General features: G+C 36.3%; 3 protein-coding genes and 1 long non-coding RNA gene across 5 annotated transcripts in view; 2 read left to right on the forward strand and 2 right to left on the reverse strand.

Moving 5' to 3' along the window:
• LOC129758599 (putative uncharacterized protein DDB_G0282133) overlaps positions 1–5320 on the forward strand; it is a 509097-nt gene extending 503777 nt beyond the window's left edge. Inside the window, exons 10-12 of the mRNA XM_055756144.1 lie at positions 1177–1631; positions 1704–1876; positions 3218–5320. Of these exons, the coding sequence (XP_055612119.1) occupies positions 1177–1631; positions 1704–1876; positions 3218–4909 (2320 nt within the window). The 3' untranslated portion in view covers positions 4910–5320. The remainder of the gene's footprint in view (positions 1–1176; positions 1632–1703; positions 1877–3217) is intronic.
• Positions 5321–16219: 10899 nt separating this feature from the next.
• LOC129757728 (uncharacterized) lies at positions 16220–17356 on the reverse strand. Its single transcript, XR_008739776.1, has 4 exons — positions 17076–17356; positions 16771–16985; positions 16466–16707; positions 16220–16317 (listed from the first exon to the last, which is right to left on the reverse strand). It is a non-coding gene; the product is annotated as an uncharacterized LOC129757728 (long non-coding RNA).
• Positions 17357–49076: 31720 nt separating this feature from the next.
• On the reverse strand, positions 49077–54080 carry LOC129756268 (dosage compensation regulator). 2 transcript variants are annotated; one of them, XM_055753087.1, is made up of 6 exons: positions 53787–54080; positions 53203–53716; positions 52411–52584; positions 50811–52351; positions 50246–50742; positions 49077–50181 (listed from the first exon to the last, which is right to left on the reverse strand). In XM_055753087.1, exons 1-6 carry the CDS (start codon positions 53869–53871, stop codon positions 49210–49212), a joined length of 3783 nt encoding a protein of 1260 aa, XP_055609062.1. In that variant the 5' UTR covers positions 53872–54080; the 3' UTR covers positions 49077–49209. The 2 variants fall into 2 exon arrangements, with proteins under 2 accessions (XP_055609062.1, XP_055609063.1); XM_055753088.1 differs by lacking the exon at positions 53787–54080 and adding an exon at positions 52662–52747 and having other exon boundaries at positions 49078–50181; positions 53203–53252.
• Positions 54081–54676: 596 nt separating this feature from the next.
• On the forward strand, positions 54677–57182 carry LOC129756814 (uncharacterized protein KIAA1143 homolog). Its single transcript, XM_055753836.1, has 3 exons — positions 54677–54919; positions 55275–55407; positions 56909–57182. The coding sequence occupies exons 1-3, from the start codon at positions 54815–54817 to the stop codon at positions 57088–57090; spliced, it is 420 nt and encodes a 139-aa protein (XP_055609811.1). The 5' UTR covers positions 54677–54814; the 3' UTR covers positions 57091–57182.
• The last annotated feature ends 3766 nt before the right edge of the window (positions 57183–60948 follow it).

Raw genomic sequence — 60948 nt, forward strand, 5'->3', positions numbered from 1 at the left:
GGAAATGATATGAGCATTAAGGAAAAAAAATTAAAATTAAAAACGATTTTTCAGCTTCGTTTTGGTTCAAAACTCATCCATGATTCTTTGCAAAAAAAAAAATCAGTAACGTTTACATGACCAAATTGGAACTTTTAGATTTGTATGGGAAAATTGAATATTTTGTTCTGGAAAATCAACACTGATGTAAAATGAATTGATTGTTTTTCAATGCCAAAAGACATAGATACTTCTATTCAACAGTTAATAACTTTTTTGCCTGATAAGATACGAAGTTACGGTATTTGTACGGTACGGTTGTTCACCCCAAATCCAACTCCACGCTTCAGTCCTCCCCTTGATGCTGTATCTTTCGCGGTTTTGAATGAAAATTATTCTGGAAAAACATATAAAAAATTACCTACACCTCCATTAGGACTCAAACTCCCCTGAATCGAGTACTGTACATCGCTCACCGTTGACAATAAAAATCCCAATCGCCCCAATTTCCTCGATATTTTCAACGTATGCATTTTTACAAACAAGAATGCCACAGAATACATATGTACAAAAATCATGTAGAAAACTAAATTTGAAATATTCTGCCGACGGGAAGAGCCTGATTGCCCAACTTATCCTAAGTCCATAAAAAAAAATTCAGTGAATTCACTCAAACAAACGAGAATGCATCAAAGCAAGAACGTTTACCCTCGTATTTATTAGAATGAGTATTTTCGTTCAGTTAACCGTTCAATGCACCGTTCAATTTTCTATCAATTCCACAAATATTTTGAATGTCAATCTACATTCACTCTTTCTATTCCCAACTTTCTAATTTGTAATCAGTTTTGCATTCATGCATTCTAAACATTTGGACAAATTTAAATTGCAATTCAATGCTGACGGTAATCATACTTAGCTTTCATGGCAACTGCAAACAAAATTTGAATAATTTCACCTTGTGTTGCAGATTTCGGTAACCTCTCCAGGCAAGAAAATGTGTTGCAATCAGTTTTCGGTCGAAGCTCTTAACGAAGTGAAATTTGGCAAGTCACGTTACATGACTCGCCCCATTGACATCAATCCAATCTCAAAAAAAGACTAATGATACTAATAAATTTAACATTTATGGACAATACTGTTATAAATTTTTCTCATCTGAGGTAAAAATGTTAATAATTTGTAACATCTTCGCAGGAAACGACGTAGCAAATCAAAAACTCCCAACGAATATGGTTTCGCAAGCGACGAACCCTCGCCTCCACAGAAGGAATCGAAGACGATGTTGATGAGCAGTCACGAAGCCCTGAGCAGCCTGTACGGTGAGATTACAACCGAACGTGATGGCGATCAAACGCACCAGTGCATCCAGACGAATTTGGCCGATGTCATCTGCGGTGGAAATCCCAACGACAAGATCCTTTACCCTCGAACCAGCATGGGTGGCAAACAGCGAAGTTCTTCCTTAGCCGGAAGTCACAAAACGCTCGAACGACGCCACAGTTTGCGAATATTCGGTTCATCCAAACGACTGCAACGGTCCGCTTCGACCAGAAGCCTGTCCAAAAACTACTCTCAATCGGTAGCCAAGGACAACGCCTCGTCGGTGGTCACCAGCTCCAGCTCCGAAAATCAATCCAATTGTGATACGAGTATGTTGTTTGAATGTATTCCTGTATTCTAACAAAGAATTGTGAGTGAATCATGCCTGCTCTATTCCACAGAAAAACAAGCTTCTTCCCAATCCCTACTTTCGAGGATCTTCAGGCGAAGCACACGATCGAAAAGTAAATCGAAGCAGATCGAAACCTACTCTGCACAGTTCCCACCACCGGAATGGTTCAACTCTAAAACCACACATCTGCACAGTGTCGGAACACAAACGATGGACTATATGGTAAGATATGATTCAAAATCGTTTTCCATTTGAACTACAGGACACATAACTCATAAAATCGAAAAAGAGAAAAACATAATCAATTATTGGAAATGCTCTCATAAAATTAAAGGACATCGAATAACCGTATATGAAGCCTTATATGTTACTGAGGAGAATCAGATGCCCTAACGTTTTTTTATATCACCCTTATACTTTCACCTTGATTACGTTTGCATTAAAAAGTGAACTTTTTTTCGAATGGTGTATTGAAATGATCCAAAAGTAGTCCGTTACCCTACTTTTTCACTAATTGGACGGGTGCACCGACCTTACGTAGCCGCTGAAACCACTGTAGCCGCTCTTTAGGTCTTCCTCTTCATCATCCTTTGGAATTTTTTGTCACTCCAAGATAGATATCCGTACCGGAACCAGCCTTTTATACGATGCTCTTATTGTTATCTAAATGTCGCAGGCACACCTCAGGTGGAAATGAAAATGAAAAAAAAACTTATTTTATCAAAAACTACAAAAAAGCGACACATATTGGCTTTGTAACATGGGGGAATCGTTGAGGAATAGTTTAAAGCTGAATTTTGAACTGGTCTCGGTGTTAACTTTTTTTTTTATTTTTTTTTTCTCGATTCACCCAATATAAGAACATTTTCGGATTAAAAATCTGGCGATTCGAAATTAAACATTTTTATGGCGTTTTGAGCATTGAGACTAGTTTAAAATTCATATTTCAACTATTTCTCATCCATGTTAAAAAACCAACTTAGCTTTTTTGAGTTATTGGTGAAATAAGATTTTTCAGTTTCATTTTCACCAGAGGTGTATCGCGACCTTAAGAGTACCAAGGCGTCGTAGAGTCCAATACGGACGTATCCAGCTATCACTAAGTGCCGCAAGGTGTCCGTTTTCGACGCAGCGGGCTATCGCTATTTATCTATTTACATGGTGTTCCGATTCACGACATAACCTGATGAACAATATTCCTCCAATTCATTCGGTCCATAGGAACCGTTCTCCAACTTCTCTGCTTTTTTCTGCTGACTCATCAGTTACTATGACTCATGCTGGATAGGTAGGTAGTTCCCTCAGTGCGTTTTAAGGTACAACCTTCCCATGAAAAATCGGCAATCTTTGTACATCTGCTTTAATGCCTACGTTATAACATTCAAAGTAGAAAAATTCCGGTTGAATTCGTACCTATAGTTAATGAATCATTTTATTCTAGCCTCTTTGATTTCAATAATAGAAGACCCTTACTGAAATTTTAACCGATTATTGTCATAGGAAAATTTCACAACGTCTTTTTTGAACTTCATAATAATATTATATTTTTCACTCCAACTTTAGGACATTCCTATCAAATCGCGCCTTATGAACTCCACCTTCTACGATAGTTCGGACGTCAGTCAACGCTCGCTATCGTTGCCAAGGCGAAGGCACCACCGGCGAAATCTGTCCAGCGAATCGACCTTCTTCATATCCTCCCGGGACTGTTCTCCCATTCGCCGAGGCAAATCCCCGTCCTACTATTGTGGCAGTTTGCCGCGATCAATTCACTCAACCCCGGCCAGCTCAGGATACTACAAGTCTTCCCGCAGCAAACAGCTTTCGTCTACCGATAAATTGCACAGCAACAGTCAGAACAAGATCGAAAGCAAAACTAGTCGAGTAGGTAGTGGTCCGTCCAGTATCGACAGTGGTAAAATGACCTACATAACCTCGGGACCCTCGAGCTTTGACAGTGAAAAGCTGTCCTCAACCAGGACCAGTACTCATTCAAGTTTGGAATCACACGTATCAGCATCGACAGTTACCACCACGATACAGCAAACTACTTCGTCCAGTTACTTCATAGCCAACGATACGAGACCAGCTTACGTGAGCTCGGGTACTTCGAAGGACAAACCTCCAACCACAGTGACCACCACAACGACAAACGGTGGTACATCGAAGAGCAATAACTACAAAGGGTTCGAAACCACGTTCAGTTACAACAATCAAGCCATCAACGCAAGCCCAAACCACCATAGCAATAGTAACACTAGTAATAGTAGTAGTAGCAGCAGCAGCAGCAGCAGTAATGGTAGTAATACCAACAACAGTAATAGTCTAGTTAAAAATTCACTTAATGCACTATGTAACGAAGCCATCACGAATCACGGACTGATGGGCAGTCCCAATAACCCCAATATTTATAGGCTGGAATCGGAGGCGCCACTAGCCACCCATGAGATCGATTTTTGTTCGCGAACCAACGATCATTTAACTGTCTTGAATGATACACTTTTAAATTTTAAACTTAACTCGGAAGCCCCAAGCGAGCTTAACGAACTGAACAGGTACAATAAGAATATCAACAAACAGGAAAATACACCCATGAACAATAGCAAAACGTTGCCATCGACGCCTCCAGTACAACCGGCCAATTTTTTCTATAAAAACGTCCTCAAAAACATTCAGCACGACTCTAAGAACATCTGCGGCGATCTCGCCACCGATAAAGACCTAACGCAATCGCTCAGTGCCAACGATCATCACCAATCAAATCTGCGCCGCTCAAGTTCGGAAATCAAGAAGCTCAATTCGAACGCAGAACACAAACATCAACCTTCTTCACCGGAAAAGATCAGCGGCCTTATCGTCATGAAAAAGAGTCTATCGGTGTCCAGCGAGCCCAATCTCGCTAATCAACTGCAACAGGAAACCAACAGCAAAATAACAATTGTTGTAAAAGATTCGGACAAGCCGAACAACTCCGATCGTCGATTCTCGTTTCAGAACAAGGATGATCAGATGATTGAAGAAATGTACGACTTTCCCAGTTTAACCGATCTGAGCTTCAACTTTACCTCGCTGGCAGCCCAAAAGATACTCCAGGGCGATGCCAGTCTGAACAGTATCGACACATTGGTTGAACTCAACATCAACCAGGAAAAGCAGCAAACCATCATGAAGCTGAAGAATGACGCCTCCAGGATCATGGCGACACAGGATGTTTCGGATTCGAGCAAGGTTGTGACTGAATTCGGAATTGTGTAATTTTGAGGACGGTACAGCGTAAATCCACATTGAGAAAATTGTACATTAAACAAAAGCATAAGTGCCAATATTTTAATGATTGCAAGTACGTTGTATTTGTAGCTCTTGCTACCTAATAAGTATTATATGCTGCTATTATATAGTTTAATTTGTTAAATAATTGTAAAATAAACAACCAAGTAACGGACTAAACTGTAGAGCTTTTATCTATAGGGAAAACACCAAACGGATTCTCTATTGAAAATTTTAAATATTTTTTTTTTTGTAAAACAAATACCGAAACATACAAATCATACGAACGCAAGTATACTCTACTGTGGTATCATTCAAATAAATATTACAAGTTAGCAAACCAATTGTAACTTTCACAAATTTGTACAATCCAATTCCACAACCTATTATGGAATAATATACAATAAGAAAATAAAAGAAAATAGTTTTTTTTTATATATATCACCCTCCCTTCCACCTTGATCAGACGTATCGGTTTCAAAATGATCATCACCATGGTCTTTCAAAATATTTTTAAAATATGTAGGTATCTTGTCGTGGGCATTGATTATTTGTCTCGTGATTTATTCATCAGGTTTCAAAATAGGTAGGTACTTATATCCAGGTTTTACAAAATACCTATAAGGCACTTGCATTATCCGTGAGTATGAATTTTGAATCGCAAATTATCAGTGATATAACCGTATTTTTAGAATTTTGAAAATATGATTGAAAAGTTGACGTAATTTGGCACATTTTCGCATCTTTAGAATTAAAAAATAAGAAACATAGAATTTTTGACGAATTTTCAAAGGTAGAGGCAGAAACACAATACAGCGTCGGTCGTCGCGTCACGTCAGCGGTCAACGCTGTCGATAAGTACTAAAACGCGGACGCGACGCACCCGAGGATTTTTGCATCACAATTCAGCGTCAAGAGACATCTTAGATGTCTCTTGACGCTGAATTGTGATGCAAAAATCGTCGGGTGCGTCGCGTCCGCGTTTTAGTACTTATCGACAGCGTTGACCGCTGACGTGACGCGACGACCGACGCTGTATTGTGTTTCTGCCTTAGCTGTTTTTCGAATCTTTTGTCCATTTGCAATTTTGCAGAGTTTCTTAGGCTTAGATTCAACTTTGCAGTGGATTTTTAAGTATATTAACGAGAGATTTCCGTAATAAATTTACATTCACCAGAAAGGTAACTTCATTCCGATTCTAATGGTGTAATTACTTTAGCGCTGTGATACTTTACAAAAATATGATACGGTTTTATTAGACTCCTTCAAAGTATTGGTACACAATTTGAATTGTGATGTTTTCGCTTTATGCGAAACTTGGCTCTCTCCTAACACAGATTTCAACTTCCATAGCCACAATATCATTCGGCTGAATCGTGATGGTCAACGAGGGGGTGGCGTTGTTTTGGGGATCAAGAAATGCCACTCTTTCTATCGTATTTCACATCAACCATCTCCGGGTATTGAAGTTTTTTTCTTGCCAAGCCAGAATTAAATAAATGCAAAGACTTTGCCAACCTCAGTATTTATTCCGACCAATTCAAGCATGAGCCGGAACCAATTGGCGAATATTAGGTGGTATGAATAAGAAAATAGCAATTGCTTCGATAGCTTTTACTTAGCTCGAACTTTAGAATGGCAAAATTTGAAAGCATTTGCTCAACTAGATATGAAAAAGCAGAGTAGAACATTTACTTTCAACCTGCTCCGGATAAAAAATATGCATGCAATTCGAAGAATTTGACTCACAAAACTGCTCGAAAATAGCAAAAGCAATTACTAGAGCTTTATTCATATCAGCCATTGTTTCACTTCTCCCAGAACCCTGGTTAATTCTGGGAGACTTCAACTCCCATGGCGTGAGCTGGGGTAGCTCACGTGATGGTGATCGTGCGAACATTATTTATGAGCTGTGCGACGACTTCAACATGACTGTCTTAAACAATGGGGAATCACAGCATAGCATGTTGGACCTTTCTTAAGCTTCGTCCTCTCTGAGCTAGGATTGTACGTAGAAGGTAATTCAAGACCCCCTGGGAATATTTCTATCATCAGTGGTCGAAACCAATATTCCTTATGACCTCACAAAGAATATAGATTGGAAAAAGTGCGCATCGGGTGTCATTGAAGCCATCGACTCAACGGAAGACCTGCCTCCGGAGGCAGTTTACAGTTTTATTTACGGGCAATTGTGGACTATGCAATCAAGGCACAGATCAGATGAAATGGCAATTCGACGATACAGAAACGGCCTCCCACTCCGTGGTGGGATGGAGACTGCTCACGTGCGAAAGGAGAAAAGTGCAAGGCGTTAGTTGAGATTCGCAGAACCGGATTGCCAGAGAAGATCCACCGTTACTTGGCCTTGGAACGCAAGTTCAAGAACTTGATCGGAATACAGAGAATAGTTCCGACACGGAGGATCAATTCTCGATGGTCGAACCTTCTCTTGCGCTCTGGCCTTATAACAATTCTGCTCTCGGACCGGACAGAATTTATTCAATGAATGTAGAGATGAACATTGTTCCGCATGAATGGAGACAAGTGAAAGTCATCGCCGTCCAAAAACCGGGAAACCAGTTTCTGATTACAACTCGTATAGGCCGATTGGAATGCTCTCGTGTCTCCGGAAATTGCTCAAAAGTTATTCTCTTTCGACTGGACAAATGGGTTGAATAAAACAATCTGTTATGAAGTAGGCGGCATCCATAAATTACGTAACGCAAAAAATGCACTTTTTTGACCCCCTCCCCCCCGTATGTCACAAATCGTAACGCTTTGACGTACACCCCTATGAAAATTACGTTACGCTGATAATTACCCCCCCCCCCCATCTTCTCTCGTTTTTAAAGTAGCGCCCTCGGACATAATCTGAACTTTGGGAATTGTGACATCGAGCGTGTTGAAGAAGCAATAGGAGAGATTGACTGGCAATCAGCTTTTATAAACTTATCTGTCGATGCAGCAGTATCGGCATTCTACGAACGTCTCTGGGATACATTACGCCAACACACGCCACCTAGAAGATTCAACCGTCATCAGCCTTATAAGCTCCCTTGGTGGAACTCCGAGCTAAGAAGAAGCCGTAATTTAGTTCGTAAAGCGCGAAAACGCTACTTCCAAGATAAGACGGATCAAACCAAAGCCTACTTATCGAGACTAGAAGCCGACTATGAAGCTCTTCGTAATACCGCCTTTGAACTATACATCTTAAAAATTGAACGCAACGTAAAACAAGATCCTTCTACATTCTGGAGATATGTTAAAAGTCGCCGTCTTACCAACACCGTACCGTCGTCTGTATCGTTTCGTGACCGCACGTCGGAAACTGTTAAAGAGTCCGCTGATTTGTATGCCGAGTTCTTTAGCAGCGTGTATAGTTTTCAATCTCCAAACTGTTCTGATATCTACTTTGATGCTCTACCAAACTATGACATTAGACTGCCACAGCCTCATTTAACTGCCCAGGAGATTTTCAATGTTTTAAGTAACCTAGACCCGTCGAAAGGGCCCGGTCCGGATGGAATTCCATCGTCGTTGGCATCAAAACTCGCTGCTTCTCTTGCCACACCGCTCAGTATGATATTTAACCGATCGATTTCTGAATGTGTTTTTCCAAGCTTTTGGAAAATGGCTGCAATATCTCCAATTCATAAGTCTGGAAACACTCACCGTGTTGAGAACTACCGACCAATATCAATTCTTTGCTGTTTTTCCAAAGTTCTTGAAGTTTTGATATATGAAAGGTTTTATTCTGCAGCTACTCCGATAATTACCGAATTCCAGCACGGTTTCGTTAAGAAAAGATCGACTGTGACAAACCTGATGTGTTATGTTAATGAATTACACACCGCAACCGATAAAAAACTTCAAGTGGATTCAGTATATATCGACTTCGCCAAGGCCTTCGACACAGTACCCCACAGCATTGCAGTGATGAAACTAGAGCGCTATGGTTTTCCTACATGGGCAACCAGGTGGCTGCACTCGTACCTGATAAATCGCCAAGGATTCATAAACATCCGTGGAACACATTCCTCAGTGTTCGATATGCCGTCTGGAGTCCCACAAGGAAGTCATTTAGGCCCGCTTATCTTTGTGCTTTTTGTAAATGGCAGCGCTGGTTTTTGATCGACCGTCTCGTTTTATTGTCCCGCAGTTTTATTGAAATTTATAGTAGTAATACGTATTTTTTAATCCGTGATGAGTTTAAGTGGCGTTATTTAGTGTTCAGTGTGCAAAACCGTACTATGATTTTCTACTTTGGATTGTCCTAAATGTGTTAAAATTGAATTTTCCTCTGTGCTAAAATACATAAAAAAAACATACCCCAAGCGTTCGTGTGGTGAGCTGTGTATTGAAAGTCACTTCTCTAGGTTGGTGAGTAAAGTGAACTTTTCTTTCTTATTACTTTTCACAACTAACATTCTCAAGAGTATATTGCACAGCAGCAAATCGTTGACCAAGCATATATCTCAACCATATCTGCATGCGTCCACCGTTTGTCGGTCTATCTGAGTGAAAAAAAACTGCCGCTGTTCAACTTCTTGTGGTTCTATCATTTGCTCAGCTGTTAGTAAATCTCGTCGCTGAGCGGTGTAGTATTTGGCCAACCTCGGGGCACTTGCAAGTAGTGCGAAAGTGTGTGTCTCTGTTATTAGCGCACTTCAAAGGGTTGTGTTTCTTGCACTTGCTAGCTTGTTAGTGAATCTCGATCGCTAGCGGTGAAGATTAGGCAAACGCAGCCAGCGCACATGAGTAGGTACGAAAGTATTGTTGCTTCCGTTAGTAGCACACATTGTTGGAACTATGCGTTTGCTGGTTTTCATGGTGACTCGTCACTTGTATTCTTGATAGTCGTACACAGTGCAACATAAACTTGAAAATTGTTCTTTTTGGAAAGCAATGATTTTAACTTTCGATTTTATTAGATTTTTTTTTTTATTGTGCGTTTAATATGTAATCAATTTTCTTTTATTTCAACGCTTTTAAATTGAATTATCTTCATCTCCGTACACACACATAATTTAGGTTTGTCTTTGTCCTTAAAATTTTATTTGTTTTGCGATTTTGACATTGAACCCTTTTGAAAAACGCTTTTTAATTAAATATTTCTCATCTCCGTACATACAAATAATTTAAGATAGCTTATGATTTTTTTTTTAATTTAATTTTTTTTTCCTCTTTTCATAACACTTTTTCTTTGAAATATTTATTTGTATTGTTTTCTTAAATAATCTTAGTTTGTGCGTTTGTTAAAATAAACTTATAAGTCTTTTATTTCTTAACTTTAATAATTTCTAGCTTTAGTTGTGCGTTTCATCAAAAGAGTTAGTTCCTTTTTAGCTTTTAATTGTTGTATTATGGCGATGGCGAACATGGAATGTGATGATGAAGTTATTTGTATTGAATGTAATAATGTTGAAAATAATCTTGATAAAATACTTACTTGTGCATATTGTTTCAAGAGCGTTCATCTTCGCTGCAAAAATCTGATTGGAAGTGCAGCTCGCAAAATGAAAGCGCAGCAATACTTTTGCGATGCCAACTGTGCATGTATTTACGCCAAAATAATAAGTTTACGGAAAGATCATGAAACAATTATCGAAAATATCCATACTAAAATTGAAACGACCGTACATAATGTGGTTTCACATGAATTGACCTCAATCAAAACGGATATGAGATCAGTTACTACTGCGATAGAGGCTTCGCAGGAATTTTTGTCCACGAAATTCGATGAAATTCAGACTGATTTCAAAGACATAAAATTCCGAAACGATGCTCTTGAAAAAGAAGTAACTGATCTCAAATCTAAGCATTCAAATCTTACCAATCAGGTCCATAAATTGGAAATAAACCTCGACCGATTTAACCGGGAGGCTGTTTCAAAAAACCTCTTGATCTTCGGATTGCCATACAATAATAGAGAAAATACACAAGAACTTGTACGCAAAACATGTGGCACTTTTGGCTACGACCTTAAAACTGAATCCATTTTAAACGCTGTTAGATTAATATCATCCAATAAACCCAATGAAAAGTCTCCACCAATTAAAGTTCTATTAAAAGATACAGTAATAAAAGAAGAAATTTTCAGTAAAAAAAGAATTTTTGGGAAACTTGCCTCTTCTTCAATAGATCCTTCATTAGTAGTTGATGGTAAACCACTAAACGTCACAATAAGGGATGAATTGACGCCCTTATCCATGGAAATTTTAACTGAATTGCGCGAATATCAAGACTTAATTGGAGCCAAATACATTTGGCCCGGAAGAAATGGTGCCATTTTGGTCAAACAAACAGATAATTCAAAACCTGATATAATCAAAACTAAATTTGAAATGAATCGCTTCATGAGCATGCATGTCACTCAGCAAAGAAATAACACATCCACGATTCCAAATGAAAGTCCTTCACCCAAACGAAAAAGGAACAATGCTGATCCACGATCAAAATAAGATCTTAGATCTACAAATGTTTAAAACTGAAATATATTTTATTCAATGGATAGTTTAATGAATAGATACCATGAAAATGTAGAAGATTTTAATTTAAGTACTTTTAATAATGATTCAAGATCCTTTAGAATTTTGCAATGGAACGTACGTAGTATGAATAATTTAGATAAATTTGATTGCATATTACAGACCATTGATCATTTTAATGTTTGTATCGATGTTATTGTTGTTTGTGAAACCTGGCTTGGTAAAGATAACTGTTGTATTTACAACATTCCGGGATATACATCGATTTTCTCTTGCCGCGACCAACCATATGGAGGCCTAGCTATGTATATAAAGACAAATTTGAAATTTAAAACTACTGAAAATATAACTTTTGATGGCTTTCACCGAATTAGTGTCGAAATTTGTACAAGTGGTCAAGTAATTTGTGTTCATGGCGTATATAGACCCCCTTCATTCCCGTTTAACATGTTTTGTGATCAAATTGAATCTCTTCTAACGTCTGTTGCTGATAATCACTCCTGCTTCATTGTCGGTGACCTAAACGTTCCTGTGAATTTGATTAACCTGAATACCGTAGCAAAATATAGATCTATCTTAGAATCTTTTGGATACGCTTGTACAAACACCTTTCCTACTAGGCCAACAACTCAGAATATTCTAGATCACGTTATATCGAAGCAAATTGACTTAGATCGATTGAAAAATGATACAATCTTTTCTGATGTTAGTGACCATTTACAAATACTCACATCATTCAATTTATTATGTGATAAAAATGTAACAATTCTTAGGAAAGAGATAGTTGATAACGCTAAACTAAACAGCTTATTTGTGAATTATTTAAACAGTATTCAACTACCAGAAAATGTTGATGAAGGCCTACAAGAAATCACATCAACTTACAATCGCTTTGTGAAAATTTCTTCTCGAACACTTAATAAAAGGGTAAAACTTAAAGGAAATTGCTGTCCGTGGATGACATTTGACCTCTGGACACTCATCAAAATAAAAGAGAATTATTTAAAACGATCGAAAAAGCATCCAAATGATATCAATTTAAAAGAGATGCTAATTCACATAAATAAAAAATTGAGTTCAAAAAAACAAGAATGTAAAAGGCTCTATTACGAGCGCTTATTAAATAATTCACCACATTCAAAGCTCTGGAGAAACATTAATACGCTCTTAGGTAAATCTAAAACGACTTCCTCAATTAACCTTTCAGATGAAAGAGGTGTTATAACCAATAGTACACAGATTTGTGAGAAATTTAACAAACACTTTTCCACAATTGGAAAGAACCTGGCTGAAAAGATTCCAGTAAATACTGAAAATGATCATTTGACTCAAATCGAACAGGTAGAAAATACAATATTCTTACGGCCCGCTAGTGTAAACGAGGTTCGACTTGTAATTTTTTCACTTAAAAATAAAAAGGGTCATGGACCAGATGGTTTCCCTGTTAATGTCTTGAAAAATAACCACGAAACATTCTCGCACATACTTACACAATACTTTAATAAAATTTTGGAGTCAGGAGTTTTCCCGAACTGTCTAAAAATTGCGAAAGTCATCCCTGTTTTTAAGGCTGGCGATTTGCTTGACGTCAATAACTATCGCCCTATCTCGACTTTAAGCGTTTTTAGTAAAGTGTTCGAGAAGCTTCTTGTTAATAGAATTGTAGACTTTCTAAATCAGAACAATATACTTTATAAACTGCAATATGGATTTAGATCAGGTTCGAGCACTCAAATTGCCATCTCAGAATTAGTTGACTCCATCATATGTAAAATAGAGTCAAAAAATATTGTTGGGGCACTATTTTTGGATCTCAAAAAAGCCTTCGATACTCTAAATCATGACATATTATTGTCCAAACTGTATAAATACGGGATAAGAGGAACAGCAAATAATATCCTTCGTAGCTACTTAGAAGGTCGCAAGCAGTTTGTGGCTATTGAAAACACAAGAAGCGAATTAAGAAATATTGATATCGGTGTACCACAAGGGAGTAATATCGGGCCATTACTTTTCCTTTTATATGTCAATGATTTATGTAACCTTCAACTTAAAGGCACAGCACGTTTATTTGCCGATGATACAGCAATTTTTTATTCTGAAACTTCACCTGATATTATAATTCAGCACATTGAAGACGACCTAAAACTGCTTTCAAAATATTTCAATTCAAACCTACTTTCACTAAATTATACTAAAACAAAATACATGTTGTTTCGTTCTTCGCATAAAAAGCTACTTCGTACTAATGACCCAGCTATGAATGGAAATACTATTGAGAGAGTTAGTTATTTTAAATACTTGGGAATTTACTTAGATGAAACTCTCTCATGGAATCGTCACATTGAACACTTGGAAAAAAAAATTACTCCTCTTTGCGGTGTTCTTTGGAAACTGAGAAATTTTGTTCCACAACATGTTCTCTTTAAATTTTATTTTGCGTTTATCCACTCTCAATTGAACTACCTTATTATGATATGGGGAAGAGCCTCCTTGTCCCACTTACAGAAACTTCAAACGCTCCAGAATAGATGCTTGAAAAACATCTTAAAGCTCCCTTTGTTATTCCCTACCCTTCAGCTTTACTCTTTAAGAACGCATAACGTTCTTCCAATATCTGAACTCTGTGATTTGCAAACTGTTGTATATGTCTATGATAATCTACACTCAATTGAAAATATTCAAAACCTCCATTTTACTACGGGGTTGCGAACTCATAACACTCGCCAGTCAGATTTCTTGCAACGAAGCCGATCCACAACATCATTAGGGCAAAAAAGAATTTCATTTATTGGACCTACTAAATACAACACCTTACCAACGGATATTAAAAACATAACCAATCGTTCCATGTTCAAAACCAAAGTGATACAGCTTTTGAAAGAAAAATTGAACCATTAAAACAGTCGATCATCAACCAGTCTTTGTTTTGTTTACCTTTTGTACTTTTGTAGCGTTAATATCTAATATTATTTTTCTTAAAAATCTTGTAGTTTGTATTTTATCTTATAAAATTATTGAACATAACATAATAAAATTAGCAATAAATAAATAGTATATTAGTAAATATCGAATAATGAATCTCTTCAAAGGAAATTATTTTCCATTGAGATTTCATATTGTAGTCAATTTAGTTAAATAATACATTTCCTCGCACGACATTATAAATATTTGTGTTCTCAGCATGATTAAAATTTGCTCGCGTTTACTCTTATTATCATTTTGCTGCCAGACATGCTGAGAACAGTAGCGTCCATTACCAGGGGGCTCAATTGAGCCTTTTGGTGTGGGGGAGTGTGGTGGGCCGCTACAAAAAAAAAAAAAAAAAAAAAAAATGACTTGGCAACCTGTCTTAAGTCGTCTAAGCTTCTGTATGCTGATGACCTAAAATTCTACAGAGTAATCGATTCAATTGTGGATTGCGCAGCGCTTCAAGAGGATATAGAAAGGTTATTGCTCTGGTGTGAAACAAATGGAATGAAAGTGAATGCTGAAAAGTGTAAATGCATAAGCTTTTTTAGAACCAGAGCTTCAGTTACCTTCGACTACTCGTTCCGCGACACTACACTAGAAAGAACAACCGTGATAAAAGATCTTGGAGTAACATTCGATCAAAAACTCTCTTTCGCTCAGCATATGGCAACAACTACAGCAAAGGCTTTCGCTTTGTTCGGTTTCCTTCGCAGAAATACTTCGAGTTTTAAAGACCCTTATGCTCTAAAGACTGTGTTCTGCTCGCTCGTACGCAGTGTCTTGGAATACGCCGCACCAGTTTGGACACCTTATCATTCCGTTCACATAGACAGAATTGAGAGGGTCCAGAAAAGATTTCTTCGTTTCGCATTGTGTCATCTGCCTTGGCGAGATCCCGTTCGATTGCCACCGTACTCCGATAGATGTGGTCTATTATCATTGACGTCGCTGAGCCAAAGGAGAATTTATCTACAACGAATGTTTGTCTATGATATCATTACGAATGCTATTGATTGTCCGCAACTGCTTTACTCTTTGAACCTACACGCTCCATCTCGACAACTTCGTTACCAGACTCTTTTCTGGCTACCAAGAAGCAGGACAGTATTCGGCCAAAATCATCCACTACAACGATGCTGCCAAGTGTTTAATGATGTTTCTTATTTGTTCGACTTCAATGTATCCAAAGCAAAATTTAAATGTTTGATTCGTGATGTAACCTAATTTTAAGCCAACTATATAACCTAATTTAAGATACTCATGGTCTGTATGACAACATAGTCAAAGACATCAAATAAATAAAAAAATACTGATTTTCGAAGTTAAAAAAAAATTATCGTACATTTTTTTAACGTTCTTCAAAGCGTACCCGCATAATCAATTACAATATATAGAGAATATTCTATATTGTCTCTAAACGTTATCGTTTATTGTAAAGTGAACAGTATATGTACAATAACACAGACCATATTAACAATCTGTATTATGATTATCTGTTAAAGTACCATATGGGGAAAGGGCTGTTAAGCATGTTTACCATTCAAAAAGAGCGATTTTTTCGAACAAATATTTCATGCTACATTATTGGATACGGTTAAAATATCATCCACTTTTGGCGAGCAAAACAATCTACCTGAATGTTCTAGCTACGTTGGAATACAAAATCATAGATTTCATCAACTTCAATGGATATAGTTTGCTTATAGTAGTTTGTAGTAAAAATAACGCTCAATCATACGTTCCGCATATTGTAAAATATTTTTAAAAAGAGCTTCCCTGTACCATAACCAATATAGTTCCAATTCTTTCCCACAAAAAATAAAATAAAATTAAAAAATTAAAATGTTGATGTTTTTATTTTTTATTTTTGATATTGCCGAATTGTAAGTACGTTTTGTAAACCAACACGGATGGCAGTACGTTCTGCGATTTTGTCTGAAAATAGAAAGGTTGAATAAATGTAAGAACTTTATCTATTGGATTTTAGGTTAGACCCACGAATGCATCGGTTAATCCCCCGGGTACATAAAATGCATCGGTTAATCCCCCGGGTACATAAATTTAATAAAGTAATCAAACTTACTACAGATAAACTGCAACACGTTGGGGTCCAGTTTTTTTGGGGTTGGGTACAAACGAGTTCCGTCTTCTTTTTTCATATTGGCGTACCGATGGCACGCCTGACCGGCTACGCTCATCTTTATCAGGTTATCTGCACCGACCAAGCGAACAGCGAGCAACCCAGCTGTCTGTTGTCGCGCGGCCATTCAGTTCATCCAAATCTGCTACGGTCATCGGAATTCCTTCTTGCTCGGAAAAAGAAGCCTGAAAATAGATTCAAAAATAATGTAAGAAATATGTTTGCAAGGATGTATGAAATTGTTTCACCTCAGGAAACTTATTTTTGTCCTTCATCAATTGGAGTTCTTTCGACAATCGTAGTGCGTGCTCGTCCGAGGACAATTTTTCCCCCTGCACCCTCTGCAGCTTCCGCTTACTGATCTTTAATTGCTCCTTAAGCTTCTTATTTTCAGCCTCCAGAGTGAAACAATTAGTGCAGCTCACTCGATTGGTGTTTCCGACATCTTTAAGCTATAAGGAAACTTTGTCGTACACTGTTAGAGTCCTGGATAAGGTCCAGAGACAATATTCAAAGGTTGCAAATTTTTATTCTCTTATTATACTATACTTACTAAATCATATATCATATTGTCACTGTCACTGATACGATCCTGTCATAATTTATTGAGGTAATAAAATTTTGAACATGTATAATGAAATGATACTTGGGAGATATTTCATACTGGTACTGCTACCAATATATTAAGTTAATAGTTAGTACTATATCCCCAACTGTTTTTAATTATGCGGGTAATTAATATCTTTACAAATCGCTTCTTAGTACTCATTGATGACAACTCTCTCATAAAATACATTGATTGTTTTATTACGAGTTGCTCTGTGTTTGTTAACTGATGATCCACCTTGTTTACTTTATTTTGTGACAAGAGCATAGCTTGTTATGCAAGATATACTCCACTTAGTAACAGGGTTGGCATACATCAACGTCAATAGTCAAATGACTGTGACTGTTGAGTCTCTTGGTCCGTCAAACTCATTTGACTGTTCCTTAACGACCATTCACTTCGTTTGCCGGTCATTCATTCCCCAGTCATTTGAAGCTAAAATATTAACCTAGTCAAGCAATCGCATTCAACCGACCGATGACGAAAAAGAAACGCATTTATTATTATTGTTGCTCCTGCCAGCAAGCCGAAGACGACCGAAGAGGAACAAGAAAAGCATTTATTATTATTGTTGCTCCTGCCAGCAAGCTCGTTTTCAGTTTTTTATTGCTATTGTTGCTCTCTGCCAGCAAGTCTTTAAATTAGTTGTAGGGTACCTCTGTCCATAATGCCCTTGCGGGGTAAAATGCCAGCGACTATATTTTGATGAATTTTGAAGATTTGCGAAGTTCTTAGTGGATTCTTTTTACACAAATGTGTTCTTAAAATCAATACCTTGTAATTTTAATTAAAATGATTACCAGATATTCATTTAAATACGAATAACAATCTAATTAAATTTTGTGGTGGCTATCTATCACTTAAGTTGTAAAAAGTGATCAAATGAAATAAGCTTTTACCCCAAGATGATCGCTTGAAACATCCTCATTATTGATTTTATTGGTTGTTCAAATTATATATTCGAATTATCAATTGATGGAAAACTGTGGTAAATTGTTGTTTTATGGTAAACTGAAGATTTATCAAATTTTAAATAACCGATTAAAATGCCCCCATCATTTTTTGGACAAATCGCCCTCCTCTCAAGGTGCTGTTCGCTAAGATGTAAACAAAACCACGTGTTTTATTCTAAATTTTGGAGTGCAGTTTTCCATGAATACAGAGCGAATTTCGAAATGACATACCGATCATTTTCTTTGCTTAGTCCTAAATTATCATTAGGATGCATAATAATTACAACTTTCGATCGGGTTTGAGTAAAAAACGTGCACCGAAAATCGAACCGGTTCACTTAATTTGTCGCCAAAAGCAGCAGAATAATTTGGTTAACACTGACACAGTTCAAAATAAAGTCAAAAATTTCAAAGATTTTCACTGGGAAATGTAAACAAAACACTTGTTTTTATGTGTAGATAAACTTGGGAAAAAAATTTTTTTTTCAGATTTTTCCTAATTAAATAACAGAATTAATTCATTTTCACTGTGAATATTGTGATGTTTTTGAGTCGTTTTGATCCAATGTTTTGGTGCATCATCTGCCTACTCTGGGGCGTTTAACATCCAATGATTTCGAAGGTTGCTTTTAAAGGCATTTGTAAAAAATCGATTTTTTTCATAGTTTTTACAATAAAAAGTTATATTATTGTCAGAATATGAGTAGAAGATAGAAATACGAAGCACATGTTGCAATGTATTCGGGTGTTCAGGTTATGTATTCCGCATACTCGATCATTTCCCTTAGCAGGTGCATATTCCCCCGAAATACCCTACCTGCCGTCAGCAGCCGATCGAAGTGTGAAGAGATTTGCCAGTCACTGTCAGGAGAAATTTTGACCATGTGTAGGAGCTTCGCCAGTCGATGATGTAGAAATGTTGATTGTTGTCGTGCTTTATCCGTCATGCGACTAGTGAGGCTCCGTCAATTGAGAACAGTGCCAGTCGTTTGATGAAACAAAACTAGTCGGGTCAAGCGTGACGGGCGAAATTTACCATCACTGCTTAGTAATATTCGTCAGAATAAACCAAATTGCATTTTTTAAATCAATTGAGAAAAAAAATAGTGAAATTTCCGTCTTAAGGTTGAATTGAGTTCTTGGGGGTAGATGTACCTCATATTCGGTTTTGCAATGGTTATTTCACGGATATTCAAAACACATTTTAAGAAATCTATCTATGAATCTTAAAAGAGGAAAGGTTACAAACCAGTTTCAATCATGTTGAAGCTTACAAATTTTAAACTGATTTTGGTTTGCATATCATCCTCCAAAAATTGCGTGACATAAAAAAAGCTGCGATGAAACTGAAATTAAAAAAAAAATCGTTACGTAACGATGAGCATACCTCCCCCCCTCCCCTATGTCACAATTCGTAACGCTCGAGCTTACCCCCTCCCCCCCCCCTAGGAGCGTTACGTAATTTATGGATGCCCCCGTACACAATTTGGATTCCGTAGAGGGGGTACGAACGACTGTCTAGCATTACTTTCATCAGACATTCAATTGGCGTTTCCCCAAAAGCAGCAGATGGGACAGTATTTCTGGACATCAAAGGGATATTCGATTCGGTGTACATAGAAGTGCTTTCTAGTAATCTTAACTAATACGGACTTTCACCAATATTGAATACTTTTTTATTTAACCTGTTGTCTAGGCTTGCCAGATGGTTTTGAAAAAAAGCGGGACATTTTGAGGGAAAAAAGCGGGACATAGCCGAAAAAAGCGGGACATTTTAAAAATATGTTTAAAAAAGTCATGAAATGTATGTAACATATGTGAATATGTTTTTTCCTACTCTGAAAGTGCGGTGATTTTTTACTTAAGTATAAAATTCTATAAATCGATAATGGAGGCATATTTCAGTTAATACAACATCTGCCTTCCGAACCAACATCTATGATTTCACATCCAGGCGTAAACAAAAGTTGAAACATTTCAGTGTTTTTGCGTTGGTAAAAAAGTGCGAACGACACAAAGACGTTAAAACAACATTGATTGAAACAAAAATTAAATAAATGGTGAAAAAATTTACAGCATTACAAGCGTTTTTTTTTTTGTTTTACAAAATGTCTAGATATTTTCTTGATAATTACCATACTTGCAATTGAATGTCATGACTAAACAAATGCTTTGGTAAGGCTCTTATTAGGTAGGCAATTCAGCTTACATTTTATATAAAGAAATCAATTTTTGTATTTGTAAAATGTAGGCATTCACTGATTGATTATGGAATGTTCATAAGCTTGAAATTTGTGGTTTGTGAAAAGAGTTCCACTATATTTATTAGCATAATTTATTTTCACTTTGAAAGTCACATCAGCTTTGTTTCAAGATTGAGAAGATTTCAAAAATATAAAAATCAAATGAATTCTCCAGAATCGGGTTTTAGTGCGAAATCAGTGTGTCATTTTTCAGTAATCTATCACTAGCATTACCCAAAATGAGATCTTTTTGGAAATTTGTCTAAATACTGAAGTGGTTTTTCAGCACGAGTCGTAAATTTATCCCACGAGGATTACTGAGTCGGATAATTACGTCGAGTGCTAAAAAAACGAGTTTTGCAATGAGTTGCATACACAATTTTATGCAAATTCGCAACAATCTCTTGAAAATTCATTTATTGACTAACAACTCAAAATAAATTTGGTCGTGCTGAAATGTAGCACTTTTCGATACTGTTTTCAGTGTCCAAATTTTCAATTTTGAACACTGAACTGCATAAATGTTATTTTGAATAAAGAAAATGCATTTTTACATTGATTTACATGTGATTATCACCAGTTTCAAAAAAAGAAAAATAGTATGAATCATAAGGCGTGTCACAATGTGTCACTGTCATATACTCAAATGAGCTTGACAAAGAAAAAATGCAAAGCAAATGACATATTTTTAATTGAAAACCAGTTCTTCTTACAAATTTAAATTCAATGTCTTGTTTGATAGATAGAAATCTGACAAAAAAAGGACTTGCGTAAAAAATTTTAAAAGATCATTCCCAAAGAAATAAGGGATCAAAAAAAAGCAAGCATTTTATGTGTGACGAACAATTTTGATAAAGCAAAATTAATCAAACGTAGGCAAACTCGTTTTTTATTTATTTGAAAATTTAGTTTAAAAAAAAGCGGGACATTTCGAGTAAAAAGCGGGACGGCGGGACATTTTCCAAAAAAGCGAGACATGTCCCGCTTTTGCGGGACGGATGGCAACCCTACTGTTGTCTGAAAAAAAAACATGCATCTAAGTCAACGTTGAACGAATAAGTTGCATGGGTCTACCTCAAGGTTCATATTTAAGCCCCCTGCTATACAACTTTTATGTCCGAGAAATCGATGCTTGTATGGCACAAAATTGCACGCTAAGACAGCTTGACGGATGACTGAGGGCACCTGCAACGGTTCAGGCGTAAATATTGGTTTTAAGTATACCAGTTTTAGCAAAATTTGAAATTTTAGAATCGGCTAAAACACCCACTCCCCACCGGTGTAAGAGCAAATTTAAAACGGAAACACTTTCATTGCAGACACTCAATAATTGAGAAGAAAAAACCCATTTTATTAGAAAAATTGCATAAGTTTTGAGTTTCACGGTTAATTGTCTTAAAATTAACTCTACGAATATTCTTTTTGACAGAACAATGATTTCAACTATACTACACAACGAGGAAACTACAATAAATGTCATTGGTTGATAAAAATTCGTTCAGCTAGTTTTATATTTCGTAAGATTATTTTATTTAGCTCTTGTTATCGAGATACCTTTTGAAAATAGGTGAAAAATCATTATACAAAATTTTCACTTGTTTGGGAAAACTATAAAACATTGTCGATATTTTGAAAATAAAGATCAACTTAATGATTAACTTTCCCGAAGACCGCTAGACATTTTGACTACTTAAAAAAAGTATGAAAATTTTCTTTTCGTATATTTTTTTTTCAAATTTTAGAACGCTGGCTGGATTCACTAATTCGTCGAGCCCAAATGAAAAGCTTTTTAATTTAATTTTATTAAATCGAGAATAATGTGACATCTATTATTTATACTTGATATGGTTTTTATTAACATCTATTCTCAATTTATGTTACGTATAGGCTGGTTGAAGCGAAAAAAAAATTCAAATAATATCTCAAAAAGAAACTATTATCACACCCAATGTTACTCAAACATGTGTGAAAGAAATCATTGTTGGCTAAAATTTTCTCACCGTGAACTAAATCGGTCTGTCGGGTCTGTCGTATATTTTGAAATCCTGTTCCAAATTTGCATGAATTTGGAACAAAGGCGTATAACTGTTGGGAATTTTGAAATCGATAACTGTGCTAAAACAGCAATATACGCCACCGGTGCCAGCCGAAATGTTTTAGCGTGGTCGAAAACCGTGTTTTGCATCTACCGTTGGGACAGCCCTGAGTTGTTCATATCACAGGTAAAGCAGACACTCAAATAAAACCTCCGTTACAAGAAACTCCAAACAACTTATCATATTGGGCCAGGAATCTAGGTATCGAGTTTTCACCTAGTAAAACCGAGTTAGTAGTTTTTTCAAGGAAGCATTCCCCTCCTCAAATAGAGCTCCTTATGATGGGTAGAACTCTAACTCAATCACTTAGTTTTAAATATTTGGGTGTCTGGTTCGACTCTAAATGCCTCTAGGGAAAACAGGGGAAGACATATTAGGTACTTGACTCAAAAATGCCAAAAATCAATTTTCTTCGAACGATTACTGGAACCTGGTGGGGTGCTCGTTCACCGAACCTCATCAGGTTATACCAAACACAATACTGTCGGTCATAACATACGGAAGCTTTTGCTTTAGGTCTGCCGCGAAAACCCACTTGATTAAACTAGAACGAATACAGTATCGTTGTTTGCGTATTGCCATGGGTTGTATGCAGTTTACTCATACGATGAGTTTCGGAGTACTGGCAGGAGTAATGCCGTTGAAAAATTGGTTCTTCGATTTATCGCTTCGTTTCCTGATTCGAAGTGTAACCACTTGTAACTATGAATCCTTTGGTGATGGAAAATTTGGAAAGACTTGTGAATACTAATCCGCAAGTCAAATATGTTTGTAAAAAATTATCATACTTTCGGTCAATAAGAAATAAATCCTTCTTTATTAAATTCGGACACGAGTCACTTTCGATCTGTCCATGACCGATGACATCCGTACACTCAGGCAAATTCTTATTATAATTTTCATAAGATGCATCTTATGAACCGATTTTTAGAGTGTAAAATAATGTTTCATAAGAGTCTTATGAAATTCTTTCAATTTTCATACGATGTTCTTATGAAAAATAGAAGAAATGGCATTGTGAAAAGATAATGAACACATTCATTCATTGCATCAGTTTTTTTTTTCATCATCACAGTACGAAGCAATCGCCAGTTCATAGTTTTTCATAGTTTTCCTTCAATGTTAAATGTTATTTTTATCTCCGGAATGGTAAGTTTGATTGATTGGTGTGGACGTTTAATATATTAGTAAACTAATATACATTAATTGTTTACTTTTCAGCAAGCTGATCGGCAAAAAAACGAAAGGACGAAGATTAAGATGCGGCAAAAAAAAAACTTTGATGGAGCCGTCTGTTGATGCGCTGCTGATGGTGACCATCAATGATTTAATTTTAAACAAATTTGGCAAACAATAAAGTAAAGTAATGCTTTCAGCGTGAAATATCTAGAGTTTTTCTTATTAGAAAGTGATTCACTGTTTCCATAGGAATCTCTTATGAAAAGCAACAATCTCTTATTGAAGTAGGCGTTCATCTTCAGAATTCATTCGCGTCATAAGACAATCTTATGAATTTCATAAATTTTTCTTATGGCGCCACTTCATAAGAGAATCTTATGGCATACATAATAGTATTTTTCTGAGTGTAGAATTCCAGATCTCGTCCGACCCATCGCCATTCCTTTTATCTTCCCATCGAAAGTACGGGAATTGATCCTACAGATGGTTCTAGCATCGAGCGCTTTGAAGCTTCTTTCAAGCTTATATTCCGTTTACGTTCCGAACCAGCCGCAATTTATTGTATGAACACATTCGCACACTGCCCATAGACCACTATTTCATCTATTCGGATAATCTTCAGATTCGATCAATGAAACTGATGGAGCGCTCTTCCCATTTCTTGCTGGAAGTTTCAGGAATATTAGGCGCTCTGAAGCTAAGGATTACCTTAGCTTGGATCCCGTTACATTGTCTTATTCAAGGCAATGAGAATGCGGACTCGTTGGCTAAGGTGGGCGCGTTACAAGGTGATTTCTTTGAGAAGATAATAACTGAATACAATGAATATTTTTCAATACCTCGCACTTTAGCGATTAACGCTTGGCAGTCTAGCTGGGATAATGGCACACTGGGCTCCATACGATTATCCCTAAGGTTCTGACGAAGACATGGTGTATATAAGCGATTTCATTCGCGTGGTTTCTCGGCTCATGTCAAATCACTACCGGCGTGACGCGCATTTGTTTCGTATACAACTATAGTTAACTATAGTTACAACCAATTTTTGTGTTTGTGGGGATGGCTACCACCAGGCTTGCAATTTCTCTGACGAGAATCACCGACGTGCTCGGTTTTCGATTCTCGGTAGAGATTCTCTGAAACGCACCGCAGAGATTTTTAGCCAAACCTCTGTAGAGAATCTGTAAGTCAACACGACAGAGCTAACACACACTACAGTGAAACAATGTTTTCACCACGGAGAGCGACAGCGACGGCAGCTGGCTTGGCTTGTTGCGTTTACCAACACATACGAAGCTGAACCACTCGCCCGAAACATTCATCGTTTGTTGATGCTATTATTATGCACACCGTCGTGTTTGTTTTTGTCTTTGCTTTTTGGTGGCTTCAACTAGTCGGTTCTGTGTTTTCACCGGGGTGCTCTACAGTGACAAATCGTCGCACGCCGGAGCTATTGAAATTAGGTGTGTGTGGCTTTCGAAACCGGGGTGCGAATAATGTGTGGAGAGGATCAAAAAATCTCACCCGGGTGATTTGCAACTATCGCACGGGGGTGTTTTTTTCTCCGTTCTCCGTTTTTCTCGGTAGAGAATGGCATCTCTGGCTACCACGACATTGATCATGTTGTGTGGACGTGTGAACAGTTTGATCGATCGAGGGCTTGGCTACTGGATACCCTTAGAGCCCGAAATAAACTACCTGGTGTTCCAATTCGAGACATCTTGGCAAACTTTGATTTAGAATATTTGTACCCCATCTACAAATATCTCAAACTGTCTGACTTGGGTCGTTTAGCCCACGTCCCCTCGGAAATTCTCTCTGTTTGTACTTTATCTAATGTTCGTTTCGTCTTTTTACTAGAACAACCTGCAGTAAAAAAAAGTGCAGTGAACCCCTGTAATCCCTAGGGTCGGCACGCTTACCTCTCAATAGACTATGTTGCAGAGAAATTCGGGAAGGCTAAGGTAAGATTCCTAGGCTAATAAGTTGGTACCCTTTATTCAAGGTTTGCAGTTTCCACCCCCTTTTTCTTATAGCTATCTATCTAACCTTTATACTGCGCTGCGAGCTGCGAGAACGTTGTGGGAACGTACTCCTCCTTCCTCTTTAGGCGTTGAGCTCGAGTTAGTTGAGAACAGCTGGGAGGTCGACAACTTCTCGCTGGATGTACCCGGCCCTACCTTGGGTGCTGAACCGGGCACGGTTGTGGCTTCGAAGGTAAGTGAAGTGGTGTACCTGACCCCACCTTGGGTGCTGAACAGCTACCGGTGTAGGTCAAACCGACGGCGTAAAGCTTAGCGTACGGCGCTCACGAGTTGAGTTTAAATAGCTTTAAAACTCGGAACAGCGGGGTCCTGTTGTTGTTCAGGGCAAATTAGGGAACGGTTTTTTGGGGCAACGAACGAAAATCGGATGGTTACCTGATGTTCCGTCAGCTAAGTATCCTTTTCAGCAAACAAATATCACAGGCAGGGACCAAAACAGCACCAACACAGTAAGTGCAACACAGTTTCTGACACGACACATCCGAAACGAAGCTGTGTTGTGTCTGTGTTGATCTACTTTTGTTGCGTGTCGGCCGCAACACAGCACAGTTATGTGTGCGACTCAAAAAACCGACACAGTGTTTTCCTGTGCCAGTCCTGAAACGATGTGATCATCATTGCTCCTGCCAGCATGCTTTTCTTCAATTCGCCTACCCGCCAGCAGCCGAACTGGAAAGAATTTTTTTTTTCTTTTGCTTTCAAGTTTCCTCAACACAATGTGAGTGAAGAGCTTCGCCAATTAAAATACGAAGAAATGCTGTCCATTCAAGCCAGGCGCGGTCCTATGGGGGGGGGGTGATCGGGGTGATCACCCCCCCCCCCCCCCCCAAGCGGCAAAAAACCGTTACAAAGTACTCGCAAATGCTGGATTTTATATAAAATCTAAGAAATTTTCTTAGTAGGTGTACTTTTGAGATCTCAAATTTTTCCACTCCGTGGGGGGTTTGTTCAATTTATTAATCACTTATTAGCTTAAAATTTAAAAAAATGTCTTTCCGCCAAACTAAAACAGCTGAAACTTGCAATTCCCTGGACCGAATTTCATCAAATAACTTTTGTTGAGGTAAATACAGCGTTGAATTCGAATTTGCAGACCAGATACGCTGCTGGCCATAAGTTTGGGATCACCCCCTCAAAAAAAGCTAATTTGTTTGGGCATATCTCAGTCATTTTATGACATATTGCATTTCTTTTCATCTCATTCTAAAGTCGATGAGCAAAACCTCCTTCTTATGTTTTTAGCAAAATGTATATGTTAACTTTTTTTATGTCTTTATTTGAGAGGTTTTCAGACGCAGGCTGATTCGCCTCTGGAAATCGCCCTTTATATTTAAATCCGATCAGTTCAGGGTTGCATTTGCATTTGAATCCTTTTTCATAAATATTGAGCAAATATTTAAAAAAAAATAATTTTGTGCTTGAAATTTGCATAGTGTTTTAAATAGATAAAATAGCTACTTAAGTTATCGATCAAAAGTTTGGGCTCACTTCTCAGTATGGTGTATCGGCCAAAAGCTTGGGATCATGCGAAACATGCAATTTAATTTCATGCGTATCTCTGTCATCAAACAACGTTTCGCTAATTTGATAATTTATCTTCAATGCTGATGAGTTTTTTTCGCTTTTTAGATATTCACACGGAAAATAAAAAAAAAGGTAAAATTTACCTTTTTGCGAGATGAATTTTCTCCACCCCTCTTTCGAGGTAAATTTTACCTTTTTTTCGTTCACCTAGCAAAAAGGTTAATTTTACCTTTTTTCAATTTACCTAGCAAAAAGATAAATTTTACCTTTTTCGCATTCACCTAGCAAAATAGTAAATAATACCGTTTTCCCATTTACTGATTTAATAGGTTTGCTGGTTGGTTTGATTGTTTTCTTCAATAAGAATTAAAAAAATACAAAATTCTTTCAAAAATGATATTTATTGGAGATAAATAGGGACTGGTAATTCGGCTTCGCGTTCTTCTGAGCCGCTATGGCCGCTGAATCCACCTGCGTTGCGTACATTCATGGCCTCCTCCGTTCGACTAATCCGGTCAGGTTCGGCTTTTCCGGCTGGAGGATGACGTGGAATACACCTCAAAGCTCTATGGGCCGATCTGAAACAAAATCAATAGTATTATGACGAGAACCAGCACAACTAAATGATATTTAAGATCACTTACCATTCTATTCCGATTTTCACATATTAGGCACGAAGCAAAACTTGTTCCTAGAATGACAAAACAGCTTAACCTCAATGAACGGGTTCGGCGAATAGTTACTTTTTTTTAGAAGAATTGTACCGTTTTGTTTAGCTCAATCCAGGTCAATTACACCTCGCTACGAGGTAAGTTTTACCTTATTTGGATTTACCCTTTTTTCTAGGTGAATTATACTTTTTTATCGAGCTCAATTCAGGTGAACTTCACCTCGCTACGAGGTAAGATTTACCTTTTTTGGATTCACCTTTTTTCTCGGTGAATTGTACCTTTTTTCCAACTTCGATTCAGGTAAATTTTACCTCACTGTGAGGTGAGTTTCACCTCGAAGAGGTAGAAGTTACCTTTTTGGCTTTCACCAGCGTTCACCTTTGCTAACTCGGTAAATTTTACCTTTTTATTATTTTCCGTGCAGTGAAAATGTTTTTTCAGACTAACTTCGTTAAACATTTTAAGACAATGTTCACCAAATAGTCGGTATGTTCAATAAATACCTGCAAACTTGTTTCGACCATAACTTTGTTATCTTACAAGTTATTGCAGATCTGTTTGGCTCCATGTTTGATGGATCAACATATCCCGATCTTTTTTAGAAGTAAAAAAAACTTGATCCTTTAAGTGTTAAATTGCCTTTGGGGCCGTTCAGATAGCACGTGGACAAAAAAAATGAGATTTTCCCCCCTTCTCCCTCTCCGTGCACAAGTGTTTATATTTGGCAACCCCTACCTCCTTTCCCCAGATGTCCACCTGTACAGATTCGATTTTTGTTGCCTACATCTAATACTACATTTCCATTTCTTGGTTTATTTTTCATTGCAAGCTCCGATTTGCCTCGACGTTGCAAAAATGATCGATTTTGATTTATTGATATAAAACAATTCTTCATAAATAGAAAATCTTTCAGATTTTTTGAATTTACATTCTTTTACGATTGAAAAAGAAATACAAATTTCAGATAAATATATGGAAAATGGTCAAACACATCAAATTAAAAAATGTGTTTTCTTGAAACAAGTTCTATTTAAATAAATCATTTATTTTTCTTTCGAAAGCTCGTTTACTGTGATATCTTACGTCTTTCATTAGCTTTTATGCGCTTTGGCTCCAAGAACCTTATATATATTTTGAGTCGTTACCATAATTAAAAAAAATTATAATTATCCATAGTTTTTATAAAAAAAATCCATTCTTTAATTTATAACTTTTAAAATTAAGTTAATTAAGTAAGAAATGGTTACGATAAAGTTGTCCTGAGACCAAACTTTGATTAAAATTATGAAAATAAATTTCAATCATGGGTTTTTTTTTGTTAATAAAAAATTACATTAAAAATATGAAACTTAGATTATTGGTTGAAATTTGATACCAGTTATGCTTCGAATTCCATACAAAGCTAAAACAAATAGTGTTTTTCACTTGCTTTGATTAGTAGTTTTACTCCAAAGCTGTAAGAGGCGTTTCCTGCGTATCTGAGTGCAGTTGTTCGCGCATTGTTTGTTTTCTATGCAAAAAGTGAAATTAATTTTCATCATTTTCATCTATCATCTCTTTTAAAATATTACTCACAATGGTATTTTTCGCGGAATATTCGGTAATTCAGACGGTACTTTTGAACACATTTTAAGCTTATTTACGATTTTTCATGTTCATGCTATTTATTTTAAGAATATTCGTTTCACCGAATACTTGAAAAGGTCTAATAGTCGGTATTCGGCCGTTTGCACTACATCTGTAATGATATCTATTCAATTTTCTTATAATACTAAAAATACTACTTCTGAAACTAGAGGTAATGGATAAAATCTGATAAAAAACCGAGTTCAGAAATTTATTTCCTTTTTCGAAACTAGAGGTAATGGATAAAATCTGATAAAAAACCGAGTTCAGAAATTTATTTCCTTTTCCAATGTAATTTTACGACTGGATTTGAACTTTTCCTTTGTTTGTTGGCTTTTCAGTCTTATAATATATATATATATATATATATATATATATATATATATATATATATATATATATATATATATATATATATATATATATATATATATATATATATATATATATATATATATATATATATATATATATATATATATATATATATATATATATATATATATAGTTACGGTAGAACCCGACCAAGTATAGATCACCTGACGTGGAGACATGCCAGCCATCAGCAGCGCACCTGCGAGACTGCAAGCTCAGCAGTTAATCACCATAAAAGGCCTTGCCGTCCACATGCTCGCTCTCTTGGACCTCGACCTTCATAGTGAAAACATTGTGTAGTGATTATTGTTAAGGTAAAAGTGTGTAATGGACAAATAAAGCTTTTTAAAAAAAGCAAACCAGGACTCCATCCTGTAATTGGCGCAGCCTACGGTAGGTGCGCCCCGGGCAAACATTAATGCCGAAAGAGCGAAAAATAAAAAACGCACTAGAGAAAGCCCGCAGTGAGTTACTGAATTCTGCTAACATAACAGAATCAGATTATAGCACCGATTCGGATTCGTCTGGAGATTTTGCACACGTTCCGGTGAAAAATCTACCAAACCTGACGAACCTTTCAATAGACGGATTTCCTTCTCAAGAAAAAACTACCATGGAGGAGATTATAGATCAATTGAACTCCATGCGTCTGATGATGGAGACGTTTAGAAATAAACAACTGGAACAGGACCAAAGGTTCCAAAGTTTAAGTTTTCCCACCATGAATGTGGAAAACTTATTCAAAATTCCGGATCCTATAAAAATGATCCCGAATTTTGACGGTAACCGCAAGCAGTTATCGTCATGGCTCGCTACTGCTGAGCAAATATTAGACAATTTTGAGCCACTAGTGACTCAAAATCAATTTAAACTCTACGTTACAGCAATAGCAAATAAAATTACGGGACGAGCAAAAGACATTTTGTGCCTCGCTGGCAACCCCGAAAGCTTTGCTGAAATAAAAGAAATACTGATAAGTGCACTAGGTGACAGACAAGAACTTTCAACCTATAAAAGCCAACTATGGCAGTGCAAAATGGCAGAGGGAACATCAATCTCCAATTATCACCAAAAAATAAAGGAGATTGTGCAAAATATCAAAACATTAGCCAAACAAAAACCTTTATACAAGGAAAATTGGGCGGCTATAAACGCTTTTATTGAAGAGGACGCGCTTGCGGCGTTTATCGCAGGCCTATGTGAACCCTATTTCGGATATGCTCAGGCAGCCCGACCTGCAGACATAGAAGATGCTTACGCATTCCTATGCAAATTCAAATCAAGGGAGGTTGCAGCCCTTAACATTAGAAGTCAGGACTTCAGAAAAAATCCTAAAAAAGATTTTGAACAAAGAAACCAAGGCACACATTCAAAATCGTTCAACACACAAAAACAAAGCACACCCCCACCCATGACCGACGGATTTAGACAACCACCTCCACAACCGATGGACATAGACCCATCTATCAGAAGTAGATTGACATTGAATAAAAAATTAATAAACAATCAAGAAATCGAAAACGAGGATAGAGACTTAAACGAACAATCCGACGAGGATGATGCAGATTTAAATTTTTGCACAGTCCAACTTCAACCAAAAGTACCCTAAACTATTTACCCTATTTAAAATGCAAATTCAAACATTCAAATTTGAATATCCTATTAGACACTGGAGCAAATAAAAACATAATTCGACCAGGTATTTTCCTAAACACCATAAAAATTACAGACACTAGTATCAGGAACATGATGGGAAGAAAAACTATTAACAAAAAGGTGACCGAAAATGTTTTGAGCCCAAAACTTCCAACTCAAACGTTTTACGAATCAGAATTTCATAGTTTTTTTGATGGCATCATTGGTTCGCAATACATGGCCCAATGCAACGCCAAAATCGACTATCCAAAAGGAACCATCACTTTCCTAAATATTACTTTCCCCTTTTCAAAATACTTCCCCAAGCAAAAGGAAACCCACCACACGATCACCGTAAATACAACTAAGAACGGCGATTGGTTAGTTCCCACATTTCAACAATTAGATGAAAATATTTGCATTCAGCCGGGTTTGTACAGATCTGAAAATTTGAAGTCAACGATTAATGTAACGACAAAATCTAAAAAATTACCTCAATGTTTCCCTAAACTGAATTTAAATGTAAATAATTTTGACACAATTACACCGATACTAACAAATAATCGGAAAGATCTAACCGAACAGGACATAGAAAACCTGATAAGAACATCCCATTTATCAGCATTCGAAAAAAAGAAACTGATTAACATCATTTACAAAAATCAAGCTGTACTTTTAAAACAGGGAGAAAAACTTTCTGCGACTACAGCAATTACTCACAGAATAAATACAATAGACGATCGACCGGTATATACAAAAAGCTATCGTTACCCTTACCATTTCAAAAAGGATGTCGAGGAGCAAATTCAAGAATTGCTCGATAATGGGGTAATCAAACCATCCGCCAGTCCGTATTCATCACCAATTTGGGTAGTCCCCAAAAAAGTAGATGCATCAGGAAAAAGGAAAGTGAGAATAGTTATCGACTATAGGAAACTTAACGAAAAGACTATAGACGATAAATTCCCAATGCCACAGATCGAAGAAATCCTAGACAGTCTTGGTAAATCTGTCTATTTTTCAACAATCGACTTAAAATCTGGATTTCATCAAATTCCGATGGATCCTGCACATATGGAGAAGACTGCTTTCTCTACTGATAAAGCAGTATATCAATTTACAAGGATGCCTTTTGGTCTCAAAGGGGCACCAGGGACATTCCAAAAATGTATGAATAGCATTTTGGCAGAATACATAGGCTCAATTTGTTTTGTATATCTTGACGATATCATAACAATCGGTTATAACTTAGAAAACCATTTGGGAAATCTTGAAAAAGTTTTGAAACGTTTGACTGACTTCAACCTCAAAATTCAGCTGGACAAATGCGAATTCCTAAAGAAAGAAACGGAATTTTTGGGACATATTATTTCCAGCGACGGAATAAAACCCAATCCTGAGAAAATTAGTAAAATTATCGGCTGGCCTTTGCCAAAAAACGCGAAGGAAATTAAACAATTTTTAGGCCTGGCAGGTTATTATAGAAGATTCATTAAAGATTTCTCTAAAATCACCAGACCAATGACGAAGTACCTAAAACAAGACACAGTCATAGATAAAAATGATAAGAAATTTTCTTCGGCTTTTAATACGCTAAAACAAACTATAGCCACCGATCAAGTTCTTACTTACCCTCAGTTTGAACTACCGTTTATTCTTACAACGGATGCCTCAGGATTCGCATTAGGCGCTGTGCTTTCGCAAACTCAAGACAATATAGAAAGACCTATTGCATTTGCATCAAGAACGCTTAATGACACAGAAACTCGGTATGCCACAATAGAGAAAGAGGCTCTAGCTATAATCTGGGCCATTAATAAATTCAAACCTTACCTATACGGAGCTAAATTTACTCTAGTAACTGACCATAAACCTTTGACATTCATAAAAACATCTGAAAAAAATGCTAAAATTTTGCGCTGGCGCTTAGAACTCGAAAATTATGACTTCACTGTCAAATACAGAGAAGGAAAATCGAATGTGGTTGCTGATGCTTTAAGCAGACTACCAATTGACATTAACCTGAATTCAAATGAAGACGCAACTGAATCAGAAGAGGACGACGATGAAACCGTCCATTCGGCTAACACTTCGGATGATTATTTCATAAATTCAACTGAGCGTCCACTGAACTATTATAGAAATCAAGTAATTTTTAGATATGGTACTCATAACATAGAGTCTATCACATACCCATTCGTAAATTATCGCAGAACGATAATAGCCATGCAAAACTACGATGAAGCATCTATAACAGAGTTTATAAAAAAATACCATAATGGCAAACAGATGGCAATTCTCGCCCCAGAAAACCTTATTAACCTTATCCAAATTTGCTATAAGAATCATTTCAGCCAATCCGGATACTTCGTTTTAGCCCATCATCAAGTAGAAGATGTCACCATAGAAGCAAGGCAATGCACAATCATCTCCCAAGAACACGACCGTGCACACCGAGGAGTAACTGAAGTAGTTAACCAGCTACAGCGAGCATACTTTTTCCCACGTATGCATAGCAAGGTTAAAGCTATCATCAACTCATGTGTCATATGTAATCGACACAAATATGAAAGAAAGCCTTTTAATATCAAAGTCAGCCCTAGACCAATAACAAACAAACCCTTTCAAAGAATCCATATGGATATTTTTATTATCGACAGGTGTAGTTTTCTCTCATTAGTAGATTCTTTTTCAAAACACTTGCAAATGATCTACCTCAAGTCAAAAAACCTAACAGACGTTCAAAAAGCCTTAGGAAAATACATATCTTTGTTTGGCGTTCCAGAAACAATTATCACAGATCATGAAACAACATTTTTGTCAATTCAATTTAAAAACTTTTTAGCTAGCCTCGGCACAAGATTAGAATACGCTTCTTGTTCAGAGACCAACGGCCAAGTAGAAAGAACGCACTCCACAATAATCGAAATTTTCAATACAAATAAACACAAATACTCAGGAATGAATACAAAATCAATAACCAAACTTTCCGTTGCTTTGTATAATGACTCTGTCCACTCAACAACAAAATTCAAACCCAATGAATTAATCTTCAATCAAAATAATATCAGTGAACCCGCACGAATTATAGCAGATGCTCAAAGATTGTTTCTAGAAGCTAGGAAGAACATTCAAAACTCTCAAGAGAAAATCTTAAGGAGAAATTCTAACAAAGAAGAACCCCCTATTTTAACAGAAGGTGACAACGTTTACGTTATTCCAAATATTAGAACGAAAACCCAACCTAGAGCAAAAGAAACTAAAGCATTACATATTTCAGAAAAAACGTTTAAAAATCCTAAAGGTATAAAAAGACATAAGAGAAAAATCAAACGCCCAAAAAAGCAGCAATAACAGTAATTCATTCTAAATTTTCTTCTTTTCAATCTTTTCCTCTCTCCCTCAGTGCAAAATGTTGATTCACCTTATATATTGCATTACATTGCTAAAAATTATACACACGCAAGAATTAGAAATTACAAATCTGTATGAAAATCCTATCCTTTTAATAAAAACCGACAAATGTAAAATTCAAACAGGGGTAATAAAAATTGTGCACCCCATTAATCTAACAGATATTGAAATAACAATTCAACTACTATCGAACATTGCATATAAAAAAATACAAGACTCTGATCCATTAACGGTAATAATTAAACAAAAAGTTAAACAACTATACAATAACTTTTATCAAATTAAGCCGTCGAAAAGAGTGAAGCGATGGGACATCATCGGAACAACCTGGAAATGGATTTCGGGCAGCCCGGACGCGGAGGACCTCAGGATCATCAACGGATCGCTGAACCACCTTGTCAGCGAAAACAATCAACAAGTCAAAATCAACAATCAGATCAACGATCGCATTCTCCAATTAACGAACTCGATCAACACAATTGCAGTCAACTCCCAGGTCAACAAAATACTCCTTAATGAAATCGACATCATAACCACCATCGTGAACATAGACACTTTGAACAAACTACTAACTGATATCCAGGATGCAATACTTCTATCGAAAACTCTCACGGCGAATAGCAGAATTCTGTCAATGGCAGAATTACATCTCATCTATACACTACTTGAAGAACAAGGAGTCTACTCTGATCTACCAGAAGAAGCGATGAACTACGTCACTCCAAAGATAGCAACCACTCAAGACACCCTTCTGTACATCCTACAGGTACCACAACTATCACCAAAAGAGTCATCGATTTTTCGGTTGTTCCCGCTAAACAATTTCAATACGGTAATCAAAAATTGTCCCAACTACATCATCAAACACGGGAAAGAGTTATTTCTTACAACAGAACCATTGCAGTACGTACAGCAATCATCATTCATCCAGCCCTTCTCCGATGAATGCATTTTACCTATGATCATGGGCACCAAAACCCATTGCGAAACCATCAGTGATAACAAAACAAAGACAACATTTGTCTCAGAAAACTCCGTTCTCATTACCAACGCCAAAAATGACCTATTGTCAACAAATTGTGGTCCCGACAACAGAACTGTGAGCGGAAATTTATTGGTTTCATTCATCAACTGTACGATCAGCTTCAACCAACAAAACTTTACATCCAAAGAATTGAGGATGAAAGCAGAAATTTTGCAAGGATCTTTTCATAACCTAATCGTGGAGAGAAAACTTGCAAATGTTCCCGATATAAAGATAATCAACAACAACACAATCCAGAATCGACAGAAACTGGATCACATCTACCTCAAACAGTACAAAAATGATGTTTGGAACTGGAGCTTATTCGGAGGCCTTTCGCTATCGACCATTTCAGCTATCATCATTTTCACGTTCATGTTAACTTTCTACAAAGACTTATCCAACAGACTCTCTGAAAGGACACGCCATAGAAGAAGAATTCAAGTGTCGAGGACGCCACTTTTTCACCCCCCGGAGGAGTTACGGTAGAACCCGACCAAGTATAGATCACCTGACGTGGAGACATGCCAGCCATCAGCAGCGCACCTGCGAGACTGCAAGCTCAGCAGTTAATCACCATAAAAGGCCTTGCCGTCCACACGCTCGCTCTCTTGGACCTCGACCTTCATAGTGAAAACATTGTGTAGTGATTATTGTTAAGGTAAAAGTGTGTAATGGACAAATAAAGCTTTTTAAAAAAAGCAAACCAGGACTCCATCCTGTAATTATATATATATATATATATATATATATATATATATATATATATATATATATATATATATATATATATATATATATATATATATATATATATATATATATATATATATATATATATATATATATATATATATATATATATATATATATATATATATATATATATATATATATATATATATATATATATATATATATATATATATATATATATATATATATATATATATATATATATATATATATATATATATATATATATATATATATATATATATATATATATATATATATATATATATATATATATATATATATATATATATATATATATATATATATATATATATATATATATATATATATATATATATATATATATAAATATATAAATATATATATATATATATATATATAATATTTTTATGAGACCGAGTCTCCGAGGATGTTTTTAAAAAAGTTTTATTTTCACATTCCTCTTACTTATTCACTAATCACTATCACTAAACTAACTGCTAACTGCACTTCCTGCTGCTGAACCACTTACTGCTGCCGGGTCGGGAACCAAAGAGAACGAGTGATCATATTTGCTTACGATGCAATTATGATCACCGCGTGGTTGCGCGTGGCTTGGGAGCGCCACGTTTATACATCCTGTCTCGGGTTCTGGGAGAGGGATGTATGTAACTCCTCCGGGGGGTGAAAAAGTGTCGTCCTCGACACTTAGCCGTCTGTTGATTTCTTGGTTTCTGCTGCTTCCCGTGGTTTATTCCTTATTTTGATAGTTACTCTTTTCTTAAAGATACAAAGAAAGGTTAGAGTTATCAAAATGATTATGCTAGTGGATATTCCACCGAAAGCTGTAAGCGAAAATTTTCGGAATCCAGAGTGTTCAAGTTTGATCAAGTCTAACTTCAGTCTATTCTGGATCGTCTCGTTGTGGATTAATGAGATGTTGTGATCCTGAATAGTATTCCACTTCATCGTAAGATTTGGAAAGGCTCCTTGTATTTCTTCGGTATTACTAACACGTTCTTCTGAAGAAAATTTCTGCCCGTCTATGGTAATGCTACAGTTAGAAATTTTAAGCATGAAATTGCCATGCAACTCACGATTATGTGGCCCACAATCTGTTTCTAATCTGGAGCCTCTTGCGTTCTTGATCAGAATCTTGTTATTGTCGACTAATGAGATTCTTGTGGCATCTTCTAAAACAGATTTGCATTGTCCTTCTATTCCAAATATAATTGAATTAGTACAGCTATCTTTCAGGGGATTAAGAAAGACATCGCGTTGAATCAATTTTTCTGGGTATTCGGTTTGAAAAAGTTGTTCTTTGTATTTCACTATGTGATTTGGAATGTTGGTAATCACATGATTGTTGACTGTTAATGGGATGAGTTGGATTATGTCACAGTCTCCTTTGATTTTAGGGACTTCGAGTATGTATAGCATTGTATCGTGTTTTGATGCTATTTTTGGCTTAGCATAATTTAGAGCTTCCTCGGGAAATTTCGTATCGATACCTTGTTCGTTGAGAATTGCTTCGATTGAGAGGATTTCTTGGAGAGATAGTAGCTTACTGTTTGGCAGTTCAATTTTTGTCTTCAGGATTGTGTTTTCTAGTTGCTCTAGAATCTGATTCGTCGTGTCCATGTATAGGAGGAGGGTTACTGCATCCATTTCTTCCATTATTAATTTGTTTTCCATGGATTCATGTTCCAATAGCTTGTTGATCGTCCCTGTTATTTCCGAAATTCGAGAATCAATGAGAGAATTGATCCTGACTTGCTGGTTGTTCTGTTCTATGAGTTCGTTCATAGTTTTGTTGATGATGTCCAAATCGTGTGCATCCGGGGTTCCGGCTATCCATTTCCAGGCGGTTCCAATCTGGTCCCATCGTTTGCTTCTTCTTGGTTTCAGTGGTTTCAACAGGTGTAAGTTATTTACTAGCTGTCTGCTTTTCTGAATAACTAAACTTGTTATCGGATGGTTTGTATCTAGTTTCCTTGATATTTTTACAAAATTGTATACGTTTGATTCCAAATTGGTTATGTTAATCGGATGTATAATTTTGACAATCCCTGATTGGATTTTACAATTTCCGGTTTTTAACAAAAGCATCGGGTCGTTTGATAGGTTTCTAATTCCTAAATAGTTACATTTTGTTGACCCGGTGATTGAAGAGACAAATAGTAGGATCGCAAGTGATTTCATCTGAAAAATAAAAGATATTAGAAAAGGTTGGCTATTCTTTTATAATCTAGAAAACATGATTTTCATGTCATGTAAGTCTTTTTATGTTTTTCTTGTGCCTTTTAACGCGCCTTTTATTTTTGAACGTTTTATCTGTAATTTCTTGAGCGTTTGTCGGTTTTGCCCTTGGATCTAATTTTTTCCTAATGTAAGGAATGACGAATACTTCTTTGCCTTCCTCTATGATTGGTGGTTCAATTCTGTTCTTATTCTGTTTATCTTGTTTGTTTTTAGCTTTTTCTAAATTAATTTTTATTTTATTGAAAATTTGAGTAGATTCTTCGTTTATTTGTTGAGGGTTTTGAATATTATTTTGTCTAAAAATGACCTCGTTAGGCGAGTAATGTGTCGCTGAGTGTATTGAATTGTTGTAAAGTGCTGTAGCTAATAGAACCATTGATGTTATGTTCAAGTGTTGGTGCTTGTGTTTATTAGTGTTTATGATCTCGATCATTGTCGAATGTGTTTTTTCTACTTGTCCATTCGATTCTGAACACGATGCATATTTGAGGTCAACATTTAAATTGTCGAGATAGTTTTTCAAGTGAATTGAACAAAATGTAGTTTCGTGATCAGTTATGATTTGCCTTGGGGTTCCGAAAGTCATAAAATATTGTGCTAAGGTATTTTTGACGTCTGTTAAATTTTTAGTATCCATAGGGATCAATTGCGCATGCTTTGAAAATGCGTCAACTAAAGATAAAAAATTTTGTTTGTTAATTTGGAAAATATCCATGTGAACTCTTTCAAAAGGTCTGTCTGTCGTGGGTCTTGATGAAATTTTTATGTTGTAAGGTTTACGTTCATATTTATGCATATTGCAAATCTTACACATTTTTGTAACCATTTTAATTTTTCAATCATTTTGGGCCAAAAATAACTTCTTCTAATTTGACTTTCTACTTCTGTGACTCCTCTGTGGGCTCTGTCATGTTCTTTGCTCACAATGGCGTCTTGACGGGCGTCCGAGTTAACGTCTTCTACCAAGTTTTGAGTCATTACAAAGTGTCCGTGTTCATTAAAGTGTTCCTTGTATACATCTTGGATAAGTTGGGTAATATTTTCTGGTGCTAATATAGCCGTTTGCTTGTAATCATGAAATTTCTTTATGCAGTCACGTATTATGTCGTGATTAAATTCTTTTCTAGCTATAGTCACTCTTCGAAATTTTGGAAAGGGGTTGAAAATTAAGTCGCTCGTAAAGCTTGCTTTTTTAAATATGATTTGGTTTCTATAAAAGTTTATTGGTCTTTCTGTGAAATGAATAAAGTGATCGTCGGAAGTTTGCGCTGAATGAATCGTTTCAGTGTCATCGTCATCTTCGTCATTGTCTTTTAAAATGTTATCCGTTGCTGCAGGAAGAACATTGTTAGATTGTGATGGATTTTCTTCTGGTTGGCCATCATCGGTTTGATTGTGTTCCTCTTCTGGTGGGTTGCTGGTTGATGCCTCTCCTTGACTCGACCAATTTTCTGAAAATGTATCTTGGGAGACTTCTGAAATTGAAGAATTTGTGTTATTAAAGTTTAACTCGACTTCGTTTTCTATTTTTCTACTCAACGCATCTGCGACTACGTTGGTTTTAGCCGGTTTGTAAATAGGGGTATAGTCATAGCTTTCTAGCTCCATTCTCCATTTTAGGATTTTCTGATTTTTATTGCAATTTTTGATAAATTGAAGGGGTTTGTGATCTGTTAATAACGTAAATTTGTTACAAAAAAGATATGGTTTGAGTAAGACACCTTGATTTTTTAATACTGTGTCAAATAATTTTTCTTTTTCCAGATGTAAGAGGTGATCTGTACTAATTATGCTCTCTAGAATTGTTTGATTAATTACAGATCCTTGTTTTAATGGGATTGGTGTAATTGTTTCAAAGTTGTTTACCGTGAGGTTGATTGGGTCATTGATGACTGGTTTTTCAGCTTTGGTTGTCTGGACGAAGCAAAAATTTAGGTCTAAATCGTCTATTTCATCATCTATTTCTTCGTTTTTAATTTCGTTATTATTTATGGTTCGGTTCAGCGTTAACCTACTTTTAACTGAGCCTATCTCCATTGGTTGGGGACTATTGTAGGTATTTTTCTGATCGTTAGATTTTTCCTTATCATTGGTGTCATTTACTGGATATTTGAAATTTTTCTTTTGGAATGGGGGTTGTTGTGCAATACTTTCTCTGCTTTTAAATTTGCAGACGAAAGCGTAAGCTTCCTCGATGTTCTCCGGTTTTGCGGCCTGCACATACCCAAAATAGGGCTCTTTAAGGCCAGAAATAAATGCAGCAAGGATGTCCTCGTCAATAAATGAGCTTATTGCATCCCAATTAAGTTTGTATTTAGTTTTTTGTTTGGCCAAACTTTTTATGTTTTGCCCAATTTCAGTTATTATTTGGTAATATTTATGAAGGGACATGTTATCCTTCATTTTCGTTTGCCATAGTTGGCTTTTGTAAAAGGTCAGCTCCTGCTTGTCGCCTAATGCGTTCCTGAGGACTTCGCTTGTTTCTTCGAAGGTTCGCGGGTTGCCCGCCAGACCCGCCAGACAAATGATGTCCCGTGCTTTCCCTTCGATTTTATTTATGACGGCTGTAACATAAATTTCGTACTGGCATGTTGTGACCAGCGGTTTGAAAACGTTAAGTGTTCTCTCAGCGTTATCCAGCCAAGCTGGAAGTTGCTTCCTGTTTCCGTCGTATTTAGGAATTGATTTGATGGGGTCTGGTATAGCAAATAAATTTTCTAATCTCCCTGTTGGTTCATTTACTGAATTTGGATTATTGTTTGCAAGTGCGTTTATTGCCAACTGTTGTTGGTCTTGGGTTGAATGAATTTGGCTGACCATAGTGGTTAGGTGCGTGATTTGCGCCACGAGGTCTTCCATTTTTTTTTGTTCTAATTTCAGTGCTCCTAAATCGGGGGGATTTTTTATAGGAACGTGTGAAAATTCACCAGATTCTTCCGAAATTTCTGAATCCGAAATATCACTAAAGATAATTTCCGAACTGAATAATTGTCTTGCCTTTTTCAAAGCGCTTAGCTTTTTTTCTTTTGGCATTAATTTATTTGATGTAACCCCTTTAGTTTGCTCAGTCAGTATGAACGAGCAGAGGGAATCTTATTTCAGTCTCCTTTTATAAACACTTGGCGTGAACTAGCAGCGCGAGCTTTTTGCTTAGTCCGCCTTATGCGCGTTTCAAATGGTGACTATGTGGTTTACTTTAACTTTTGTAGAGATCTGCCTATCTGGTAGTACAGATCAATACCAACAAAATTTTAGCAATTTTCTTAATTTCAGGGCCTATCTGGTAGTACTCTGGGAAAAAATAAAACGCTAGCACTTTGTTTTAACTGGGAGCACACAAAATGTGTCGCCTCACTCCCTGTCGCGAAAGCTGTCTATCTGGTAGTGCAGTTTCCGGACGCAAAAAGATAAGCGATTAGCTTAGTTTTCGAGCCTATCTGGTAGTACTCGAGTGAAAAGAGGCCTATCTGGTAGTACCAAATTTCACTAAGATAAACACTAATCTTTTTGATTTGAGGTGAAAAGTAATAAAAAATCACTTACCTCGGTTTGCTGTCGTGACGGTAGGTTGCTATAGTGGTCCTGACGGGGGGATCCTCAACTCGAAACGATGACAGGTCATCCGCGTTGTTCCGATGCTTTATTCGCGAGATCACTTTTTTAAGTCGGTTATTAATCGACTTTTATCCACTTTTTTATCATCAGAATTCACTAAAGCTGCTTCCGTCGGCTGCGCCAATTATGAGACCGAGTCTCCGAGGATGTTTTTAAAAAAGTTTTATTTTCACATTCCTCTTACTTATTCACTAATCACAATCACTAAACTAACTGCTAACTGCACTTCCTGCTGCTGAACCACTTACTGCTGCCGGGTCGGGAACCAAAGAGAACGAGCATGCCTTCGCTATCGGTATTTAAGTGATCATATTTGCTTACGATGCAATTATGATCACCGCGTGGTTGCGCGTGGCTTGGGAGCGCCACGTTTATACATCCTGTCTCGGGTTCTGGGAGAGGGATGTATGTAACTATATATATACATATATATATATATATATATATATATATATATATATATATATATATATATATATATATATATATATATATATATATATATATATATATATATATATATATACATATATATATATATATATATATATATATATATATATATATATATATATATATATTATATATATATATATATATATATATATATATATATATATATATATACATATATATATATATATATATATATATATATATATATATATATATATATATATATATATATTATATATATATATATATATATATATATATATATATATATATATATATATATATATATTATATATATATATATATATATATATATATATATATATATATATATATATATATATATATATATATATATATATATATATATATATATATATATATATTATAATATATATATATATATATATATATATATATATATATATATATATATTATATATATATATATATATATATATATATATATATATATATATATATATATATATATATATATATACATATATGCCAGATATTTTCAGAAAAAAGCGGGACATTTCACGATAAAAAAGCGGGACACAGCCGAAAAAAGCGGGACATTTGAAAAACTCTTAAAAACATCTTTTATTCCTTAAAAAAATAAAAACAGCATAATTGTATAACCAAGCATCATCTAAAGTTGTTCATTGTACACTGAGGTTTTTTTTACGCGGATTGATTTTGTTCAGTTTTTTCTTACATGACTTCTGTTTTTCCTGGTTTTTGTCATAAACACGTTTAATTTTTACGTTTTCTCGCGAATTAACACGTTATTTGAGAGAAAATATATATAAAATATAAGCCCTACAAGTCAATGGACACAATCGCGTATAAAAAAATCTCAAACTTGTCTATAATTTTGATAATTCAAATCACATGTCTTACATGATTTTGAAAATCAATTTTTTTTTGTAGGAAAAAGTGGTTATTTTGACAACTTTTACAAAATAATTTATTAAAATAAATGGATGAATTTGTTTTGGAAGCCAAAAAAACACTGCTTCATTATGCAAAAAAAAGAATTTGTTTATATCCAATGTAGTTGTTTTGAAAAGCGAACAAAAACAGCCGCAAATGGTTGAATTTACGTCAAGAAAAGGGAATTTTTTATTTTACGAGAAAACTTTGACATTTTCTGACATAAAAAAATGAGATCTTCTTTGAAAATCATAAGGCGATTCTAAAACACTAAATTTTATAGAAATCGGTTGGAATCCAGCTGAGTTACAACAGCGCGAATGAGTGAATGAACGTCACAAAACTGATATTTTGTATAATTTTATATGGAAAATATGCTCTGAAAGCTTTTTTGACCCTCCAGATGGTCGGATTTTCACAAATCGAGCATAATTTAGTTGATTTTTTAATAAGTTCAAAAATGATTTCAAAATAGTCGAAGATTCCTTTGAATTCAGCTACAGTATTTGAAAGACCCATCGACGTCGATAACCCACTGAGGATGCTAGCACGTAGCTAGTGAAATACTAGTATTTGGGTCTTTCAAATACTGTAGCTGAATTCAAAGGAATCTTCGACTACTTTGAAATCATAGTTCCATTCAGCTAAGAGGTTCTTCAAACCTTTGATTATTAGTGAAGTTCAAAAAGATTGAAAAAAATATTTTTTTTGTGAATTTTTATATGAAGACAATAGTCATTTTAAAGTATGATCCCTTAATATGTTGCGCTATTCAAGTGACAATCAAAATAAGGAAAAAGTTAGATGCAGGTACTGAAAATTTATGTTTGTAATAGTCGGAACAACAAAATATTGTATTTGAAAGTGCACATAAAATTTGAAGGCTTTAAAGAATGGTTCGGTATAACTTTATATTTTGTGACGTGAATGCAGTCATCTACCCTGTTCTGTTTAAACTGAGTGAATTCCCGTCACAACTTCAAATAAGCAAAACTTCGTTCGTTGTTGTTGTATTCAAAAGCTACGTGCATCAAATTGTGGGAAATTGTTTTTTCTACAACTCATTCGAAGACATCGATATTCTATTTCCACAGAGAGAATAGGAAATCAAAGTTGTATGTACTAAAGTCAAAAATGATCAGTTCTAGCGTTAATTCACGTCACAAAAGTAATCGATCACAACAAAAACAACTTACATTTTATAATGACTAAATTATATTCATTTGGAAGGAAATTTAATTTGCGACCGTTTGCTACAATTTTCTTCATTTTCAAATAAATTGGTTGACTTCTAGAATGATAACAGTGCAAAGTCTGGACAAAGCGATTTCACGTCACGGTGGAATGTGTCAATGGCGTATTTGATACCATGTATAAAACCATTGTGTAATTACAAAAATATTTCAAATTAGTTTTAAACATTTAAAAACTCAAGAAAACTTCCATCATTGTATACTAATTAAGATTCCGGCGAAAAATTAGGATCTTCAATCATTTGAAAGCAACCTACACAATAATTTCTCCATACTGAATCAGAATATTTCTGTAATGCTAAGATTTATTCAGTAATGCCTTGTATGAAATAGAAAAATGCTGCCTATTTTGAGAAAAAAAAGTTTTTGAAACCTTTTCTGTGTTGAACCAATGAATTAAAATTTAGGCAAAGTTTGATTTTTTTCAAGTGTAAGTTAGTGAACTTTGTAAAAGTTTTGCAAGAAAAAAAAGCGGGACATTTTGAGGAAAAAGCGGGACAGCGGGACATTCAACAAAAAAGCGGGACATTTCCCGCTTTTGCGGGACGGATGGCAACCCTATATATATATATATATATATATATAATATATATATATATATATATATATATATATATATATATATATATATATATATATATTATATATATATATATATATATATATATATATATATATATATATATATATATATATATATATATACAGTGGTGTTCGAAATAATAGCAGCGCAAGTGAAGCGCATCGAATTATACTGCGTACTTGTATGAGTGTTGTCCTCCGCTAACAAATGTTACGCACGTTAGTGTATTGATGAGTGATGAGTGCAACGCTCGACTATTTCGATGCACAACGCACTTGTTTACTTTATTCGGTTGCCATTTGAAAACATATCGTTCTTGGGCTGTTCGAAAAAATAGCAGCACAGGTAACAAAGTGCACTAAATCGCTGAAGTTTTGAAGAAATTCATAGTTTTCGATGTGAATTTGTTGTGGTAAGAGACATAAAGGTTCCATGATGAGTTTTGGTTGATTATACATTACCGAAAATCTGCAATATTTCAGCAAAATGGGTCGCTCGAAGCATTGTACGTTCGAAGAACGAAATCACATCAAACGACTGATTGCAAGCGGAAAAACATATCGAGAAGTTCAGGAACTGCTTAACTGTTCTGCGAAAAAGATATACAATGCATTGCACTGGAAGGAAAAGGGTGAAACTCGTGGCAGAAAGCGAGCAACAGCTTCACGAACTGACCGGAAGATGATTCGGTTGGTGAAAATGCAACCACACATCTCATCAAGAGCACTGAAACAAGAGTTGGATCTTCCCATCAGTACCTCAACAGTAAGAAAACGTCTGATTGAAGCTGAATTGCAAGCTAGAAGCCCGAGGAAAGTGCCCCTACTAACTTCACGACATATTCATAACCGCTTGAACTTCGCCAACTCTCACGTCAATTGGCCCATCCAAAAATGGCGTAACATTTTGTGGACTGATGAAAGCAAAGTAGAGTTGTTTGGTTCCAGCGGTAGGCGAATGTTCGTCAGACGTCCTCCAGGTGCAGAATTCCAACCCCAGTACACCGTGAAAACGGTTAAACATGGTGGTGCCAAAATCATGGTGTGGGGATGTTTTTCGTACCACGGTGTTGGGCCCATCCATCGTATAGACGGTATCATGGACGCAGTTGGTTACGTGGAAATTCTTCAGAATATCATGCTACCATACGCAGAAGAGGAAATGCCCTTGAAATGGATCTTCCAACAGGACAATGACCCGAAACATACCAGCAGACGAGCAAAAGCGTGGTTCCGGGACAATAACGTTGATGTGATGGATTGGCCGGCTCAATCGCCGGACCTCAATCCTATCGAAAATTTGTGGGGAGACATCAAAAAGGCCGTTTTCGAGGCAAAGCCGACAAATGCAGAGCAACTATGGGTTGTAGTTCGCCGTGCATGGTCAGAAATACCTGTCGTACGGTGCCAAAAGCTTGTGGACTCTATGTCACGCCGTTGCGCTGCAGTGATCAGAAATAACGGGTACACTACGAAGTATTGATGTCATAAATGACTTTCACATAGAGAAAGACTTGGTATTAATTCATTATTTGTTTTTAAAAAATATTTAATTTCTTGCTGCTATTATTTCGAACAGGGCAAAAATCATTTTTTTATTATTCTCAGCCTGCAATTGATATTCTGATCCTCAATCTTTTGTATTTCTAATGTACCACTAATATGCTTACTAAACCAAGAGAGAATTGAAATTAAAGTGACAATACAGAAAAATGCCTAAATTATTTTATCAATTTTCGAGCCGCTGCTATTATTTCGAACACCACTGTATATATATATATATATATATATATATATATATATATATATATATATATATATATATATATATATATATATATATATATATATATATATATATATATATATATATATATATATATATATATATATATATATATATATATATATATATATATATATATATATATATATATATATATATATATATATATATATATATATATATATATATATATATATATATATATATATATATATATATATATATATATATATATATATATATATATATATATATATATATATATATATATATATATATATATATATATATATATATATATATATATAAATGTAACAAAATTGTGTACATTACGTCCTACGTTTCGGCCTTGGGTCTTGGCCTTCTTCAAAGGAAATCTATAATTTATTTTCAAAACATTTTAAATCTTTTTTACAAATTGTTTATCCTAAATGTTGTACTTACTATGTATCATACTGTACTGTACTAGGTGGTATCGTCTGTGCTTAAAAGCTTCTGGATGGGTTGACCTAGGTGAAAATATACTGTGATTGTTTTCTGTGTTGACTTTGTTATAGGGTACGTTACCATCTTGATCGGTGATGAGAAACTGATTTTTAGAAAACTGCATCCACTTAAAAATTTTTGATAATTTGCGAGAAACCTACTCTGAACTATTTTTATTTTTATTGTGATGGTTAGATAATGTTTCCGTGTGTTTTTTAACGTATAATATAAGTAATATAAGTACAAATATTCGTAGTGTGTCATTCTGTTGGTTGCAGCTGCCCGGGGGATGATGGTGTTGAAATTACACTATGATACATAGTAAGTACAACAAGATCCTTCTTATTGACTGATTTTAGACAATTTTGAAAATCACAATCTGATCACATGCAGGTCCACAAGTTTGACCAATATCAGACTTATATCTGATAAGACTACAATTTTGCTTTTAAATGTAGGTAGTGTTCAATTGGACGTGTCTTTAAAAAACGGGACACTTTATGAACATATTTTGGTGCTTGATCTTTCTGCGTTCGCGAACTATCGGAAAATGCCTTGGTCATTTCATTCTCGACCGGGCTTGAACCATCTCCGATCATTGCCCTTGTTTTTTGCTCATATATTTCGCCCGATTGTAGATTTCACCTCTTTGCTCTACATTAGCGGCTCACATCTCCTGGTTGCCGAACGAACTTTTTCGTCATGTCGTTTGCCGAGTTAGGGTGGCTGGGTGAACTACCTCGTCAAGGAAATACTCGTAACCCCCACGAACAACACTGCAACATTATTTCACCAATCTACAGCAAGATCACTGCGACCTCCTTCGAATGAATTGCAACGCTTACAGTTTGTTATAACAATACTATAGTTTTATGGCCATATCTGTGATTTTTGTTCTTATAAAGTATTTGATTGAATAAAAACCTTGGCGTACTATCATTTTTAATAACCAATTTGATGATTGATTTTATTTCACGAAGATTATTTAAGATGATTAAGACGAAAAAATGAAACCCCAGAGCGTTATTGTTGATCAAAAAAACACTTTTTTTATTGATATCATATATTTATTCGCTGAAAACTCTTTCAGTAGACATATCGTTCTATTAAACGATAATTCTTGATTTATAGAGGTTCTAATTCAATCAGGTGAAATGTCTAGACAGTACGTAAAATGTTTACCAACGGCGTCCTTCACCTCCTCGACCACGTCCATATCCCCCGCGGAATCCGCCACCGCCACCTCCGCCAAATCGGTTACCTCCACCGAATCCTCGATTACCTCCAAATCCACCGCCACCACCGCTATTAAAACCACTTCCACCGCTATTGAAGCCACTTCCACCACTGTTGAAGCCACTTCCACCACCGAAGCCTCCACCAGAGCGAGGTCCAAACCGATCGCCACCTCCTCCTCGCGGGAATTTGTTAGAATTAGCCCGTGCTTGATCAAGCGGAGTGAGTCCTACGTCGCGCTTGACATCATAATCTCCTGCAGTGAATGTGCACAACTCTTTAACTACGTCGATTAGATTGCGGAATTTGTCTTCCAATTGGTTAACATCTTCGGGGCTTTCCGAAATTCTGATTAGGAGTTCCTGAAGAACCGGCCGCACAGTCACTATTAACGAAGCTTGATAGGGATCCATTTCAAAATTCATCCAATCATCAATACGAACCGCATTTTCAACCCATTCAACCTTTTTACAAGCGAATAGCAGAATGTGGATGGGCGAAACCATAGACATCTGTTTACAGCTAACTGCTCTGGTTCGAATTTTTTCGCCAAACACGAAGAATGGGTAAGGGAATGTTACTTGTAAATTGCTGCAATTGATCGAAGTCTTATGGATGAGTGCCGCCTTCGATTCAGTGGTCAGCACCTTACGCTTTTCTTTGTGAAAGCAAACGTTCGGATACAGTCCTACACAGAGCAATCCCATTACCATATCCAGGTTGGGTTCGTTGTCATCATCCTGGTTGAAGTAATGTTCGATCATAGATTCTTCGGGAAAACCTGTCTGTGCCAGCAAATCCAATAACTGCCGCTTGGCTTCTGAAATCACACGTAGTGTCGGCATCTGGAGACCCTTCCATTCACAGAATGAAATTTCTGCTTCTTCACCCCGTTGGCGTTTTTCAGACCACATCTGCAAAACATGCGTTATGTTAGAGAATAATACAATTATGTACATACTGTGTTTGATAACTTACCCTGAAAGCAGTCAACATGGCCACATAGTCAGAATTTTTCTTTCCACTGAGTGCTTTTTGATGCGTCATCAGGCGACGTTGACCGACGTCCAACTGGAAAATTTCCGAAAATGTACCGGAATATGCAGCTACAGCTGCTACAGGATCGGTAACGCTGAATAGCGTACTTAAGATTAACATTTTACCCAGCCGGGGTTCAATCGGCAAACGAGCAAGAATGCGACCAAACGGTGTCAACTCCTCGCCCGGTGTTAGACATTTCATTTCCTTCAGCAACACCTCTGCTTCAATGACGGCATCCAACGGTGGAGGTTCGATGGCCTTGGACAAGAACTGTCCAATCGAGCCCAATCGAAGCAATTTTATGCTAAGGGCCAATTCGTGTAAGGGTGTGCGGAACATTTCCGGAATCATGTGTTCGTCGAGTTTTTCGAAACGTGCCCGAGAGCAAAGAGTAAAACATTTGCCCGGCCTGACACGACCTGCACGACCCTTTCCTGAAAAAAAATCATGGATTGTGCTAAGTGGAAAACTACTCCTCAAGTAAAAATGTTGTAATACTAACTTTGTTCAAGATTTGTGCGCGCCGCCCAGACAGTAGCATAGCTAGTCATATTGTTGTGACTCGTAAACAGTTTCATACGCGCTTTGCAAATATCGATCACATAAACAATATCGTCAATGGTGATCGATGTTTCCGCGATGTTAGTGGCAAGGATAACCTTACGAGCATTGCCAAAATGATGGAACACTTTCCTCTGATCTTCTCGTGGAAGCTGAGAGTGCAATGGTAGAATCATCCAATTCTGCCCGCTAAATTGAGGTTTACTTTGAAGATATTTCATCAAAGCAAAAATAAGATTCCATCCCGGAAGGAATACAAGCACCGCTCCTGGGACATTTTGTTGATCAATGTAACCGAGTAATGATTCGATAAGTTCGAACGATACTTCGGCTTCCGGCATTCGTGCCATTGCATTTTTGGTCTGAACAGAATATCTGCGCTCATCGATGACGGCATTCATGTTCGAAGTGTCGGTTTCACCGCTCAGTTTGATCATAGCATCTCCCTCTCCTTCACCGTCATCATCATCTTTGCCGCTGCGCTTACGTTTCTTGCTGTCCATTGCAGGTACGAACCCCAACATTTCAATGCAATCTTCTAGGAAGAGCTGTTCTACGGGAAATGCTCTGCCTTCGATTTGAATTACTGGGCAGTTACCAAAATATTCGGAAAAAAGTGTAGTATCTATGGTTGCAGACATAAGAATAACCCTCAGATCTGGATAAGTATGCAACATATCTCTTAGAACAACCAGAATAAAGTCACTGTTAACATCGCGCTCGTGGATCTCGTCAACAATAACGTGGGAAACGCCACGTAATCCGGCCTCAAGCTTCCTCAGGAGAACACCAATCGTACAGAACATTATTGAGCCAAAAGCTCTCGGAAGCACGGATTCAAATCGAACGGAATATCCGACAGCCTCACCCAAATTCTCGCACCTTTCGTTTGCAATGCGTTCTGCAACACTGACGGCGCTTATTCTTCTGGGTTGTGTAACGCAAATATTGCAATAGGCACCCTGCCCGGAGTTAATGTAATCTTCCAATATAAACTGAGCGATTTGGGTCGTCTTACCGCAGCCCGTATTCCCTCTAATCAATACCACCGGGTTGTCATTAATGGCTTCCATAATTTGGCTTCGCATAGCAGCAATCGGTAATTTTTCCCGATCCCTCATACGCTCTTGTAGCTCAGAATCCTGCTGCAAGCGGTCCCGAGAAGCTTTCAACAAATCATCACTCAATTGTTCTAGCGAAGCCGTGGCTAAGTAACCTTCGTCAATGTTACAGGCAATCCACGGATTCCAATTGGGTTGCGGCGGAGACCACGAGATAACCGAAGCCTGCTGCTTAAGGTTCATAGTTTGGGGTTTGTAGTGCACATCGTCGTCCGAATGTAACAAACTAATTGGATCAGGCCCATTCGCTCGTTGGTATTCATTGTTCGGTTGAATACCGATTTCCTGCAGACTTTGTGCAATTTTTTGTTCAAGCTCTGGCGATATACGAACTTTGAACGGTTTCAGCTGCTCTTGATTCCTAAGTTTAAAACAAAAAATTATCATTGTATGCTGATAAAAAAAGAACTGGAAACATACTTTGCCGATTTCATGGAACCAGTGAAAGCCTCAATGATTCCCAGATGAAACAGTTGTCGAACTAACGAAAGCGAGCAGGATTTGCTAGCCGATTGTTTATTCGAGCCAGACTCACGTCCAGTTATGTTACGACGTAGCTGTTTGACGTAGAAAGACATTTCCGCAATGAAACTCCTGTAAGATTTTAGAAAAAATGCGATAAATATGTTATCGATTATCGATTTGCTGGAATGATTTAAAATGCTGCTTACCGGCTTAATATAAAAGAAAGGCATTCCGGAAACCTCGAAAGTGCATCTTCCGGGAAGAAGTAATTGGATTTTCCATCTCCAAAAACCTGATTGAATGAGAAAAATCGAATCAAACATTTGCCTTGATCTCCAGTATAAACTGTAAGGCTAGAGTATCGATTCAGAAACATCCTTCCTTAGAATATTTCCGACGATTTTAAACTCATCAACCATACTGTGTTTCCATTAGGGTAAATATTTGATTCGATCTAAGCTCAATTCCTCCGTATCACTTTTTATTCAACAATTTTTTTCCCGAAAGCTGCAACCTCGAGGTCTCAATAACGGAAAGTTGCAAAATAGAATACTCTTTTCTGTTAGAGTAAACGAATTTGCAAGTAACGGAAAAATCAACAGAAGTCCATTTCTATATATTTCGATTTTTACGAAATGAGTAGAAATGTGTTTCAGAAGCAGATTCATTCTGTTTAGAACGTTTGAATGTTCAAAACATTCATAGCATCTAAAAATAAATTAAGCATCTCCAATCCTATTTTGTTACCTGTTATGATCGGGCCCGACGGACGTGTATTTGAACTCCGGACTCAACTTATTCATCTGTAACCACTGATTGAGTTTTCCTTTAGCATTTTCAATAGTCCAGTTTCCGTGGATGCGAGCGTTGACATCCAACGATTCAGCCGACTCCATATTAGCTTCCTGTTCGGCCAACTCCTCCTTTGATGGAACGTATTCGTTTCGATCCTGGCGGACGTACGGCCTGTAAGCCTGACCCAGATCGGACGGACCCATTCCTTGTTGGAAAACGTTGGCCGGATTGACGCTCATCAAATTAGGAGGTCCTGCATTGTTACCACCCATTGCTGGACCGCTTGAATCGGGACCCTCAGAGGGAACATCCGATGCGGCCAGCTTTCCCGTCCGTACCAAATAGTTGAGAAAATCACGAGCAGCGTTCCGCTCGGCGTCTTTCTTGTTGGTAGAATTACCGGCACCGACATACGGTATGTCAGTTACGCGAACTTCGCACAAGAATCTAGCACGGTTCTTGGGGCCTGTAAACAGTTGAGTAATAAATAATTACAAAATGAAGATTTTTTATAAGCGTCTTTAATTTTAGCTTACCAGTCGGCCGAACCTCGAAAGCAGGTTCAATATTATTCCTTTGACACCACTCGTAGAAGAAAGACTTCACATCTTTGGTCGCCATGATGCGTCAGTAAAATTTGTCAAACTTTTAACCTGTTTTTTGTAGTTTTCTTAAAAGCGTTGCTTGTTACAAACAGTAACACTAGAAACTATGTGGGTAGAGATTAAATTTTTTGGTAAATTGGAATCGTAAACTTTACAACTTCAATCACAGTCGCAATTTAAAAATTTCACTTCGCCCGGCTACCTCAGCAGAAAAATCAATGATGAATTTGCGGCCTGAACGTCGGATTGGAAGAGCGCTTTGCATTACTCCGACAAATTGGTCCGACAATTCATACATTGCATGCAAGCTTGCAACATACACGGTAAAATGAAACTACTCAATGTGTTTTGGCAATGTGTAAACCAAATCGGGTTACTGAAGGTATCAGTATTCCATTAAATCTAAACTTCTATATAGCTCGTTTGCCTTAATAGATTTTACTCATATATCTGCTTTGATTCACGTTTCACATTGCTATTTGTTCATTTATCTGCGTACCAGTACATCTCGCTTGTTGTTCAGGCTAGCAGATTTTTTTTTAAATTCAATAATAATTGTTTATTAGGCCACTTAACTTTTTACAAGTTTTAGTGAGCCGAGGGTCTGATGGTTTTTTTAAAACTAAGAGGAGGCTGGAAGGCAGAAATTGTACCACACTTAAATGTGTAAATAAAATACAAAATTGCTTACCATGCTTACCATGCACCTTTAAACCTGTTTCATGAGTACTATTTCCGTTTCGCGTGAATCAAGAGTTACGCAACACTCTAATTTAAGTAGTGAGAAATTATCGTGCAAGATTTGTTTATGTTTCTCGGCAAACAAAAAAGTGACTTGTTTACATATTTCTGCTTGCCTTTCTCAGATTTTTAATAAACGATTATCGTTTTTTAACTGAACAGCAAAAATCTTATTCTATTTACTTAGCTAATTAAAAGTTACGTATCTGTTCTACGTGATGTCGAAAAGAAACATTACATATATCAAACCAGATGAACCGGATTTCCTCAAGCGCATGAAAGCACAGATTGGCTACAAGGAAGGACCAACCGTCGATGATAAGGTAATAACGGTTTAAACATATTATCGAGTAGCCATTTTATCAGATTAACATTAAATATATTAAATTTATAATTATTTTGAAACTTACACATTAACAGAAGCATTTAGCGTTTAAATTCAAAACAAACGAATAATTCTGTACATAAATGTTTCAAACAAAACACGCGATTGAAATTTCTAATTCGTATAATGGATCATATAACTGACACGGCAAAAATTAAAAAAAAAAACATTGACAAAAAGGCTTGTAAAGTTACATACATAATTTGCTACAGTAAAAGGCTATTTCGAAGTTAATTATAAGACTAGACGTAAATTTAAACAAATAGTATGTTTAATTCAAATTTCTATTGCAGCGGCAGCGCGTTCAGGATCTCTCCGACGATTCTGACGACGAGGATCGAGAAGACAGAGAAGATGAAAAACCACAGGTAGTTGTGGTGAAACATGGTGATCTCACTGCGGAAGAAGCAGAAAAGGCAATCAAAGGTTTGTTGTTCTTTTTTTCTCATTTCTATAGTACAGTTACTATTTAGCATGGATAGATTTGTCATTGTTAGTTTTTAAGTTAAACAGAAAAGTTTTGGTGGTTGCATTGTCACTAAACTTGCCTTAAACATTTTTGTTATTTAAGGGGGGGTAGGGTCTAACATTTTATTTTTTTATTTTGTTATTGTAAAACATTTCAAAAATGTTGTGTCAAATTTTCAAGTCAATTGAAGCAAAACTGTAGAAATTATGGGCCTTTATCTCCTCCTATCTAATACCACTGACCATACTGACTGGACACTCGATTTCGTTTTCTGGATAATTTTTCAACAGTACGCAATGTCGATTCCAGAGTGCGCATCGATCGGTTTGAAGAAATGCTATCCCAGTTAGGAAATGCCACCCAACTTTTAAAATAAAACACTTAATTTCTACGATAAAATCGGGCTAAACAGGACCACTTTTCCTACAGGGCATTTTTTGTCAAATTTTTCAGGTTCGCCACCTGCCGTCGGTATTGCGAACCTGCAAAATCTGACAATAAAAATTTAGACAGAAAATGGTTGAATTTTTGTTCAAAGTGTCATGTCAGTGTGGTCAGTGCTAATACTGCAAGAAAGCAAGAGCAGAAACTTCAAACGCGTTTTTCTCGAAAGCACATTTTTAAAGTCCGTGGACATCGTCATTTGAAAACTACTTATCCGATTCTTTTCAAATTTGGAACATATTTTCTACATATAAAATACCAGACCCCAACATTTTTCTTTTTTTTACTTTGGGGAGATTTTACAGATAAAAAATGGCGGATTTTTTCGTAAAAAATCGTAGGCTCATTTTTCAATATTTTTCTACGAAAAAAATGCTAAATGTTCTTTTAACAATGCTTTGTATAATGCAAAAAATTTGAATACATTTGTTTGAACGATAGCTCTAGAAAAAAATCGTGAAAATGGTTTTTTTTTACCCGTTAGACCCCCCCCCCCCCTTAATGGTCTTCGATGCTGTATCTTCCATTCCAAAAGCTTATTCATGGAGATAAACTTAAAGTTTTATTAAGCCGAAGACCTAAAAATGTTTGACATGTCATTCTGCATACCAGCAGTTATACATTGCCGATTTTGGTGAATACTGGCAGAATAAACACTGTTTTACATATATATATTTTTACAGGGAGACTTGTAACCCTGATGAGGTTTTAATCAGCTTGATGTTTCCATTGCTGTTCTCATAAGTTTCTTATAAAAAAAATAAAATCTATATTGCTTCAAGGGAAAAAACATAGCTGTTTTGGAAATTCTCGATTTTGTGCAAAACTGGATGTATACCGAATATTTTATTTTGAGTTTTATTGAAGGTTTGTTAGTTTTTAGTGCAATGCATGTAATTTTTTTTTAAATTTTGATTTTGGCATTTAACTTTCATCAGATAAGTATGACATCAGCTTACTCGAACTTGATTAGAACCATTTTCTTCGAGATTAATAATTTATTCCCATTTCTAGAAGAACAAGAGAAACCTGCCGACCTGAACCAGAGGGTGGTTTTTAAATCGAAGAAATCCAAACACGCCAAAAACACAGACGATACTGATGTGCTGGATAGGAAAGCAAAAAAGAAAAAAGATAAGGAGACCAAAAGTAAGCTCTCATTTGACGACGATGAGGAAGAAAATGACGATGACTAAATAAGTGTTAAGACAAATTTTAAAACATTGATTTAATAAGACGTGTTAGATTGATTGAAGTTCTGATTAAGTATACAATTAAAATATAGCGATTTTTTTCTCTTTTTTCTTGAGATGACAAACAAACTGTAGTTTATTATCAGGATAAGCACCGAATAGTGCAATGATTTATTAAGTGAATAATAATATCATTATCGTCAACCATAACCAAATAAAAAATAAAGTCCTTTTTCGTATTCTGTTAAGTTATCTATCGTGTATTTTTATGTCAAGAAAACGGTGGCTTGTTAACAACCAAAATCGATTTTGGCTCCTTCAAGCCTAAAGGTATGAGCCGTTTCAAATAAAGAAATTGATAAAAAAAACGGTGGCTCCAGAGAATAAACATAAAATATTTAAATATCAAGAAAGGGTGGCTTCAAGGAGTTATGCTAGCTTCTAATTTTTTTTTTTTAGGTTTTATTTTTGACACTTTACCAGCATTATGGCATTCGTGTCTAACTAATTATCTTTTTACAATGTTTCGTAGATTTTACATTTCTTTAAACATTTTATGAGTGACTTTTCATTCAAGTCTTCGTTTTTCAAAATTTCATAAACTGTTCCATTTATGTTGTATTCTTCTCGAGCTTCTTTGTTCCCGTGGCAATCCGTCAAAATGTGCTGGACAGTAGTTCGTACACCGCAGAACTGGCATACTGGAGCAGGACTTCTATCAAACAAGTAAGCGTGTGTCAGCCTAGTATGCCCGATGCGTAATCTTGTGAGAACGCGCTGGTCGGAAGGACATTTTTGGTCTACGTATTTTGTTGGTGCATATTTATGTTGTCTTAGGAATGACTGGTTTAAATGCCATCGATGTTCCCAAGTCATCCATATGATAGCTTTTATGGATCGTACAGCGTCTTGAGCTGAAATTCTGGAGTCAATAGATGATGTGGAGTTGTTGCGTGCAATATTTGCACATTTGTCTGCTTCTTCATTGCCGGGTATTCCGGCATGGCCTGGCACCCAAGTAAAAGTTATGTTTTTATCTTTTAAAAGATTCTCCAGTGATTGAATCCACGGATGTTTCGAATTTCCTTTTAGAAGTGCATCTAAACAGCTTGCTGAGTCGGTTAAAATCAGAGTGTTTTGATTTCTGTTTGCTTCTTGAGCAGCAACGTTCAAAGCATACGCTTCAGCAGAGAAAATGCTGCATTCACCTGGTAGAGCTCGGCTGATTTTCCTTGGCGATGTGTAAATTCCAGCTCCCGACTTATTGGCATGTTTGGAACCGTCTGTGTAAATATGCTCGTGCTCTAAATATCTATTGGCTATGAATTCGTTAAACTTCGGGAGTACAACTGATCGATGACTACCGGCTTTGATGCTCTTTCGTAGAGTTTTGTCAATTTCCGGCTTTTTATCGTGCCATAGACGGTCAGATAGTCTTGCTACTGGATAGATGCTTGGTATAGCAGAGTTGGTGATTGACTGAAAAATCTGCCTAGATCTATCGATAACGGATGAACACCGATCGATACCTTTCTCAATCAATCGAATTCCTAATTGTGCCAATCTTTGTGTTAGTAGAAGACGAAATGGTAAGCCACCAGATTCAGCTAGTAAGGACTCAACAGGACTCGAGCGGAAAGCACCAGAAGATAGTCTTATAACTTCGTTGTAAACGGGAGAAAACATTTCATCCATAAGATCAATATTGCAACTGGTTAGACCAACCCCATACATAAGTTTGGAGGTAATCAATGAGTTGCCAACCTGAAGAAGAGTCTTTCGATGACTTCGTTTCAGCTTGTATCCAAGTATTTTCAGAATCCTGATACGATTTGCACAGCTCTGCTTAACACCTGCAAAGTGCTGGCGAAATAGCAATTTGGAATCCAGTAGCACACCCAGAATCTTTATTTTCTTTACTTGAGGTATAGGCTCATTATTAAGCTTAATGGGACAACTGCGCTTACGATGTTTAATGCCACAAATGTGTATCAGTTTTGATTTAGGAGCCTATATTGTGAAACCTACGTTTTTTGTCCACTTAATGACAGCGTTAACAGCTGCCCTCAACTGTTGGCGAATTTTGGTCTTGTCTGTACCTTTTGCAATGAGAAGCACATCATCTGCATAAAGAAGGATTTCGATATTTTCTGGAACGACGTCGAACAGCGGTTGCATGGCAACTAAAAACAGTGTTACGGATAGTGTTGATCCTTGAGGAACTCCATTTTCTGCTGTTCGCGGGCTTGAGAGCGATCCATTGGCAGATACCCTAAAAGATCTGTTTTGTAGGTAGCTACACAAAACATTTAATAGACGACCTTTAATTTTCCATTTTTTCAGAGTTTCTAGAATGTATACCCTGTTCGTTGTGTCAAATGCTTTGGAAATATCAAGTGAAAGCTAGCTTCTAATACTACGAAGGCATTGTTCACATTCTACCGTGACGTGAAGTCACTTTTCCGGACTTTTCTGTTATCATTCTTGAGGTCGCCTAATCTACTTAGAGCAAGTTCACTGGTGTTGGCAAAAAGTGGTAGAAATTTTGTCACTATAAGCATATTTTGAAAATTTTGCCATGCAAAAACATTTTCAAGATCTCTGGCCTGCAAGTTTTTTAACAACACGTGTTGTATTTTCGCATGCTGTGCAAAAATAACAATATTTCTATTACATACGGCTGAAATTTGGAACAGTGATGTAAAAAAATTCAACGCCCATAGATCTTGAAAACACTTTTGCATGGAAAAATTTTCAAAATGTCAAAATTTCTACCACTTTTTCCCAACACCAGTGAACTTGCTCTTATGAATGAAAAATAGTAGCAAACGGTCGGAAATTGAATATCCTTTGAAATGGATATGATTTGGTCATTTATAAAATTTAATTTTGTGTGGTGATCGATTACGGGAATTCACGCTAGAATTGGTCATTTTTTACTTCAGTACATATCACTTGACTTATCTGTTTTCTCTACGGAAAAAGAATATCGGTGTCTTCAAACAAGTTGTAGAGAAAACGATTACTCGAAATTAAATGTACGTAACTTCCCGATTGAACAACAACAAATACAGTTATGCCTGTTTAAAGTGGTGACGTGGCGTGAATTGACTTAGTTTGTACAAAACTTGTTTGTGAACTGAATTCACTTCACGATATTAATAAGGCGGATTGCTGCTTAAAATCCCTTAAGAAAAAAAAAGAAAAAAAATTCACTTCACGAAACTCAAGTTGTTCTGAACCATTCTTTATATATATCATCCTGCCGGTGAGCCGTTGTATCTTTTTCGAAAAATTCATAATGTTTACGGCTTATATTCTTTCGTTCTTTGATAGCTCATGTTCCACTAATTATTTCCATCACCTATGGAAATGTGATTATTTTCAGGTACAAAGATGTACCAAGCGATTTCATAATATCAGTATTGAGTTTATTTTCAAAAATCTAAAATGTTGTCTCCAAACCCTTCCTGGGGTAAGTGGGGACGGCTTTATGCATACTTGATATTTAGACATTTTTTTCAATGTTCTCTCCTTTATTCAATACATTTTAGCTTTATTTAGCATTCAGGTCATGAAAAGTTGGGAAAAGTATTTGTGTTTTCTGGAATAAGCATATATTTTTAATAAAATCGGATCTCGTTTGTTGCAACATAAATTACACACAATTATCACTACTAGAGATGTACCGAATATTCGGCCGTACCGCAAAAAACCCGTTAAGCCGAATATTCGGCTCATCGAATATTCGGCCGAATAGGCCGAATATCTACTACAGACTTGTAAAATTTTTCAAATGATTTTGGATAATTTATAAAATATTCAAAAGCCATGCTGTATTTGCGATACATCTAAGGTAGA

This window comes from Uranotaenia lowii, chromosome 3, assembly GCF_029784155.1.
Source record: "Uranotaenia lowii strain MFRU-FL chromosome 3, ASM2978415v1, whole genome shotgun sequence".
Taxonomy (NCBI): domain Eukaryota; kingdom Metazoa; phylum Arthropoda; class Insecta; order Diptera; family Culicidae; genus Uranotaenia; species Uranotaenia lowii.

Excerpts from the sequence above, each read along its gene's own strand:
- LOC129756268 (XM_055753087.1), bottom strand. The coding sequence starts at position 53,871 with ATGGCGACCAAAGATGTGAAGTCTTTCTTCTACGAGTGGTGTCAAAGG. Across the intron at positions 53,717-53,786 it reads TTTCGAGGTTCGGCCGACTG|GCCCCAAGAACCGTGCTAGA; the intron begins GTAAGCTAAAAT and ends AACTGTTTACAG. Across the intron at positions 52,352-52,410 it reads GGTTCCATGAAATCGGCAAA|GAATCAAGAGCAGCTGAAAC; the intron begins GTATGTTTCCAG and ends TTTTAAACTTAG.
- LOC129756814 (XM_055753836.1), top strand. The coding sequence starts at position 54,815 with ATGTCGAAAAGAAACATTACATATATCAAACCAGATGAACCGGATTTC. Across the intron at positions 54,920-55,274 it reads GACCAACCGTCGATGATAAG|CGGCAGCGCGTTCAGGATCT; the intron begins GTAATAACGGTT and ends TTTCTATTGCAG. Across the intron at positions 55,408-56,908 it reads AGCAGAAAAGGCAATCAAAG|AAGAACAAGAGAAACCTGCC; the intron begins GTTTGTTGTTCT and ends TCCCATTTCTAG.